The sequence below is a fragment of the Helianthus annuus genome, chromosome 1, assembly GCF_002127325.2.
Source record: "Helianthus annuus cultivar XRQ/B chromosome 1, HanXRQr2.0-SUNRISE, whole genome shotgun sequence".
NCBI lineage: Eukaryota > Viridiplantae > Streptophyta > Magnoliopsida > Asterales > Asteraceae > Helianthus > Helianthus annuus.
Window position 1 is genome coordinate 68923153 of NC_035433.2, and position 72089 is coordinate 68995241.

The window sequence follows — 72089 nt, forward strand, 5'->3', positions numbered from 1 at the left end:
CTCTCTATGTTGGAAGTTGTTTAACTTGCGCAAGAGTTAAGGCTGAACATCAAAGACCTTCCGGCTTACTCGAACAACCGCCGATACCTATATGGAAGTGGGAGAGTATAGCTATGGATTTCATAACGAAACTCCCACCCACGCCATCAGGTTACGACAGTATTTGGGTTATAGTTGATCGTCTGACCAAATCAGCCCACTTTTTGTCAATACGAGAAGACAACAAGGTAGAACGACTAGCCCAAATCTACACTGACGAGATCATTTGTAATCATGGTACGCCTCGCGACATCATCTCAGACCGTGACGCTCGGTTTACCTCGAGATTATGGGAAACATGTCAAGTAGCGCTTGGCACGTCGCTTAATCTGAGTACCGCATTCCATCCTCAGACCGACGGACAGACTGAGAAAATGATCCGTACTCTTGAAGACATGCTCCGTGCGTGTGTTATAGATTTTGGTGGTAGTTGAAACAAATACCTATCATTAGTCGAATTCTCGTACGACAACTGTAACGCCCGGCTCTTTTGTACTTTCCATTTATAGAAGGTTTTGTTCGTATTTCTATTTTTCGAAACTTTGTATTCTTGTAATCGTTCCCTTCTTTGTAATCATTGTCAAACCGAGACTTGGATCATTAATGAAGCTTATATTTTGTTACATCTATGTTAAACGCATTCTATGTATACTCGTATGTTCGATTTGGTGAATCAATCTATGTTTAATCGTGATTCTTGGAAACTATGTGCGAAACTTGTAATTAATCTAAACTTATGCATGGAACGTATTTTGAACGAGAACGATACTTGATTTGATACTTATACGCGTGATTATACTTGGTTTATACTTCTCATACTTAATCATGTCTTAAACTATGCCTTTATGGCAAATATGGCCCTTAAAATACCCTAAATGCATCAAATACACAACTCCAGGGGCCAAATTGTAAAAAAATGAAACATATCCGGAACCACAAAGGGCTCGCGGCCCGCGTGAACTTGCCTGGATATCCCAGGCGGGCCGCGTGGACCTTCATATCTGCAGAAAGATGGATGGTCGCGAACAGCCTACATTTTTGAGCGGGATTTCGAGTTTAAAACGAGTTTTGGCACTTGTAAACACCTCTAATCAACCCTAAACACCTCCCTATAAGTACCCAAGGCCCTCCAAGCACTTGGACACTTTCATCACACTCAAATCTCTCAAAAACACTCTCAAGTTCCAGCAAGAATCTGCATTTTCGGACAGATTCATACCTCTACACTAAACTTGGTATAACTTGCTCATTTCTTGATGAAAACACTTGATTCTTCTTCCTATTTTCTTGGTTAATCATGGAGTTTGATTCCTTGACTTCTCCTTGGAGAAATCAGACCTGGAATTGCTCCGAAATTGACCAAAAACTTTCTGTTTTGTTACATCTTATGCAAACTTCATCCAACTTGTGTTTAACACAACTCAAACCAATGTCCTAATGCTTACAACCCCTCTTATGGTTGGTTAAGCTTAAAAACATGGTTGAGACACTTAAATCAGAGGATTAAACCTCATAAACTTTCTGTTTTGTTAGGGTATTTAACCCACAAGTCATGTCAAGCTTAGACCTTGATGAATGAGTGATTGTAGAACAACTTGGGTTGTTCCAACATAAAATCCTCACATGATTTGATGATTTCCTTTAGTTTAGATTATTTACATACTTGTATTAACCCTAGTTCGTGACCCTCCTTGGTTGTCTTTATATCAAGTGAAATGGTGAACATTCAAGGGGTCCCTAAACGGAAGCATGTTCTTCCTACCCCATACATGACATTCATGAATGACTCGAGGTGCCTAAACGAAGATCTTAATCTTCTACCTCCTACTTGAAATATTGAACTTAATAATATGTAATACTTAAATATATATATACACACATTCGAACCTTTAATATTAAACTCGTGTTTATATGTTAAAGTAGTAGAATGACATCTAAGACTTAACACTCCAAGTATGATTCTAATGGGCTTACTACCCATCAAATACAATATAACCCTAGTGGTTACGTAGTGTCATATAAGAGTATAAGTCAAAGATGATTATTTTGATATCCTACTTTATGCTATGTTAAACTCCAAATTATAATCTTCCGTTATACGCCAAACTCACACACCTACGTTTCCTAGTGTAGAAGGACTAGGTGCTCCGACTTAATCCATCCACCGAACTCGCTCGCGGGATTTCAAGTGGGAAAGCTTGCAACCACCGTGAGTATACTCGAACCCATTTTTACTTTTAAACACTTTGGGTGCAACATGTATTCTATATTAAACGCACGTGACACTTGAAACTTATTTGAAACATGCTCTATCCTTTTAAACATGAAACATGAAACTTGTGATACTTGAGACTATTTTGTGCTATGTGAACGTTTAATCCTTGTGTGTAGTTCTGCCTTAACAATGGTAGCGCTATAGGGGTAATGCACCTCCCCGTTAGTCTTTGGGGTATTGTTAGGAGGAGACATATTAACCTCCCGTGAAACTTTGGGTTAGGTACTTTAACGCATTGGAAACTTGGGCTATCACTTGGGCTGCGTAAACTAGCATGGCTGAAACTATTTTATTATGTTCATGTTGGATATGAGTTTTTATTCTATTATGCTATGTAAACAAACTTGTATACTCGCTCTTTGCTTTGCATTGAAACTCTATTTTAATACATGTTGCAGGTTGATTATTGAAGTATGGATGATTGATGAAACAAGTTTAGGGTGGACTAGATACACACCTAAATTTATCTATCTTTTGTTGTTATGTTATTTGTTGAAACAATGTTGTTATTACCTTTTGAATTTGTATGACATTTAGTTTTGAAATGAAATTTGAATTTAATTAAATATTGTCACATAGTGTTATGACGTCTTTAGCAATCTTTACACACTTCGTCTCATCCCGATGTTTCCGCCATCGGTTGGGGTGTGACAGATTGGTATCAGAGCCATAACTATAGGGAATTAGGAAAAATTGCCATGCTTTTGCCCTAATCTATATTTCTACGAATTTTGCCTCTTATTTGTTGTTTAAAACTTTTGTGCTCTACCATGCATGCTTCCTAGCTATACTTTCTATTAAAATTATGTGCCTTTCCTAAGGCTAACACTAATACACTTATGCTATTTTTATGCTCTTGTAAAACCAACGAGAAGAATTTACCAAAATAGGCGTGAAACCCACAATTTGGTAAACGACTCTCATTCTACCTTTAATCTATTTTGCACGAAATTTCACCATTAAGCTAGGAGTGACATCCACAACTTAATGGTAATTTCCATTTCAACTCTAGTGGACCCTCGTCAAAGTGTCAAAATTTTATTTTGATCGACGAGTACCAACCACATTTAGGGTACGAAATCGTTAAGTTAGGGGTGAAACCCGCATCTCGTCGATTAAGTCCCATTCCTCGATTTTTATTCTCGCCAAAGTCCCGAATGTTTCAATCATTTAGAGATGTGTAGTAACCGGAAGGGTAAGATACCGTTAATCGCTTCTCGACGAGAGTATCTTACTTATAGGCCAAAGCACAATATCTCTAATTCGAAAGAACTTTCGACCCACTTTGGAATAGTCAACGTTTCTCTACCCGAAACAATCCAATGTTTTATTGAGCCTCTCTTTTATGTATCTCAATTCATATGTGATTTTTATACTTGAACGTTCATTCATTTCCAAATGTCGTTTTAATCATTTCGCACGTTATCGCAATCACAAACAATAATAATCCCTCGTGAACAAACTAAATTTACGATGCTTTCGTTTATTCATGTTATGCTATGTGGAATTCATGACTATGCTATATGAAACACTTTTATGCTATGTAAATCAAATTGAACCTTTTATGCTATGTGAATCAAATTGAACCTTTTATGCAATGTGAATCAAATTGAACCTTTTATGCTATGTGAACCTTTATGCTATGTGATCAATTTCGTTTTCTTAAACAAACATTATGACCAAGTCTCACCTATTCGTTCTTTTGAATCTTAGATGTCTTCTCGTCACTCCAACGCGTCTAAGAAGTCAAAGTCTCGCTCCACCAAGAAGATGATGGCTTTCATGGCCGATCAATTTGCTCGCGTCGTTCCAAAGGTCATTTCCGAGATTCGAGCCTCTGAAACTCCTCACTCTTCCGTCGACTTTAAGGTCGAAACACGCAAGCCCGTCTCGTTCAAGTTCAAGCACTTTTCATCGTGCAATCCAAAGCCATTCACTGGAAATGATGGGGTGACCGCCATGCTCGAGTGGTTTGACAGCATAGAGGTCACATTCATCAATAGCGAGTGCCCCGATGAGCTCAAGACGCACAGCGCGACTGGGGTATTCCAAGCCCGAGCTCTCGAGTGGTGGACGAATGAAAGAACATCCGTTCGAACGAGCTGGCATATGCTTTGACATGGGAAGAGACTAAGGCCTTGATGATGGATGAGTTTTGTCCTCCGCATGAGCAACGAAAGTTGGAGGAAGAATTTTGGGTATTAAAGCAGATTGGTGATGACAACCTAGCCTACACCACCCGTTTCAAACAACTCTGTTTCATTGTCCCTCACCTTGTCTCGACCCCTGATCGCAAGAAAAGCAAGTATATCAATGGTTTACCCCTAATATGCGTGACACAATCGAGGCAGCCAAACTCGATAGCATCGAAGACATTTACCGTTTGGCCGCGTCCTTGAACAACAACCGTGTTCGCGATAAGCAAGCCGCAAACCTCGTTCCTTCGAAGCCAGCCAATCAAATCACCCAACAATCGAATAACAACAGGGGAAAGAAGCGAAAGCAATCCAACCCCGTTTGCAACGCGATTGTGCCGCCTGTTAACCCAGACCCTGTTGCTCCTGATAACACCCAAAGGCCGTACACTGGGATTCACCCCAAGTGTGCCACTTGTAATTTCCATCATCCCATCAATGCTAGGTGCTGTCGTTGTGGCAATTGCAACCGTTATGGTCATACTATCAATTTTTGTCGCCAACAACCCCAACAAGCACCACCAGCTCAGCAAGCTCAGCAAGCCCAGCAAGCGCAACAAGCCCTACCTGCTCCTCAAAACGCAAGACCCGCTAGAGCTTATTTCAAATGTGGGGATGTTAATCATCTTCGTCCTCAATGCCCACAATGGAATCAAGAGCAGCAACAACCTCCTCGTGGACGCGCCTTCAACCTAAACGCGAACCAAGCGCGCAACGACAATGATGTCGTTAACGGTACGTTTCTTGTTAACCATCTTTATGCTTCGATACTATTTGATACTGGTGCGGACAAAAGCTTTGTGTCCTTAGAATTCGAATCATTGTTAAATTGCACACGCTCTAAGCTACCTAAGTCGTTTTCCGTTGAAGTCGCCAATGGCAAGTCTATCTTAGTCGATTCCATTCTCCTCGATTGTCGTCTTACTCTTAGCGAGCATGCTTTTTCTATTGATCTTATACCCATGCAATTGGGTAGTTTCGACGTCATCATAGGCATGGATTGGCTTCAAAAGAATCATGCTGAAATCGCTTGTCACGAGAAATTCGTTCGTTTGCCTCTTCCATCCGGTGACGTTTTGCACGTTTATGGAGACCGACCTTCAAGGGGACTAAAGTTGATGTCCTGCACACAAGCGAACAAGTACTTACGCAAACAGTACTTTGCCTTTTTAGCCCACGTTGTGGAAGAAAAGGGCAAGGGAAAAAGTTTAAGTGATGTTCCAGTGGTGCGCGACTTCCCTGATGTCTTTCCTGAAGATCTACCCGGTCCTCCTCCTCCTCGATCTGTTGATTTTCGTATTGACCTCGTACCTGGTGCGACTCCTGTTGCCAAGGCTCCTTATCGTCTTGCACCTTCCGAAATGCAAGAATTGTCTTCTCAGCTTCAAGAACTCCTCGATAAGGGTTTTATCCGTCCAAGTACCTCTCCATGGGGTGCTCCTGTGCTTTTCGTTAAAAAGAAGGATGGTTCTTTCCGCATGTGTATCGACTATCGTGAGCTAAACAAACTCACCGTTAAGAATCGTTATCCTCTTCCGCGTATCGACGACCTCTTTGATCAACTTCAAGGCGCTACCTGTTTCTCCAAAATCGATCTTCGTTCTGGTTATCACCAACTTCGGGTCCTTGAAGAGGACGTTCCCAAAACCGCTTTTCGCACACGCTATGGACATTACGAGTTCGTAGTTATGCCTTTTGGCTTGACTGTAACACCTCGAAATTTTGTGTCCAATAATGTACTGACACGTGTCTTGAGTTTACACGTGGCGTTTAATATTAAATAAAGGACTAATGTTGACAAACCTTGAAAGTATGTAAATTTGAGGGTTATAAATGTCAAACAAGGGTAAGTATACTGTATAGTAACCCTAAACGATGCTCATACCTTCAAACGAATAAATCATGGATCGTACGGAAGCGAAACGCGGAAGAAAGTGAGAGATTACAAGCTGCAGGGGTTAACTGTGTCAACATGTTTAATTTTACCTCTGAGTGACCCTTTGACGTACCCGAGGCTTTGTAACAGTAAAATACGCTCACTAGAATGTACTATATAAATTTCGCGAAGTTCCGTTTTAAAACAAGAAAGTTATGATCAAATTCGTATGAGAGGGGTTAAAGGCGTCAACAATAAAAGTTAAAGCTTTCCGAATAATTAACAAACTAACCGGGGACTTAACAATGCGGGTAAATAACACGAGGCCCTTAGTTGTAAATAATCGAGGGCCAAATCGCAAAGTTACCCCTTCAAACCCGAAAGGTCAGGTTATTAATTACCGAAGATTTCGTTATTAATTACAAAGATTTAGGCAATGATTATAAAAGATTCAAAAATCTTGAAAAATAGACCTAATGCGGGCCGCGTAAACATTTAGAGTTAGTTGATGCGGGCCGCGAGCCACCTGTTAATCCCGTTTATGACTTAGGGATTCAGGCGGCCCGCGTACATGTTGGCCTAAATCTAATGCGGGCCGCGTGGGACACACAGTAACAGAAAACATGGGCAGCTTCAATGATTTGGCTTGTAGACGAACTTGTGAGCAATCAATGAAGCATGGGCGCCCTCTACCTGACCCCTAGCACCTTAGGACACCTGCTGGACATCCATGCTCACTTGTAGGTTGAGTTGTAATGATCTAGAGGCCATTCTTGCACTATAAAAGGCCATACATAGTTCACAATTGAAACACACCTCAAAACACATCTTCTGATCATTCCTGAAGCTCCCAAGTGTTCTTCTATAATCCTAAGTCGTGCACTAAGCCTCTGTAAGTATGCCAAACCTTCTATGGCTTTGTTTTTGCTTAGTTTAGCCTAAAAGTCAATCCGTCGTAACTAGCGATTGACTTTGCGATAAATCACGAATGGTCCAGTGAATTGTCGAATCAAAAGTAGTTATGTGTTGGTATTTATGTGGGTAATAAACCCCTAAAAGGGTTCCCCCTGATCACCACTCTAACTAGTTCAAATATCGAGTCAAAGGTATACTTAAAAAGTCAACAGAAAGCCATTTTTGCGATTCTTGCATAATCTGTAATGTAGGTGATATGTAACCTGTTTGAACACTCATAAAACATGATAATAAGTATACTAACTTGTCTAAGCTCGTTTGATTCGGCCATTTGCTATATTGACCCGGTTCGGAGCCGAATGTCGCAAAAGTTTGACTTTTGCGTTGACTTCAGTTCTGACCCATTTTAATGCAATGTAGATATGCCTTAGGACTCTCTTAGGACCAGGTCACGTGATGGTATCACCCTCTGTGACCGGTTCGTTGTCTGTCCGAGTCTTTTACGCACTTCCGTTAATTGCTTAAAAGTTGACCGTAACGCCCTTATCAAAATAACATGAGTATTTCGGACATGTGAAGGGACCATAACCTTGCTTACTAAATTCTAAGCATGTCCCTAAAGTTTCACGTCAATCCGAGGTCTAGAATAGGAGTTATGCTAAATAGCGCAATTAAAGGAAACTTTTGTAATAAACGGCGCAATTAGCATAACGCCTACCTAAACCAAGATTTCGTCACCAAACCTTTTACTCACTATTGTAAAATAATATTTTGGGAGTTTTAAAGATTTTTAATTAATTTTAACCTGCTCATAACCTGCGGTTATGGCTACGGTTCGGTAAATACCGAATATGCCCTTTTCGGCCAAAACTTGAGTTCTATAAGGTCTTTTAACCCGATTCCAGTTGCTACTGATTTTAAATAATAAATAAAGTATTTTGGACTTTATAAACTGAACGGGAAACTCAGATTTCCTGTAGAACTCAGAAAGCCCTTTAAAAGTCCTTAAAATGACCGGAAAACCCCTACGGGGCGTATAATAAACTAAAACTCGTTACGGGCATTATGGAAGGTATCCTACTGATACCACAACCTCTTTAAAGTATATTGACTTAGGAAAACAGTGTAGGACTCTTACGGTTACCCGTTGCGCCTATTGCGCGCACGGTTCGGCTTATGTAACTAGTTTACATAAATTAGCCGATACGGGTCAAACCATATTATTTTGACTCCTAAATCCAGAGTGTGAATATTAAACCCATATAAAACAAGCCTTCAAACTTGTTGGGTCAGAATCACATTCCATTCCCGGTTTTCGCCTTTCACGCGATTAAACCGTATCTATCCTTTGAAACTGACCGGTCTAGGCTACGGCTAATATAAAGACCCGTTAGGATTCTAATAGGTTATTTTAAAACCTTCGTTCCAGAATAGGAGCCCAGTAAAAGATATCTGTGATTTAATCAATTAAGGACAATACTTTCAAAGGTAAATACTTTTAACTTATTTTCCGTATTACGGGCTTGGGTTACGGTATCTAAAATACTGCTTGGTCGGGCAATTGACCCCAACTCATTTGTAGTTGGGTATTATCAATGTGACCCATTTAAAAATTTGTTTTGTTGGCTTAACGCCTTTGGGGGCTTAATGACCATGTCCCGGATATCCTTGGCATCATTTTACGAAATGGCCACGACCTCGACATCCGGGTGTAGGCGTACACCCGGCATTATGTCTATGATTATAATAGTATAGCCGTTGGTTACCCGCCACGGTGTTATATGCTATGTGGTGTGTCTATTAAACTTTAACCCGGCACGACCCGGGCGACCGAACGCATAGCAAGCATGTAATTCTTTACAAGATTTAATTATAAATTATCCCAAGTTATAAAAGAGTTTGTGCCTTGTGTATTCAAATTAATTTTAATAAACATTTTACAAAAGTGTCGGTTGAATGTATTTACCAGTGTAAACTGACGTATTTTCCCAAAAAGATTAAGTGCAGGTACTAAACGTAATCGGCTGGCTATAGCTCCTTAGCATCCTAAAGAGTCTCGCAAGCTTTTGATGCCTTGTCTGTTGAACAATACTTTTTATTATTTTGATCCTCCTGTGGATACCATTCGACTATTTGTGATACATTCAATATTACAATCAATGGTTGGATTATATTTATCTTTATGCTTCCGCTGTGCATTCATATAATTGTGTGGTTTGACTATATCGTTGCCAACTACGTCACGGTAATCCCCCACCGGGCCCACCGGTGAGACACGTGGAAATCGGGGTGTGACATTGAGCAACGCACCCGCTGTGTTCATGGATCTCATGAATCGTATTTGTAAGCCTTACTTGGATCGCTTTGTGATCGTCTTCATTGATGATATCCTCATTTATTCTAAATCTCGAGCCGATCATGAGCGTCATCTCCGCCTTATACTTGAACTTTTGCGTGTTGAACGTTTATATGCTAAGTTTTCTAAATGCGAGTTTTGGATCAAAGAAGTTCAATTCCTTGGGCACGTTGTTAGTGAAAAAGGAATCCATGTCGACCCTTCAAAAATCGAAGCCGTGAAGAACCGGACCGCGCCTAAATCTCCTTCTGAAATCCGTTCTTTCTTAGGATTGGCGGGTTACTACCGTCGATTCATCTCGAATTTTTCAAAGATCGCCGTTCCTCTCACTTCGTTGACTCAAAAAGAGAAATCTTTTGCTTGGGGTCCTGAGCAAGAGGAATCTTTTCAAACTCTCAAGGACTTGCTTTGAAACGCTCCTATCCTCGCTCTCCCTGATGGGAATGATGTCTTCGTGGTGTATTGTGATGCATCGAATCGTGGTCTTGGTTGTGTGCTCATGCAACGAGACAAAGTCATCGCTTACGCCTCTCGCCAACTCAAAATACATGAGAAAAATTATACTACCCACAACCTCGAGCTTGGCGCAGTTGTTTTTGCGTTAAAGATTTGGCGACATTACCTATATGGTACTAAGTGTGTGGTTTTCACTGACCATAAGAGCCTACAACACATCTTTGACCAAAAAGAACTCAATATACGACAGCGACGTTGGGTGGAATTGCTCAACGACTACGACTGCGAGATTCGCTACCACCCTGGTAAGGCGAATGTCGTGGCCGATGCACTTAGTCGTAAGGCTCATGTAGATGTCATTCGTTGTTTTCATATCTCTAGCGATCTTCACAATCGTATTCGTGAATCGCAGTACTCATCTATCAATGAAGGTTCCATGGCTGTAGAAATACGTGGAGCATCTGAAAGTCAACTCGTTTCGAAGCCTGATGGTCTCCTCTATTGTTGTGATCGCGTCTGGATTCCGGATCGCGACAATCTTCGTGACCTTATCATGAACGAAGCACACAAATCTAAGTACTCAATTCATCCTGGCGCTGACAAGATGTACCATAATCTACGTACATCCTATTGGTGGCCCGGTATGAAGAAAGACATTGCTGTGTACGTTTCCAAGTGTCTTACCTGTTCGAAAGTCAAAGCCGAGCACCAACGACCTTCTGGTCTACTCGAACAACCTGAAATCCCCGTGTGGAAATGGGATAGCATTGCGATGGACTTCATAACTAAACTCCCGCGTACACCTTCTGGTTACGACAGCATTTGGGTAGTCATTGATGAAGCTTATATTTTGTTACATCTATGTTAAACGCATTCTATGTATACTCGTATGTTCGATTTGGTGAATCAATCTATGTTTAATCGTGATTCTTGGAAACTATGTGCGAAACTTGTAATTAATCTAAACTTATGCATGGAACGTATTTTGAACGAGAACGACACTTGATTTGATACTTATACGCGTGATTATACTTGGTTTATACTTCTCATACTTAATCATGTCTTAAACTATGCCTTTATGGCAAATATGGCCCTTAAAATACCCTAAATGCATCAAATACACAACTCCAGGGGCCAAATTGTAAAAAAATGAAACATATCCGGAACCACAAAGGGCTCGCGGCCCGCGTGAACTTGCCTGGATATCCCAGGCTGGCCGCGTGGACCTTCATATCTGCAGAAAGATGGATGGTCGCGACCAGCCTCCATTTTTTAGCGGGATTTCGAGTTTAAACCGAGTTTTGGCACTTGTAAACACCTCTAATCAACCCTAAACACCTCCCTATAAGTACCCAAGGCCCTCCAAGCACTTGGACACTTTCATCACACTCAAATCTCTCAAAAACACTCTCAAGTTCCAGCAAGAATCTGCATTTTCGGACAGATTCATACCTCTACACTAAACTTGGTATAACTTGCTCATTTCTTGATGAAAACACTTGATTCTTCTTCCTATTTGCTTGGTTAATCATGGAGTTTGATTCCTTGACTTCTCCTTGGAGAAATCAGACCTGGAATTGCTCCGAAATTGACCAAAAACTTTCTGTTTTGTTACATCTTATGCAAACTTCATCCAACTTGTGTTTAACACAACTCAAACCAATGTCCTAATGCTTACAACCCCTCTTATGGTTGGTTAAGCTTAAAAACATGGTTGAGACATTTAAATCAGAGGATTAAACCTCATAAACTTTCTGTTTTGTTAGGGTATTTAACCCACAAGTCATGTCAAGCTTAGACCTTGATGAATGAGTGATTGTAGAACAACTTGGGTTGTTCCAACATAAAATCCTCACATGATTTGATGATTTCCTTTAGTTTAGATTATTTACATACTTGTATTAACCCTAGTTCGTGACCCTCCTTGGTTGTCTTTATATCAAGTGAAGTGGTGAACATTCAAGGGGTCCCTAAACGGAAGCATGTTCTTCCTACCCCATACATGACATTCATGAATGACTCGAGGTGCCTAAACGAAGATCTTAATCTTCTACCTCCTACTTGAAATATTGAACTTAATAATATGTAATACTTAAATATATATATACACACATTCGAACCTTTAATATTAAACTCGTGTTTATATGTTAAAGTAGTAGAATGACATCTAAGACTTAACACTCCAAGTATGATTCTAATGGGCTTACTACCCATGAAATACAATATAACCCTAGTGGTTACGTAGTGTCATATAAGAGTATAAGTCAAAGATGATTATTTTGATATCCTACTTTATGCTATGTTAAACTCCAAATTATAATCTTCCGTTATACGCCAAACTCACACACCTACGTTTCCTTGTGTAGAAGGACTAGGTGCTCCGACTTAATCCATCCACCGAACTCGCTCGCGGGATTTCAAGAGGGAAAGCTTGCAACCACCGTGAGTATACTCGAACCCATTTTTACTTTTAAACACTTTGGGTGCAACATGTATTCTATATTAAACGCACGTGACACTTGAAACTTATTTGAAACATGCTCTATCCTTTTAAACATGAAAAATGAAACTTGTGATACTTGAGACTATTTTGTGCTATGTGAACGTTTAATCCTTGTGTGTAGTTCCGCCTTAACAATGGTAGCGCTATAGGGGTAATGCACCTCCCCGTTAGTCTTTGGGGTATTGTTAGGAGGAGACATATTAACCTCCCGTGAAACTTTGGGTTAGGTACTTTAACGCATTGGAAACTTGGGCTATCACTTGGGCTGCTTAAACTAGCATGGCTGAAACTATTTTATTATGTTCATGTTGGATATGAGTTTTTATTCTATTATGCTATGTAAACAAACTTGTATACTCGCTCTTTGCTTTGCATTGAAACTCTATTTTAATACATGTTGCAGGTTGATTATTGAAGTATGGATGATTGATGAAACAAGTTTAGGGTGGACTAGATACACACCTAAATTTATCTATCTTTTGTTGTTATGTTATTTGTTGAAACAATGTTGTTATTACCTTTTGAATTTGTATGACATTTAGTTTTGAAATGAAATTTGAATTTAATTAAATATTGTCACATAGTGTTATGACGTCTCTAGCAATCTTTACACACTTCGTCTCATCCTGATGTTTCCGCCATCGGTTGGGGTGTGACAACAACGGTTATCATGCCAGCATCCAAATGGCACCATTCGAGGCCCTATATGGGAGAAGATGTCATTCGCCTATTGTGTGGCACGAGATCGGTCATTCTCAATTAACCGGTCCCGAGTTATTGCAAGAAACGACCGACAAAATCCTCCAGATTCGAGACAACTTGTTGAAAGCTCGTAGTAGACAGAAAAGTTACGCCGATAGAAGACGCAAGCCCCTTGAATTTGACGTTGGCGACTATGTACTCCTAAAGGTATCACCTTGGAAGGGTGTAGTCCGATTCGGCAAGAAAGGGAAACTCGCGCCTCGATATGTTGGACCTTTTAAGATTCTGGAAAGGATCGAAAAAGTCGCCTACAGACTCGAACTACCGGAGGAACTCAGTAACGTTCACCCGACTTTCCACGTCTCTAACCTCCGAAAGTGCCTAGCTGATCATGATTTAATCGTACCGCTAGACGATCTTCAGGTCAACGAGACGTTACACTTCGTGGAAAAGCCCGTCGAAATCATGGATCGCCAAACCAAGCAACTCAGGCGTTCGCGCATCCCTATCGTGAAGGTCCGATGGGAAGGCAAGCGAGGCGCGTAGTTCACTTGGGAACTCGAAAGCGACATGAAGGCTAAGTACCCGCAGTTGTTTAAATAAAGATCTGAAGCATCAAATTGGTAAATCATGGTGCTGTGTAGCTTTCAGCCTAATTTCGGGACGAAATTCCCTAAACAATGGGAGGCTGTAACACCCCGTGTTTTCGAATGTCAAAGTCAAAGTCAAAGTCAAAGTTTGACTTCTGACTATAATTAGTCTATTTTAATTTTTGTATTATGTGGAGTAAGTGTTGTCTAATCAAAGTGATCGAATGTTTAATTAATGTGAGTCGATAATCGCCCTTGTATAGCAGGAAGTAACGATGCGATAAAGTTAATCAATCAATAATCAATCTAATCAAATCAATCGTCGAACTCGAAACTCGAATGTGTGAACTTTGGTATTGTTAGACGTGTGTGTGCCTTATGTGTTACTTGTGCGTGTTTACTTTATGTTTGTTATGTGTGGTGATCAATCGAATCGAATCGAAACTCGAAAAGCAATCGAACCCAATCGAAACCGACATCGAAACATGAATTGTAGATGTTTATGTTAGATATAGTAGTTGGGACTGAAAGTAATTCGATTAAGAAACTCTATCGTGTTCGTATCATCGTCCATCGAAATCGAAATATCAAAAATCATCGCAAAACACTCAAAAAGGGTTGCTGATCGAACAGGAAACTCCGATCGAACAAGCCAGCCGATCGAACATGCTGTTCGATCGAGCAGGCCACTCGACCAGAAATCCTGGCCGATTGGTTGACACTTTCCTCTTTTGGAGCCTATAAATAGGGCTGTCATTGTCATCTTTACCACTTTTGGAAAGCTCTGACCGACCAGCTCTTGTTCTCCACCTTTTCTCAGATTTCTCGCAGCTCCGGTAAGTTTTCACCCTAAATCTTGTACGTTTTTTATCATTACACGATTCTACACCTTTCTATCTTTCAAATCTTGAATTCTAACCGTGAAATCACCAAGATCTAGGTGTTCTTGGATGATGTCATCATGGTGTTATTCAAGAACATCATGTTTTGGCCTCATTCCACCGTGAATAGCTTAGATCTAACCGATTTCCACATAAACAAACTAAAATCTACTATAGATCTAAACATTTCATGGTGTGAAAGGTTGAAAGACGGATTTTCCAACTTTCTTTCAACTCTTTCACACTCAAAACCTTCAAACCAGTAGAAACGGAGCTTGAACCAACTCACTAATCATCTTAATGATTGGGTGGTTTAAGATTCGGATTCTACATACGAGGTTCACCGATTTCGGGTTAAACGACAAACTACCGTTCCGAACCGTTCACCAGCCGGACTTGGGTGATTCCTGTCTGAACCGGGGAAAAACAGTAGGAACGAGGGGTACATGGTTCAACTCGTTGTCAAAATACTTCGAAATCATGTCAAAATAAAACAGCCAAGTGTTAGGCGAAAGGCCGACCAGGTCAGAGTGCTGACCGAACGGCTAGGATGCTCGAACGAACAGCCCAGCCAATCGGACATACCAGCCAATCGACCGGGCCAGCCGATCGGCTAACACATGGTCCCACACTTTACCAAATTTCATGACGAATAGTATTGACGAGGTGATGTTCGATAGAACTGTGTTTGACAAACATTACTCTTCGGATCATGAGATACTATGCTTCAACACTTGATCGTTTTCAGACCTGTCAAGCCTTAGAATGCTGTCCGATTAAGCGACCATTCATTGAGGTCTTGCAACTGAAGTGACTAACCGATCGGGTGGGCCGACCGATCGAACGACCCGTTTGATCGATCGATCGACTTGAAAGGTAAGAACAATTCAATGTTTTCAAATAATGATGCAAAAACTTCAAAAGTTCAAACCATCATACACAAACACATCCTACTCAAAGGAAGAAACAATCCACTTGAACTGTCCAACCGATCGAGCCATCCGGCCGATCGAGCAGACTACCCGAACGGTTGGACCAACCGAACGGTTAGGCTGTTCGATCGAACATGTTGTTCGATCGACCAGACTGTTCGACCCATTTACACTTGTTTGCATTTCCGCGTCACTCATCGTTATCCTATCGAACTATTCAGGCTAACCCTACTCTCAGCGCTCCCTTCAATCCATAATCAACCACTGTGAGTATACTTGAATCCCTTTTTGCTTTTAGCACTTTTGGGTGTTACATACGTTACTTATCAAACCACAATCGATCACACAATTCAAACTATTTGAACGCTAACCGTTTGCATGTATTACGTGACTAAATGAATGCTTGTTGTTATGTTTACACGTGGAATGCTGTCTACCTGCCTTAGCAACGTAGTACTATAGTTTGCACTCAGCACCCGTTCACACGGGGGTTGTTAAGGACAATTACTTGCATGGATTACGGTGGTAATCATGTATTGCGAACTGTCTCGGACAGTCAACCCGCAGTCGTTGGTATCGATAGATCCATGTCGATAATTAACATGCTTCGTTTTCCTCTGTGTACGTGCTGGTTATGCGTAAACTATTTGAACTCTATATGCTATTATCAAACTTGTATGCTCACCTTTACATTATATGTATTGACTTTATTTTAACGTATGTGACAGGTGTTTAAGGTGTTTGCTTGCTAGGAAAGCGAGGCTAGAATAAGGCTCTAGAGGCCCCCAACAAATAGTTGTCTGTCAAGAACAAGCTTCTAGTGCATAGTTGTCTGTAGATCTTGTCAGGCTGGGTCTTTAGGTGCATTTGAACAATATTTATTTTCTATGTTAAAATCTGAGTTGTCGGAACAGAATTATTTGTTTGGTTGTTATCTGTAATAATTTATTTTAGTATTTGGGATACGGTATGGGACGTATCTTTAACTGAATAGTATAAATAGTTGTTGTGGAAACTACTGAACAATCTGTTTCGCTCAGTGCCATGCCCCGATGATTCCGCCATCGGTTGGGGTGTGACAGATTGGTATCAGAGCCATAACTATAGGGAATTAGGTTAGACACGACCTAGTCCGGGTCGCTGTCTTAGAGACCTAGACTATAGCTAGGAACCATCCGACCAAGTTTATGTGCTTTATTTTGCAATTCTTCGCTATCACTGAACTCGTATTTTCGATTAAAGTCAAGCGGTTTAGTCAGGATCAGGTGTGAAAACCGCAAATTCCTGACCAGACTGCCTGGCTTATGCTGATTTTATCATTTTATTCATGCTCATCCTATTATTTCCACTAACAAACGAGGAAAATTATACCAAATCAGGAGTGAAATCCATATTTTGACGAATAATTTCCTCAATTTTCTTGAAAACAAGGAAGAAATTGCTAAGCCAGGGGTGAAACCCTAACCTTGGTAATTTGTTCCTAGTCTTATATCATCTCACCAAAGCATTCGACAGACTCCAACGACCTGAACCCACCAGTACGACCTAGGGAATGCGTGTGGAATGCCCAAGAATCGAGGCAGAAACACGATCCCGAATGTCGAAAGTGACGACAAGTCCACTGTGAATAGTCGAATTGCTTTGGGTAGTCGATGTCTAGTAGCCGCAGACGATCTATCTCTCGATTTTATGTGTTTCGATTCTGAGAACCGCAACTGTGTACTCCGATAACTCGTTGAATTTATGTGATTTTGTGCGCTTTACCTGTTTTATGTGTTGGTATTTTTGGATATTATTCGATTTGCTATCACATCAATCGACACACACGACTCACATTGCTATTCTATCTCAATTCGATATCAAAAGTTGTTGCAATCTAGACGATATTATATTAAGCTATGCTATGCTATACGACTAAGATAGGCCATATTATACTATGCTACTCGATGTACTATGCGTGATCGCTATACGAACGACACGCGAGCTTGGAAGGATAGGTTTCTGTATTCTGACTGACTCTGTGCTAGAAATGTATGTGTTTATGTGCTTCTGGGAATCTGTGCTTTACTTGCTTATGTGCTTCTATGGTTATGTGAATTTGTGCCTTGATTGTCTATGTGGTTATGTGATTCGTGCCTTACTCGTGTTCCTGAGCTTTAGTAGTCTAGACTTGTGAGGTGAGATTCGATTACGTTGTGTTGAGTCCTGTGACGATGTCTGTTGCAGACCATGTCGTCGTCTGGATCCCGACACCCTCTAACTCGCCAAGAAAAGAGAGACAAGCGTCTCGCCGCTATCATCGCCAAAAGTGTGGCAAAAGCTGTGAGCAACGTTTATGAAAACGTCAGCAAGTCGTCGATTACTTTGCCAGTAAAACTTTACCAAACTCTATGAATCAGATGAGAAGTTTATTATAATCAAACCCTAGTACTCAAATATCATCAAATCAGACATAATGTTAAAAGAAACTGAAACTACAGTTGTCAACTCCATCAACAATAACACTGAATCATACGAAAATTATATAAATCGTATCAGAATTTCTTACAGTCAAACCCTAGGAATGAATCTTGAGTTCTTTACAAATCAAAGTGGTTCACGACGGCTGGTGGTTTCAGGATGACGTTTGGTGGTGGTTGTGTGGTGGCTGGTCGGCGGCCTCGGAGGTAAAGTTGTCGGCAACGATTTCTCAACATTCGCGAGTTGGGGATCTGGATTGTGGCTTAGGTGGCAGAGAAAGAAGATACAAAGATAAATGGTTGTACATGGCACTGGGTTCCCACCCATTCCGATGGTCTAACCACCGTCTCTGCCGCCAGAGACTACTCTCTCTCTGTCGCATCTCTTCTCTGATTTCTCTCTGTTTTATAAGACCTTTGAGTTGCAGAACTTCGAGAATTTGTTTAAATGTGTTCGGATCTTTGGGATGTTCAGTGATGAGTCTAAGTTGCAGGTGGTGGTGGATTTGAGAAAGAGAGAGAGGGAGAGGGAGAAAGGGAAAGAAAGAGAGAGAGAAGGGAAGAAGATGAGGTGGTGGTGGTGGCCGTTGTAGTGAGGAGGTAGTGGTGGCGATGGTGAGAATGGGGAGGAGGTGGCGGTGGTGGAGTTCATGGTGGCGGCGGTGTTAGAGAAAGAGAGATGAGAAAGACAGTGGTTTTTAGAGAGAGAGTGCAAAGTTTGAGGTTTTTTTATTATATATATATATAGAGAGGCCGGTTAACGTACAATACCTCTTATCCTACATTATGTACGCGATGCCCTCAGCCGTACGATCTTCAATCGATCAAACGCGAGCGAAACTAATTTAAATGATTAAATTAATCATTTTAATATATCTAAATCATACCAGGAAGGTTAAACGTCATTAAATCTCTGTAATTGACCGATGATAGTTCAAAATCAAACCCTAAATCAAATTAAAAAACCTGAAAATCTTCTTCCCCAACCTCCCTTCGTTCCTTTTAGTGCGACATCGATAATAAGAACTACTAATTTGGGAGTTGTAAGGGTCAAACGGAAGAAGACTGACAATGATCGACCAACAATCGAAGAAGATGAACAGTAACACACACAGATTTTTCACATGCGATATTCAATTTTCCACATGCGATTCTACACACCCCATGCCATTTTTCACATTACCCCATGCTAGCCATTTTTTCACATGCGATATTCAATTTTTCACATGCGATTCTACACACCCCATGCCATTTTTCACATTACCCCATGCCATTTTTTCACATGCGATATTCAATTTTCCACATGCGATTCTACACACCCCATGCCATTTTTCACATTACCCCATGCCATTTTTCACATGCGATATTTAATTTTCCACATGCGATTCTACACACCCCATGCTATTTTTCACATTACCCCATGCTAGCCATTTTTTCACATGCGATATTCAATCTTCCACATGCGATTCTACACACCCCATGCCATTTTTCACATTACCCCATGCCATTTTTTCACATGCGATATTCAAATCTTCCACATGCGATTTTGTCCATCTACACACCCCATGCCATTTTTCACACTATCTCATGCTAACCATTTTTTCACATGCGATATGTATTGAATTCGCACCAGATCTGCACCTGATCGAACGACTGGGATGATCGCGTACGTATCGTACGATAAGCGCATTTGTATTTTACTCTTTACCTATATATATATATATATATATATATGCTTAAAATGACCATTTTGCCCTTGAGGAAAAGGATAAAATAGCCGGATTTTATAAGACAAATATGATCTGATTTCATTTTTGGACCAAAATGGCAATAAAATTGAAACCACAAGGACCCAGATGCAAAATGTTTGAGTTTTGAACTAAAGTGGCAAAAGTGACTAAACTTCAGGAACCAAAATGGCAGTTTACTCTTTGGCTCTCTTTACAGAGAGAGGGCATAGCCCTGGGAACACTTCAGTGTTAGTTATCGAGTCCTGTATCATCTTCTTCGTATCAATTTCAATTCCAGTTTATAGTACTTCTTTAAATTTCAATTGAATTGTTAGTAATTAGAATCGGATCCTATCAGTTCCACACGGTTTCCCCTCCCTCATGTAAAAAACCGAGCCGGTTTAAAAAAAACGGTTTCAAACCCGTAGAAAAAACGGTCAATTTATATAAACAATTATAATTTTATATAAAAAACATTATATATAAAGAAAATTGTACAAATCGCTTTCTACAGTGATGGCAATGGGCTAGGTATGGGTCGGGTATGGCTAATCTCATACCCATACCCGGTTGTAAAATTTTGTCCCATTACCCGTTGGGTATTTTGCGGGTATTTACCCGTCGAACCAGTTTCAAACCGAAACCGGTTTGAGTTGGAACCGGTCAAAGTCAAAACTGGTTTGGAACCGAGTTCTTTACTTCTTTATATAAAGCCCAACCCAGTGTGAGCAAGTTTTATCTTAGATTTAGACAAAAGCCCAACCCACCCCTATCACATACATATTAGAAGCCCAACCCACCCCTATCACATACATATTACAAGCCCAAACCCTAATTCATATTTCACTCTTTCTGCCATTTTCGCTTCGAGGTAAAGGTTAAACCTTTAATTCATATGAAATAGTTTATATATTTTTTGTTTGATTTTGCACTTTAATGTCTGTATATTTTTGTAAATTAGCTGTTAATCTTTGGACCACATGTTTATTAGCTAGTGTTTCAAATGTTGAACGATCATAAGTGTAGTGGCACCAGGTTCCTTTTGATCGATTTTCACTAATTCTCACTATTTTTTTAAATCACACAAAATTTCCACTATTTTTTTTTTCCAAACTAAAGGGTTCCCGGAACCCCCTGAATCCACCACTGCATAAGTGGTTTTTGGTTTCTTTGTTTCTTGGGGAAGACTCCACCCCTTGTAGAACCAGTAAAGTAAAAAAAAGTCTTTTCTAACAATTCATTTAACATATAATTTGATTTTTCTCTTGTAATATTTAACTATTTTTAATTTACACACTTTTGTTTTTTTTTAAACATGCCGATATAAATTTTATTGAAAACTGGGTCCTTTCAAAACATTGTATTTTTCATCTCATACAAACCCAAAAACCACTTAAAAGTAGTTCATAATCCTAAATTACCTGAACACAAAACAAATTTTAAAAATAAATCAAGATTTAGTTACAAAAGAAGTAATCTGCATATATTTTGCTAATTCAAATTGGTGTTTGAGAACAGTAAAAATGGACAAAAGTATGCTCGGCGATATGGGGACTCTTCCGCCGGAAGATCAAGCTAGAATGTCTACTGTAATCGACCAACTTCAAATTCGTGACAGGTTGTCCTTTTGTAACATCTTTTGTAAATTGATAGTTTCCATTTATGTTATCATGTTATATAATGACTGATATCTTAATTCGCCGATGATCACTATTGCAGTCTAAGGACGTATAACACGCTTGTGGAGAAATGCTTTACAGATTGTGTGGATACATTCTGGCGCAAAACGTTACATAAACATGAAGAAGCATGTGTGAAGCGATGTGCAGAAAAGTTTATGAAGCATTCAATGCGGGCTGGGTTGAGATTTGCTGAACTCAACCAAGGTGCTGCTGCTACTTCGGACAAATAATAAACCATGGTTGAATGAGTATATGCAGTTTAATAGAATTTTGCTTTACTAGATTGATATATAATATAGTTGTCAAATGATGTTTGGGCTTTTGGCTGAAATGTATCCACTAATCAACTTCATTAATAGATCATAATTAAGTAGAGTTGTTGAAAAATTATGTGTTCATCAACATTGGAGACAAATCATTCCACATGCAAACACTTCATATGTGCTTTGGAGATTTTGTTTGGTTAGATTCTATCCTTACTTAGGCTATACGGTGTGGGGTTTGTCCCCCAGCTGTCGAGGGCAGTCTTTGGCCGGCTACACCGCCCCCTTGGGGCCCGTTCCTGTCGTCTTCGTCCTCCCAAAGCCGCTTGCGACGTCCGTCTCTTCCTTATCCAACACATACATATACATACATACATATGTATATATAAAGGGGCTCCTCACCACACTCTTGGCCCATCTCTTGTGACTCATCCCCCACACCCAATGACGTGGTCGCCTACGTTGCAAATAATCCCCAAAGGACTACCCTCCTCGACACCCACCAGCCTTATTCTTTGAGCGATAAAACGATCCCACGTGTTAAAGTTTGGTTAGAGTCTATCGTTACTTATTCTTTGAGCAGTAAAACGATCCCACGTGTTAAATTTAAAAGACAAAATAAAACTTTTGTTGGGGAATTTTGTAAACACGTATGATCTGAGAGGCGTGTAATCACTTTCAGATCAAATTATTTCGGTGGTTCTTCCGAATAATCCAATCAGATACAACTCAGAATTTCGAGAACAAGAACTAGTATGTGTGTATGAGAATTCGTAACGAACTAGAAGAATGACCAAGAAACCTGATTTCGAATTTGGGAAAAAACGTCGGTTAACGACCTTTAGGCAGTTATAATTTTGAAATTAAAAATTGCCCCTAAAATGTCTTATTTTTCCATCTCAAAAATAAGAAAAATGCATTTTTAAGCAATTTTATTAGAATAAAAATTTTCCAAGATGACCTGCCAACTCGACCCCAGCCAGAGGCCCTGCCCCTTGGACCCTGTTTCAGGGGTGTTGCCTCCTTAGAACCCCCTTGCTTACAATTATAACAACTCAAACAAGCGTTCACTCCCGTACCTTCTAACTTGATGTGTATTATAATTCACTTGGCCAACAAGTCAATCCCGAATACACTAAAATATCTAATAACGTTCCGGTTTGGTGATGTCACAGTATTCTACCATGAGTGTGTAACGTTTTAAATATCTAAAAAACTAGTTAAAATAATATTTAAAAGATACTGAGGATAAATAAATAAGATATTAGGTATTGTTGTAAGGTGTGTCTTGATCTTATATTCTTATATTATAGAGGGTGGAGAGGGGAATACTTCATTTTTCAAAACGTTAATGAGATGCGTCCGCACTATAATTCATATTTGGAACAAAAGTATGGTTTAATTCTAAGATGGGATATGTTTTATAATTCGAGAAGGAATATGGTTAATATGTAAACAACTATTTCTATGATGCATATTTGAAAATTCTAATTCACCATATTTGGTTTAGAGCTATTTTGTAAAATTTTAATAAAAAGTCATTTGTAACGTGTTAAACATTGTTTTAACCTTGAAGAGTCTAGCTAAGTTATGTTATTACATAATGGGGTAATTTAGACTCTAAGTTAGTCAAATATTTGAATTGCCAATGAGCTAGTGGTGGAGTGATTGGGGAAAAACTAGGTGTTTCTTGTGACCCAGGTTCGACTCTCATTCTCCCCGTTATTTTCTACGACATCCAGGTGAAGGGTGAATACGGGTGGCGCCGGTCGTCTTGGATGGGAGGCGAGGTTTTACCGATTATTCCACTGTCGTGCCTTTGGATGGGTGGAGGTCGGGTTTCCGTGCATCTGGGAGAGCCAAGGGGCTTGTGGCGGTCGAGTAGTCGACCTTGGCCACAGCGCCCGGTGTCACAGTAGTTGACACGTCGTTTCTTGCCGTTAAAAAAAAGTCAAATATTTGAAATGTAAACAGGCCATGACTTAAAGTGACTAAAGGGACAAAGGTGAAGCAGGAGCATCCATGGGTCAACAATTGAGCAGAAAAGCTAATCTGTAAGCATCAATAATGAATATACCCGTTTATGACCATAGGTAAATGGGATCTCTATCATCACTCCCCGGAAAAATGATTTAACAATACCAAATATTAAGAATTTATATACTCTTAATAATGTAGTATATTGTACAGGTATGATACGAAATAGACATCCGGCTCGCCCTGACGGCTAATTGTCGTGAGGTTACTATAACTTATAATACTTGTAATACTTATTTGTTTTATTATTAATTATCGTGTACTAATCCCATAGCGAGGTCCAACACAATGTTGCTAACGTTACACTTACCGGACTGGGAGACTTGTTGAGATACCCTTAATTGGGCCTGGCTCAATAGGGTTTGGGGTCCTTTATGATGGCCCGTGTGTCTTCTATATAAGGGAGTCTTCACCTCCTTTTTAAGGCATGACATTGGTGCCTCAACCGTACTTTTTGTAACTTAATGGGAGTCGCCTCCTGGCAATACTCAAGGTCCCCCAAATTTCTCTTCTTCTCTTATTTGCGGATCTAGAAGTTAAAGGCGAAAACTAGGAGTGGCTCTTGATCTCTTTATTTTTACTCGTAGAACAACAATCCACAGCCATCCGACTTTTTTTTTAACGGCAAATTTGGATCACTGACGGACCATTAGGGTATTACTGTACCACTAGCGAAATCACCCGATCATATCCGTCTCCACTAGGCATAATGCCTATAAACCAATTCAGGAGGAAACCCAATAAATATTCGAAAAAACCCACTTGTGGAAAACGAACCCAAAACCTTTTGATCACAAAGTCTTATCTCACCCTAAGATGCCACTAGACTATAAAAGTCATGGGCAAAACCCTCCGACTTAGATTTGTTTCTTCATATACTATATTTATTATTATTATGTTTTAATAAATATCAAATGATAATTAGATATATCGTTTTCTACGTGTGTAAACAAGTAATCAGTTTCGGGCAACAAGGATGAAATAACCTTACCAAATATATTGTAAAAGAAATTGCAATAAATCTCATAGTCAAGAAGTACTTTTCGAAGCTATAACTACGTGTCCCGTTTCTTAAATGTGAACTAAATTGGGCCGACCAAATGTTATACACTTGCGGTTAAATATTCCAATGGATTATTCTTACCCGCTACGTTTTATTTTCTTTTGCAATGCAATTAAAAAATTCGTTCATAAATACTAATATTAATGTTCTACCAAACAATTAAATCAACGTTAGAACACATGCTGAATTAACTTATTCTTTAGGTAGATTATTTTGTATTCATACATCTGTACCAAAATTGAGAGCACTGGGACAAATGTATAAATATGATTTTGTAACTAAGAAGTGGTTTCTATCTAATAATGGTTGTAATTAAAAGCATACTTTTTATTACTGTTACGAGGTGATTGATTGTACGAAATTGTTTCTTTCGATTATAGTCAATATATATATATATTCTTTTTAAAGAATATAATAATGACATAGAGTAACGAATTGCAATATAGAGTCTCACTTGTCAACTAATATCATGTCACACTACAAGCACCACTTGTAGTTGCTTGCTTTTCTATAACAAAACATCAATAATTACCTTATACATTAATCTTATACATTAATCCCAACACTTCAACTAACGCCCCTTGGCAAGGGTTCAAGGCAGCGCCCCGGGAGCAGGGTCCAAGGGACGGCAGTCCCTGGTGGGGTCCAGGTGGCAGAGCCCCTGGCTGGTCGCCTTTCATTAAAAGGGAGAAAAAAAACTAGATGTTAACTGAAAAATCTGACCAAATTTTGCTTTTGGATGAAAATGGCAACAAAATTGAAACTACCGGGACCCATATTCAAAAGATTTTAGTTTTGGACTAAAGTGACCAAACCTCAGGGACCATTTTGGCAGTTTACTCTTGTTTTAAACCTTGAAGAGTCTGTTTTATTTATGTTAGAGTTAATAGCCAAAATGGTCCCTGAGATTTGCTCACTTTTGCCACTTTAGTCCAAAATCCAAAATTTTTAAATTTGGGTCCCTGAGGTTTGCATTTTGTTGCCATTTTAGTTCAAATTTCAAAAACCCCTTTTTTTTACTATTGCAACCAGCCTATTTTGTTCTTTTGTGCGGGTGTATTTTGGTCATTTTTATTAGTTATTATAACAACCCCAGATCAAGAACCCAGATCATCTCTCTCAAAGCAAATCATCAAACAACTAAATCGTCATCATCTTCTCAAACAACTGAACATCAACACCTGCAACTATGACGAATCAACAACACTAATTAACCCCAAAAATATCAAGTCAAAACCCTTGATAAAAATAAAAAACGAAAATATGAAAAAGAAGAATTAGAAGAGGCTCATATCTGTTAATAATAATCAAAACAAAGAGGAACCAACTGCCATGGCTGCAAACATCGCGACTGCTTCAACAGCCGGATATTACCCCGCCAAGATACGGTAAGTCTCAAGCTTCACTCGATTCACTCAGACAACAAAAAAATCATCATCGCCTTTGATCGTTGTTGTTGTACCTCATATCAAGTCAAAACCCTCTGATCGTTGCTGTTGTATCATCATCGCCTCCGACGAGGTTTAGAGAGAGAAAGAGAGGGTAAAAGCTATAGAGAGAGAGAGAAGAGAGAGAGAGTCAGGTGTGTTTAGAGAGAGAGAGAGAGAGGAGGTGCAGAAAGTTGTTGTATCATCATCGCCTCCGGCGAGGTTTAGAGAGAGAAAGAGAGGGTAAAAGCTATAGAGAGAGAGAAGAGAGAGAGTCAGGTGTCTTTAGAGAAAGAGAGGAGGTGCTTGTGGGGTGGGTGTTGATGGTGGCGGTGGCGGTGGTGAGAAGGGGGAGGAGGTGGCGGCGGTGGTGGTGCTATAGAGAGAGAGAGAAGAGAGAGAGAGAGAGTTGATCTGGGTTCTTGATCTGCTTTGAGAGAGATGATCTAGGTTCTTGATCTGGATTTGTTATAATAACTCATAAAAATGACCAATATACCCCTGCGTAAAAGGACAAAATAGGCTGGTTGCAACAGTCAAAAAAGGGAGTTTTTGTAATTTGGACTAAAATGGCAACAAAATGCAAACCTCAGGGACCCAGATTTAAAAATTTTGGATTTTGGACTAAAGTGACAAAAGTGAGCAAACCTCAGGGACCATTTTGACTATTAACTCTTTATGTTATTACTTAATGGCGTAATTTAGACTCTAAGTTGGTCAAATATGTGAATTATAAATGGGTCAAAATTCAAAGCTGTCTAAGACCATGTGGTGTGGACTGTGGAGGCGTGGAGAGGGGTGAGGCCCTTCCACGCCCCCAACACCGTCCTGTATGGTGGCGTGGAATCACCGGGGGGGGGGGGGAGGGCTTGGAGGGGGAGACGTGCATGGGGCATATTGAGTGGGGTGAAGGACAGATTGTTGATTGGTGGGTTGTGTTTGTTGATTGGTAGGTTTTATTTAAGTGTTTTTTTTTTCTAAAAACTAACAATAAAAAAGTGGGGGACACTATGATTTTTAGAGTTTGGATGGCAAAACCCCATATACTGAAGTAGCAACATGTGGCACTTCACGCCCTCTTCACCCCTTACCATAGTGTGTAGTCTAAATGTGACAAGAGTGTTGTGTAATGTTGGTTGTACGGGTGTGAGACATGGACACATGGTGACTCGTAAGTAGTGTAACTACTTGTTAGAAGGTCTAAAGTTTGAATTGTAAGGTGCATGTGCGGTGTGACTTTTTGTATGCATTTTAACATATACTAGTGGATACCCCTGCGCTACACTGCGGGAATTAAGCGAGAATTTAGTCGGTATAGTTTGGTTTTTTGTTGGCATCGACACTAGTTATAATTAATAAAAGAGAAAACTCCAAAAATGAAATCTTAATATACCTAAAAGAATATTGACACGTATTTTACATTAGTTGAAAACTATAACAAATATCAATACCAGTTCCAGTAATACCAATACCGGTACTGATGTTGCTCGGTCGGAATCGGTTTCTCATGGTAGCGGCACTTGCATAAATTAAGATACAAAAAGATACTCTATTTTGTATATTAATTTATACCGGAATATCTAGCAAAAAATTACACATAGTCGTGTATTCAGACTTTTTAAAAAAGTTAACAAACACAGACTGTTAGAAATATCAAATTAATAAAATATAAATAGATTAAAAACGTATATTACGAATACCTGTACTGATATAAAAAAACATTAAAAATTTTAAATTATGTAATTTTTAGTTAGTTTAAATTAATATATTAAGCTAATGAGAACTTCAAATATTATAAGGCTATAGGGTGTGGTCATGACCCTCATGATCACCATGATCCTCCACATAGGCACTATGTCATCCATCTTTAATTTACCATTTAAAACCACTACCCTAAGGGTGTGGTCATGACCCAAACCACTATCCCCTTTATTTTTTTAATTTATTTTTGTCTAAAAATTTTCAAATGGGAGGGTCGTGGCAATCGTGGTTTAATCCATGGGAACCACCATCAATCAAGGAGGGGGGGGGGTGGTATACCATTTAATTAATGGTCCTATGTGGAAATAATGTTCCAATCCATGACCCTCACACCCCATAGCCTAAGTTAGGAACTAAATGTGATGCATGATCTCTTTATACATTTGTTGAAATGAAAAGTAGTGGAGGGTTCAAATGAGAAGAAAAATTTTGTAAGAATAAAAAGAATAAGTTTTAAACCAATAGAAATGCTCCATTTTACTTCATTTAATATGTGTATTTAATGTTATTAATAAGGGCATATAGGTAAATTTCTAATTGTAATTAATTAGCTAACTAATTAAATTTGTAACTCACTTTTAAATATACTCTTTCAAGATAAAATAATTTAGGGTGACGGACAATTTCCGACACGTGTAGGATAAATTTTAGTATGTGTAGGATAAATTCTTAAATGTGTATGATAAATACAGATATGCGTAGGGTAAATATATGTAAGATAAATTTTGAAATGTGTAGAATAAAATGTTTTTGGCTTTATTAATGAGAGATAACATAATTAATAGGAGGAGTTATAAACTATTTAATGTTTTACCATTATACCATTTCTTCTTTTTCTTCTCACATTAAATTTATTCTCAAATGAACCTTCACCATGAAAAGTAAGTGAACATTTAGTGTTTATATGCAGGTTTGTTTGAAATCTGGTGTTCAAAATTAAAAAATAAAAATAAAAATTTACGTGTAGTTAATACGATGTATTTTAATATATACTAGGTTGTTCTCACCGGTGCGTTGTGGCGGGGAACCAACTTGTTTTGAAAGCAAAAACAACTAAAATAATTAAGAGCATGGTAGTTAATAACGATTTATGTTTCATTTAGGGATTTTCAGTACAATAATATAAACTATTTATAAAACCCATAACTAAATTCAGTGACGCCTAACCGTCCCCCGGCAACTCGCACTCCCAAAGAAATTATGTTTAAAGACTCTTTAGCATTAGCATCACTTCATTCGAACAAACAATCACCCAAAGGTTGCTTTTTAACATATAGTATAATGTGTTGTAGTGGGTCAGTTTAAGTGTAGTTAAAAAAACACGTAACAATGGTATATTTTTACATGAGTGCCGGATGGTTTAAAAAATCAGAACACTATAAAAATGTCTAAACAACTGGCTGGTTGAAAAATAAGGTTACGTAAATGAATGTCGGAACGTAAATAAAAATAACTCATGTACACCGTTAATATTATTTGAAAGTATATATAAAAAAAATGAAACAAAATATGACATAGTAACGGAAAATTTGTTTAAAATTTAAAGCAATGACTTTATTAAAGTTCCATACAATGTTGTATCTGCATTTTTCCATATAATGTTGTATCTGCATTTTCTTTTACACACATAAAATTTCTTATTGAGTTAGTATTTAATCTTTCATCTACATATTCTTATAAAAAATACAATAACCAGTACCATTTTCTTTCTCCTCTACTTTCAACCACTACGTTTTTCTCACCCTGTTTTTAACAAAAAGTAATAGCAGTTTGATGTCATCCAGGGGCGGACATATAGTGTAACTAGTGGCAACCTTCGCTACGGCTTGGCGCTCCGGCGGTAGTGCAAATTTTGGAAAAATTTGACGTTTTTTCGATTTCGTTACCGCTTATTTATAAAACGTTATGGCTAGGCGGATTTTCTAGATCCGCCACTGATGTCATCCAAGATTTTTCCACCCGTTTCAATTGAAAATTTTGTACAATTCTCTTCTAGTAATAGTTTCGTTTGATTGTGTATAGTCAACATTATAAAAGTCGTTGGGTTGACTACTTTTGACACACCCGTGACATCCTGCTGCATGGTGTCAGCCCAGGCCCACGGGCCTTTATTCAGTGTTTATGCTTTTGATTAAAGTCAAAGCATTCATAAACTAAACGTCGACAAGGCAATGAGGCATATTAACAAAAAAATAATATACAACTTAATTATCATATTAAGTTTATCATTCCTTGTCGTATTTAACTTCAAAATAACAACTAAAAAAGAACATTATGACTCCATTAAAATATGTTAGAAAAATGTAAGGTTTGTTCATATATTATATTAAAATTTTAAATTATAATGAATCAAATAAATTTAGTTACCTGTACCATTTTTCATTGAGCTAGTATTTTGCCCGCCTCAGCGAGACAACACACAATTTGTAATACGTAATGTGTGTAAGTTAATTGCAAAACAGGTGTGAAAACACAATGCGTAAAAGACAATTATAAAAAAAGTGTAAAACACAAAGGTAGACACGAAGTGTAAAACACAATACCTAAGACATTTCGTAAACACGCAATGCATTGGCATTTGCAAAAGTATGAGTATCATTCTAAGGGTAAAAATTGCATTTTTTTAAGTTGAGCGAGTGTAAAAACATAGTAACAATGCAAAGGGTAAAAACACAAAGCCTAAAACTTGAGGGAAAATAATAGTAGGGTAGAAAACGGAAAAGTATAAAAGTAGAGGGTGATGGCGGAATGTGTCAAGGGGAAGGGTAAAAAAGGAAAAGTGTAAAAGTAGAAGAATGGTAACGGAAATGTGTAAAAGAGAGGGGATGGTTGAAATGTAAAGGTAGAGGAGTGGTGGTATACAAATAATAGTATATATAAATAGTACTATTTTTATCATTGTATAACTTTTAAATGTAACGTTTATTTAAAATTATTATTATGTCATAAATTAGATCTATTATATTATTAATAATTGTTATACATTATATTAATAACTAGTTATTATAATATTATGATCTAAGTTAACGGTTTATATATGACCAGTAAAATATTTTTATAATTAATGGTTAACATACTATGTCATAAATGGGTAAAAAAAAGGAAATTAACAATATTAAAATAGAATTAATTACTTTTTCCTACTTTATAAAACATTTTCTTATTTCAACTCATGGCGGATCTGGACTGGAAAAAAAACTGTTGAGGTGAAATATTGTGATGACACATATCCAACATTGTATTTATTAATTAGGTAGTATATAGAATGATTTTTATAAATTAATAAACAAATACTTTATAATTAAAAAACATAAATATAATATTATGAACCTTGTAAGTAGCATAGGAACCAGTGGCAGAGCTAGCCCATTAATTTAGAGGTATCCTGAATTTTTTTTTACCGTGCAATCATACAATAATAAAAAAATGATACTAAAAAGTAAAAACAAATATCTAATAGATTTGTCCTCTTCTTTTTTTCATAGCTTAAAATCGTTTCATCACATTGTCGTATTTTACTTTATTAAAAGTTTCTTTTTCGAACGCAGAAACCATAGCCTTGTTCAAATATTCCTGGCTCATTCAATTGCATAAATCCATCTTGACAAGCTTCAATTTAGAAAAAAAATTTCAACGGTTGCGGTTGCAACCGGTAAAACCAAAACTAGCTTTACTACCCGATAAACCAAAGGACAAGAACTATGTGTTCTGATTTCCACCATAAGAGCAAGATCAATTATTCAATTATTGTTATGAATGTATCATTTATATGGTGACTCTCCACACACATAACTCCTATAACTCCTATCTCTTTGATTTCTTTTGTATTAATGTATGTGCCTATATATAGTGGCATTTGTATATGGTGTAAATAGATCAATCAATAAGATTTACATTCCTTCATTATCTTATTCTTCTCTTTATATTACTAATAGGTTTAGTTGTTTCACAACACGTTATCAGCACGAAGTGCTCTCACCAAAACTATAATCCCCTGCCATGGAATCATAACATTCAAATTCAAAGTTAATACAAAAGATTATCATAGCATGTTCAATTGTTGGTGCATTTATGTCTATCGCCTCCGTTAAGACAGATCGTAGCATAAACAGATTAATTCTAGGCTTTATATTGTAATATGTAGGAAAAGGCAAGGTGGCAATTCTGTAATTAATGAGAACTCTCATTAAAGCCTTGGCCTATAAATAGAAGTGTTAGGGTTAGAGTTTAGAACTTTTGACATTTGCTACTTTGGAGAGCTTTAGAGCTAGAGAGAGAATCTAGAGAGAGAAAGTGCAAAAGGTGATTCACGTGATTGTACGATTTCATATCTTTGAATAGAATCACAGATTTAGTACGTTCTTGTGTTCGGTCCACGCACGTGTACGGATTCCGCACGTCACACGTGTCGATACGCAATCGTTACGAAGTCGAAAACCGATCCTACAAGTGGTATCAGAGCAGGAGCTCGATTGTACGGATCAAACACACAAAATCGCACGAGAAAACATCAGATTCAGAGTCAAAATTGCAACAGATTTGTCAAATTTCTCACTCTACTCATTTTCTTCACGTTCTTGACTGAAAATCGCCAAATTAAACGAGATTTTACAGTTAAAAATCGTTGATTTTTTGATATGTTGTGCGAAATCAGTTGATCTAAAAGCCTATAAAATTTCAGAACTTAATTCTAAGCGGTTTGTGAGATATTGAAGATTTTTGGTTCGAAAAGTTTTAAAAATGTTTACTGTTACTGTTGTTGTTCAAGTAGATGATCACCGATCGGATGGCCATCCGATCGGGTGACCATCCGATCCAAATCAAATAAGGTAAGGCACAATTGTCGGTTGGTGACTCGATCGGATCACCATCCGATACTCCGTTCAGTTCAAAGTTGTTCAATATTTCAAACAAAGTTAATTGATCGGTGAGACATAAATGACATAGGTTCACGTAATTCATAAAAGCCCACGTGAATCAAGTAATTGCACCGGCCCACTAACTTCATCGGTCCAATTGAATTGTGTTAGTATATTTTGTCGGCCAAATTTCAATTTAATCAAATGTGCATGTGATAGTTTTGAGGGATCATTAAAGACCCACTTGATGGCCCATGTGTTGATTTGAGAAACAATTATTTGATACATAACAGGTTATCGGTCCAATAGGAATTTGATTGTAACAAAGATTGCATGTGAAAGAGATTTTGAAGTTCAAAGTATCGAGTGGTTACTCGATCGGATCACCATCCGATCATCTAACATAAAGTGTTTACTTTGAAGTGTCAATTATCGAGTGGTGACTCGATCGGATCACTATCCGATACTTTGCACCATATCACTAGTCGATACTTTGCACCTTCACTCAACATATATTTGTCTTGATCAATTAATAACAAGCACATGTGATTTGATCTATACTTTGAACAGTCCAATCATTTTAAAAGATGCTTTGACTTGATCTATGTTTTAATTTGAGAAATAAGTAGATTGTAAAAGTTGAGTTTGCAAACTATCAAGTGGCTACTCGATCGGATCACGATCCGATCCACGTGTATTGAATTTTTGTTTAGTCCAAGTATTGAGTGGCGACGCGATCGGATCACCATCCGATTCACAGCACATTGTTCATTCAAGATTTAAGGTTCAAGTGTCGAGTGGCAATCCGAACGGATTGCCATCCGATCCTAAACTGTTCATTTGCTTGTGTCACAGGTTCAAGTGTCGGATCATCACTCGATCGGATCATCACCCGATCGGATCACCATCCGATACTTTATTGGTGTCACTCGATCGGATCACCATCCGATCCTCAACACATATTGTCCAAGTGTTGGATCTCCACTCGATCGGATCACCATCCGATCCTCAACACATATTGTCCAAGTGTCGGATCTCCACTCGATCGGATCACCATCCGATCCTCAACACATATTGTCCAAGTATCGGATCTCCACTCGATCGGATCACCATCCGACACCTAGCAGTCAATTGATTAGGGAGTCAATCGTCGGATAGTCACTCGATCAGATCACCATCCGATCCGTTGTCATCCGATCATTGTTATTCTGTTGACCCTCGTTGACCACGTTCGATCGGTTACTCATCCGATTCAAATAACTGTTCGTTTTTTAAACTGATCATTTGTTGTGAATTTGCAGGTGATTCGTGTTGATAAACAAGGTGATAAATTCAAGAAACGTTTCAAAGATGTCGGAAATCGGCGAAGAGTTTTATAACACATTTTATAACGCATTTACATCGGAAGAAACTCCAGTGACACCAAAGAATGCTACAACCGTGATATCTGAGAGTTTGAATCATGGTAACGTGTACGGAAATCATCTGAGACCACCAAAGCTCATGAATATCGAAGATTATCACTGGTGGTATGAAAGATTTGAAACTGGGTGCAAGCCTATGCATATGATAGCTGGATCATGTTAACAATAGGATATGAAAAACCAAGAAATGAGAAATATGAATTAATCACACTTAAACAATTCACAGCTGATGATAAAAAGGAACATTCAAGTGAATTAAGAATGATAACTTTACTTCAACAATCTGTCAGAGAGGATATTTTTTCACTACTTCAGCATGGTGAAACATCTAAGTCAATTTGGGAAGCGTTATAGTTGAAAGCTGAAGGTGGGAAGAATATCAAGAAAAACAAGATATCGCTGTTGAAGAAAGAGTTTGACTTGTTTGGTTGCATGAAGAATGAAACAGTTCGTCAAATGATAGAACGGTTTTGCCATCTTAAGATTGAAATGGAAAGATTTGGAATCCACAAAGACAGAGAAGAGATGGTGGATAAACTCGTCGAGGCATTGCCACATGAGGAAGATTGGAAAACCTATGTGATAGTTTTGAAAAATGATGATAAATTCGATGAGATGACGTTAGAGAGCTTGATTGAGAAAGTTGAGGGACATGATTTGTTATTACAAAAACAAAACAAGATGTCCAGATCTAGTTATCAACAGAACGTTGATCTATACTATCGCAAAGGAATGCTACAAAAGAACGAATCTCCAAAGATAAGAACATGTTATAGTGCAGAAAAGACTGGTGACTCGTCAAACAACAAATCTTCGAGTTGTGATCCAGGATATCATTCTTTATCTGCATCTGCATCGTCAAAATCTAATCCAAACCAGGATTGGAAAAATTCTCCACTTTTGAACAATGAGTTTGCTCAACAGCACATGAGTTTCTTAGATTCTATTCTGGTATCTTACGAAGGTTTAATTGCAGGTAAGATCGGGAATCCAAACATGATGAAGGAGGATTACGATCAAGTCGATCCAGAAGAAATGGAACTTATGGATATTCGTTGGTGCATGGCAAGCGTCATTCGAAGAGCTCAAAGATTCATGGAGATAACTAGCAAAAAGTGCTTGGAAGGCCCAGACATGAAGATAGGTTTCGATAAGAACAAAGTCACTTGCTTCAAGTGTAAACAAAAGGGGCACTTCAAGAGAGAATGCACGAACAACAAAGCTGATGATAGCGTGAATCCTTTTTATGAGGATTACTACAAAAAGGCCATTTATCATCAGAATAACGAGCAACCAACAAGAAAGCAGATTGAAGAAGGATCTTCTAAAGAAAAGAGACAAGCTGTTTTGACACTTCGTGATAGTAGTGAATCCAGTATACAAAATGAAAAATCTGTTTGGGATGATTTTGATTGGGATAAATACTTCGATGAGGAAGAAGGAGTCCGAATTGTAATTCATGATGATGAAGGGTATGATTGGAGTCAACATGAAAAAGAAAATGGAAAAGCCAAGGCAATGGTTGTTGAGATCAAACAAAGTTGAGAAGAAAGGCATGCTCGCATAAGGCTGGATGAAGTGTATGATGCCTACAAGGAAGCAACACAAGCAGGCAGGTGGAGCAAAGAAAAGGAATGCTTTGTCGATCCTCAAGGAAACCCGACGGTTGATCCTGAGAAGGTTGATTTTAAAGCGTTAGTTGCTGCTATACCGACTGTGAGTGTTTGGTGCAAAGGCCTTGAGGAGATTCCAAGGTACAAAGAAAAGGTTGAAGAAGGCATAAAGAAGGTGATATATGCCAGTTTGGAGAAGAAGAAGAAGACGGTTGAGGAGATTGTTGATGAAAGTGAGAAGTTGGTGAATGAGGTGAAGAAAGCTGATGAAAAATCTGAGGAAACTGTTGCAAAGAAACAGCAGATGATTGAAGAAGATCAGATTCAACAAGCAAAAGAAGCCACAGTTCCAATCACTGAGGTAACAACTCAAATAGATTCTTCTGATCAATCAATTGATAATAAAGCTGAACAACAGTGCAAGAAATGCATGGAAACGTGCAGTGCTTGTACTGAAAAGTATGAAAAACTTAAAATCAGATACATTGAATTTACTAAAATAGAAAATATTTTCAAAAATAAAAGTCATGAAATGATTGAAAATGAAAAGCTTTTGAAACAAGCAAATGAAAAGCTAAAACAAAAATGTGATGATCTTGAAAAAGAAAACAAAATTTTGAAAGAAAAGTGTTCAGCTGTTTGCAACGAATGTGTTCCAAAAGATAAAACAATTCAAGAGTTGCAAAAAGAATATGATGGAATGAAATTGTCATATCATACTGTAAAAGAAGCATATGTAACTTTGAAAAGTAAAGTCAAAAGTTTAGATGATAGATTGTCTGCATGTCAGAAAACAACAAAATTTCTTGAAGCTAGATATGAAGGTAAACAAATGGTTTTAAATCAATATATTGATGATGTCGCTAAGCTTAAACAAGAATTGGCGGATAAAGAAAAGATGGTCAATAAACTGCAAAGTTATCATGCGTCTTCCTACATTCTGGAACGTATTTTCAACATCACACCCGATGGGAAAGAGTCAGAATAGAACAAAAAGGGAATTGGGTCTGAATACCATCGGGTTCCACCACCGTTGGAGAATAATTATACATTCTATGATGGCGAGAAGGTGGAAAAAGGAATAAGCATGGTTGACCAGTTACCCGACAACATCAATGTGACTTACACCAAATCTGATGATATTAGTGATTCAGAGGTGGTTGGTAAGGTTGTTGAAAGTGTTCTAGCATAAGAGTCTACCAAAACAGATAAGTTTGAATTACAAGATGAAAATGAGGGAAGTTTTCATGATAGTTATCTTAAACACTCAAAATCTGAAAAGGTTGTGAATGATGATTCAAAAGGATTGGTTTATACCATGATTGGATCGGACAAACTATTTTCGGATAATGAATTCCCAATTCAAAATGTGATTTCAGATAAAATCAACAAAGTTTTCAAACTGGTAGAGATTGAAAAGTCCAAAATTTCAAAGTTTGCTGGAAAAGGCAAGAAAACTTTTTATAACAAACCTAGTTATAAAAAGAAACAGAAATGGAAAAGAAATGAAACGCCAAATTATCAGGAAAAGATGAACTTTGTCCACGGAACAAGTTTTGAAGAAGGGAAAGAACTCCAATTTAGACGACAGTCTAATGAAGAGTTCTATGCTCAAAAGAAAAAGCAACAACAACAGGTTAAAGATGTGTCCAAGAGAACATGCTTTAAGTGTGATCAAATTGGACATCTCAGTCGAAATTGTCCAAATCTTAAACATGTTGGTGTTGAAACGAAAAAGAAGTCTGATGTTGTGAATCAGAAATCAACCAAGTTTGAATCAAAGCAAACTTGGAAGCCGAAAATGTCCAAGGCTGACTCACAACAAACATGGAAATCGGTGACACCCAGATTTAGAACAACACAAAGTTGGAAAACAACTGTTGATGCAACGAAACCAAACCAATTTTGGAAAACAAAAGTTGTTGTTCAAAATCAAAATGTTAAAAACGATTCTCACTTTTACAAGAGAAGTGCTTCAAAAGGACAAAGCTGGGTGGTTAAGACACAACCTGTTTCTGAACAGAAAAAGAATGAAGTAAAAAATGAAAAGTTGTTTGTACCAAATGATGATAATTTTCCAAGATTGAATGAAAATTATTGTGTCGAAATGCCTAAGGTCAAACAGGCCTGGGCAGAATTGTTCAAGTAATTGAATTGTGTAAATGTGCAGGTGCTCAAGAATACTGAAAATTATCAAGATGAAACAAAGAGCAGCCTGGCACGAGAGGAGGAGGCTGCTGAACCCTGCAACTGAATCAGGGAGTTTGTTTTCTATACATAAATAAACCATATTTCAAAACCCTAAAAAATTGAAAATTTAAAAACCAAAAATATGTTTTTAGTTTGTCAAAAATTTGAAAAATCAAAAATATTTTTGTTTTTAAATTTGTCAAAAATTCAAAAATTTCAAAAATATGTTGAGTGAATATGCCGAAACCCCCACGGCTGAACAAACATGATTATTTTCACAAGATTGAAAAACGGTTTTCAAACTGTCAAATATCAATGTGTTGTAAATCATGGGGGTATATTTTCTGCAAAACATAGCATGAGAAGCAGAAAGTTGATGGCGAGACAAAGCTATCAGAATTGGGTTGTCAAATTTTTCTTTAAATGTTTTGAATTTTAGGGGGAGTAAGAAATTTTCAGAAAATCCAAAAATATTTGAAAATTTGAAAAAGCCAAAAACATGATAAAATTCAAAATTGAGTTTTTGTGTAAAAAGAGAAAATAATAGTACATCAGTAGACAATCACAGTACGCTAAAGAAATGGAATGTTAAATGTGATAAACGGTCTCATTGATGATATGCCAGTAGGTTTTTACACGCTTAGTAGATTGTTTTCGAGATATAAACCTAAATATCAAATACTTACTTATCTCGTGGGGAACACCTCTCGGATATATGGGTAACCCTCGAAATCTTGTTTGAGAGATTGCCTGATTTTGAGATACTAGGTCTTTATACTGTTTGATATCTGGGGTATTATACCTGGTCTTCTGATATTGCGGAAGCAATGGCCTAGACCTCGTATAATACTTTACGCGCTTTAATAGCTTACCCTCTGCACAAAAATTGATAAAATATCGAAAGATATGAGTCAATTGCAGTTGAAGAAAAGATTCCCTAAAGGGAACACACCTAAAGTCGAGCCTTCATCTCTTTAACTGAACCAAAGTTCATACCTGAGCTCTCAAGGTTTCGCACTAACCCAAATATAGATATCTGATTGGTATACTCACCTGTAAGACTGAATCTAGGGAATTTTGATACGGGAATATATTCTGAGGTGGGACATGCGAATAAGTTAAGTCCTTAAAACACTAAATACCGTATCTCGAATCAATTGAACTTTGTGTGAAAATTTAAGTGGATCAGTATACTGACAATCTAAATGAATCGTTTAGCACTTAAAGTGTTTTAAAGCTCAACGGTACTAGTGATTTGTCATAAACTGATATGATCCTCTGACGCAAACTCAAACAAAAATATTGTCTGTAAATATGTTTGTAAATATTTCTTTACAGCTTTATGTTTCAGAAAAATACAAAAAGATTTTGATTTCTGCTTTATTTTAGACAATCGATGTTTGAGTGCTTAGTTTCAAAATCTAAGTATGCTGAACGTGTTTCTGAGAATAAAACAAGTTCATTAATTTAAAACTTGAAGTTTTTAAAATCAAAAATCAAAAATCAAAAACAGTTTGTGAAATCTCCAAGGTCATTAAGTTGGACTTGGATGATAAATCGTGAAGGTTTTGGATGTTCAAATTGTTAAAAAAATCTGTTGTAAAGAGATAGATTTCGATCTTGAAAACTTAATACTGCCAAATCTATGAAGATTATTGATAGGGGAAGAAAGTCAAGTATTCTTGGATATATTCATATTATTATATTTTGGAGCCAGGATCTTGATTAAAAGTTTTTAAAAGCCAGGTCACGATTCCTGGACAATCGAAAATGCTTTCATTGTTGAAATATTTTAGCTTTTGCTAAGAGAGCCAGGTTTTCAATCCTGGATGTTTAAAACGTTTTTACTTATAAATGTTTGAGAGTTGCAGATGCTATTCCAGATTACGATCCCGATACCCAAGTCTAAGGGGGAGTCTGAAGACGAGCTCAACGCAAGGAGGAGCTTGTAATCGGAAAGCCAGGTGTCGATCCCAAAGCACGGAAGCTTGACGAAAGGGGGAGCCTGAAGATAGAGTCTAACCGAAAGGGGGAGGGGCTGAAGCTGAAGACAGATCCACAGGGATTTTGTTCAAGAAAGAGGGAGTCTGTGTTTGCTGAAGTCGTCAAACTTTCAAGAAGACTCAGAGAGAGAGAGAGAGAGAGAAACAAGACGCTACGAGATTGACTGCGGCAATATCTAAAGGGGAGTCTGTTGGTGCATTTATGTCTATCGCCTCTGTCAAGACAGATCGTAGCAGAAACAGATTAATTCTAGGCTTTATATTGTAATATGTAGGAAAAGGCAAGGTGGCAATTCTGTAATTAATGAGAACTATCATTAAAGCCTTGGCCTATAAATAGAAGTGTTAGGGTTAGAGTTTAGAACTTTTGACATTTGCTACTTTGGAGAGCTTTGGAGCTAGAGAGAGAAAGTGCAAAACGTGATTCACGTGATTGTACGATTTCATATCTTTGAAGAATCACAAATTTAGTATGTTCTTGTGTTCGATCCACGCACGTGTATGGATTCCGTACGTCACACGTGTCGATACGCATTCGTTACGGAGTCGAAAACCGATCCTACATCAATAAGACTATCCCACACAAAGGCGGCATAATGAAGATTCGGTTGATTGTTATTACATTAGAACGTGCCCGATTTTGTTGGTAAGTTTTCAATTGAGCTTTTACTTTAACCACTAGATTTGGTGTATTAGTTTGGATCCATATAAGCCCGTATGAATTTAATAGTTATGTGTTTTTGATTGTCTTATGGGAGGTTCGGGTTTAATCTGTCACCAAAACTGATATACACATCTTAATTTCCAAACTCTTATTTTAATAATATAGTCACATGACTGTTTTGAATTGAAAATAATAATAACAATAATAATGGTAATTAATTTTGATATACATACATATTCTTTACTGGTTTCTAATACTAGCTTATTAATGTTTTAGTGAAATTATTGTTCCGATGATACTATTTGTAATGAATTAATGGGATTGTAAGAATTTTATATTCGGTTGAGGTCGGACAACATAATTACAAGCCATATCAATCAATGTTTATTACTATACATGTTATTTTATAAAATTTTAATAGTATTTGATTTGATCATTACTATACATGTTATTTTGTTTTAGTAATGCAAATAAGTGTTTAATCATAAAAATATATAAATTGAATTATGTATGCGTGTGTTTTATGGCTAGTGATTTTATTATGCTATTAATCAGTATGGTTAATGTGATTTTTTTAAGATCTTTTATTAAGTTACTGTTTTGGCATACATAAAGTTTATATTCTTTGTTTTATTTTGAAACAAGTATTTGTGGAATATATGGTGAATGTTGATGATAAACTAACCATCTAAATATTTGATATAATTAATTTGTTATGAAGTTATTTACTAAAAATATATGGTTAAGATTTAATTGTTATTTCTATTCATATATATTTTACTTGAATTGAATATATTGAAGGATAAATTACATTTTTCGTCCTTTATGTTTGTATCGGATTGCAACGGATAGTCTTTAACTTCAATAATTACAGTCACAGTCCTTTATTTGCAAAACTCATTACACTCTACGTCCTTTAGCACTAACCAGATTAAAATTTTTAATTAAGTTTACTCACTTAAGGGTATTTTGGTCAATTCATGCTTTTATTTAAAGTTTTAATAAATAAAAAATTAAAAACAGACAACACTACAACAATCTCTCAGGCTTAGTTCTCTCTCACCTCTCTCTTCATTACCAACTCCCGTTCCCACCACCACCACCACCCCATGACACCACCAAATCTGAATCAAACAATCACATCATATCCGAGCACCACCACATCTAAATCAAAAAATCGCACCAAATCCAGCCACCACCATAAACCAAACAAGTTTCAGGAACTAAAGGGTGTTCTTGACTGAAAGTAATGAGCCACTTGCAAAAAAAATTGGTCGTTTTACACCTGCAACAAGATTCTAATATTTTTTAAGCACTCCACTTCCCAAAGCAGAGCATATACATCTTTACAATTTCCATGGCAATTAAAAATTGCAACTTTTCTAAAAGATATCATTGAAATCCAAATCTTGATTTAATTTTACACAGATTACATATAATCATCGAAACAATTAAAAATTGCATTTGACTTTCCAAAACTCAGATCCAAATTAAAAAAAAAAATCCTTTTTGTGGCCCATTGTAACAACTCTCACTAAAATTAATACTTAATAGGTTAATTATCTATTAAGGAAACCCTAATTGAGAAACCTAATTCTGCATAAACCCTAAAATTTTTAGAACAATCGGAATCAGGATCAGGGCCCCTAAAACTCAGGGGGGTTAAACCCTAAATGATAATTATCACTATAATTCGTTGTCTGAATTCAAATTTCACGAAATGTCAATTCAGCAAGCCTACTGGGACACAAGGCTACCCTAGGGTAGATTGGCATCTCTCGCGCCACATGACAGGTGCATGTGTCCCTGTCGCGACACGCGAGGGGGACCATTTTCTGGGGTAGAAATAGTCGGGTCTGGGACTTTACATTCTTCTTTATTTCGATGTTAAATTTCAAATTGTGCACTGAGTTATAGCAGAAATCGTTTACAAACACACACGATTCACGAATCGCTGCCGCAATCAGGGTAATAACTCCATCGCTATTACGATTCAACGTCCGATCGATTGTAACTATCCAACGATTGTTTAAGTGCTGCTCAAATTGAGTTTATACTTTGTTATTCATCGTGATTTCGACTTGAATGTTTGAGTGATGTTCGAACTCGGACTATACTCTGTCATTCGTTGTGAATCCGCTGAATTGTTAAGTATTGCACTTGTAAATCGTTGTGAGGGTTTAATCTCGTGAATTGTCGTAACTGCTGTATTAGTTACTAACCCGTTTGCGTGTGCATTGTTATTTAAATTAGGTTAATCAAGGCTAATCAGTAGGCTTATACTCTGCTCGTTAAATCTGCAATGTGAGTCATTCTCTTTTTATCAACTGTTTTACAATACTCCAAATTCTTTTCCAAAGTTATAATTACAGGGATTAAGTCTTTGTAATCACCAAGTTTACAGCCAGTATGTGGGTTATTGTGCACATTACTACTGTTTGTATCATTTTAGGTGAGCGAGCCTAAATCATGATATACACTATTAGGTAGTCGGACCTAAATAGTGACTAACGTCACTTGTGGGTGAACGGACCCAACAGTGATATGACCACAGTCACAGATCCGGTCGAGTGACAAATACTGTGGGTAGTTGGTTGATATGGAAACATTGTAATCGCTCTTAATACTGTAGATTATAACAACGTGTCATTTTAATTAAAATGAATGATTCACTCAGTATTTCCCTGCTGACAAAACCTTTTTCAAACATGTTTCAGGTGATCTGTTGTGAGCAAAGAAAAAGTGTCGTGAAGCACTACAAGCTTAGAAAAGTGGCTCAATATGAATAAATAAAGAAACATGTTTTGAGAAATAAAGATTTCCCCGTGAAATCACCTTATTGTAAATTACAGGGTTTTATCCCTAAACTTTATGTAATAAACTAAACGGGCATTTGAGTATTAAAAGATCCTGTATTAAAAGACTTCCACTGTCACCTAAATTAAATACCACGGGATTTCCTGCCTCGCGGCTCTGGACCGGGTCAAACCGGGGCCGAGGGCCGTGATAGGAAAAGGTGGTATTAGAGCCACTGATTTAAGCTTACTATTGATTTTAGCCTATTAAAGTAATTGAAAGATACTTAGGAAATCTAATTGCCATTTATGTGAATATATGTTTTATTAACTGATTAATTGTTAAGTTACAGTATGGGTAAACAAAAGCTTTCTGCTATCTACCACAAATTAGATACTGCACCCACAGAAAAAGGAACCTCTTCCTCCAAATACCCAGCAGATCCGAAAGAAGGGATTTTTGTCCGTAAAGCACAATATGAGAATCCTCTCACCCCAGAGAAAAGAAATTCGATCATTAGGAAAAGCCAGAAACCCCAAGTCAAGAAAGTGAGGTTTAATCCAGAAATCCAGGAATTAGGCAATAGTCCACCTTGGGAAGACAAATTAGATGAAAAATGGGCAAATCTTTATATGCTAGCTACCGTAGCAGAGAATGCAAACCTCTAAACCATCAATAAGCCTGGTCTACTAGAAAATTACTACCCAGTAAATAAATAAATCCTAGTGTGTTCTCTTTCCTGTTGTCTTTTGTACAAATCAGTATGCAATAAAACTTTAATGTTTATTTGTAAAACTTTGTTCCAAAGTTTTAACTTAGCATTTTGTGCATTTTGCATATATGCTATACAGCATGAATGAGATATCGGAAGCATTTCAGAATCTCAACCTCTACCCAGTACCAATTGAAGTCTCCCACGACTTTACTGGTTATATTGCTGACAAAGAGGAACCGCTGGAATTCCAAGCTCCACCGCTGGAAAAAGCAAAACCTAAAAAGAGAAGAAGATATGTAGGATGGAGGAAAGTGCGCAGGAGAAAGCCAGCCACTAGGAAACTCCCCAAAGTAGAAAACCCGATAGACAAAGGAAAAGGAATCGAATCCGGAGAGAGTTCTAAGCCAGCAGAGATAGAAATCAGGGAAAATTCTAAACAAAAAGGAATAGAAATTGGAGAGAGCTCTAGACAACCTGAAGAAATCACATTTCAAGACGAAATAGACCGTCTACTGGCAAATTGTGATGTCATTAGCCCTATCCACAATAATCTATATCCTTACCCTGCCGAAAACCAACTTCCCGTAAATCTGGAACCAGCTATTCCAGACCCACTAATCCACACTCGACCTTTAGGCCAAATGGAAGAATGGTGGACGAATGACTGGCAATTCCAAAATATGATCAACAGTCCTTATTCCTTCCTCCCACAGTTTGATCCAGAACCTATCCCCAACCCTCCAATGAGCAACGAAAACTTAGCCGAACTTCGTCAGTTCGGTGAAGAGCTGATAGGTACAAGGAATATGATCCGGGAAATGGGGGAACAAATCTCCTGGAAATACGACGAAAGGGAGCGTCGCTACTAAACTGCCAGTTGACCAAAGAATAGTGGGGTTAGGAAGAATGTCTATATAATAACAGTAGTAGAAAAATATAACTTTGTAAAATGGGAAATAAAACATTGTAAGATAAGCAGTGTGTATAGATGCCTATATAATCTATAAAACAAAATAGAAGTCGAAACATCGACAATTTTGACTCTATACATGTGTGTTGTGAAAAAGATTTACGTGATTACTTGCCATTGTTTTAGTTACAATCATTTGATACTAATAGTTATATCTATAATAATTATCAGATGGAAAACGCTAGTAATGAACCAGTTAATAAAGGGAATCAATCTGAGCAAAATCAGGAAAACCAATACATGACTAGACAAGATATTGAAAATATCATCACTCAAGGTATAGCTAATGCTATTCCTGCAATCATGGCTGCTGCTCAGAAACCTGTTGAACCGCAACAAATCATTCCTAGTAAACTTACTCAGGAAGACAATTTTAGTCATAGTGTAAATGGAGGTGGTAATCATGACGATAATAATCCACGACAGGCTCCACTTCCTAAGAAATTGAAAGCTGCAACGCCTGGTTGCACTTACAAAGAATTTCTTGCTTGCAAACCTGCTGAATTCGCAGGCAACGAAGGAGCAACTGCAGTACTGCGTTGGTTAGAGAAAACCAAAGCAGTAATTGCAATAAGTAAGTGTACCGAAGAAGATCAGGTTATGTATGCATCGAATTTGTTCAAAGAAGGGGCGTTAGAATGGTGGAACACTGTATTACAAGCAAAAGGAAGAAGGATGGCTTATGCTATGAGATGGGAAGAATTTAAGATTCTTGTAGAAAGAAAATATTGTCCTGAATATGAAAAGGAACAAATGACAAACAAGTTCCTAAATCATCGTATGACGGGTGTAGATTGTCGCGGTTATACTTCGACATTCTTTGAATATGCTAGAGTGGTACCAACACTGGCTTCGCCAGAACCGGTACTCATTTCCCGTTACGTTTGGGGATTAATTAGTGAAATCCGTAACATTGTTAAAGCTGCGAGACCTCGCACTATTGATGATGCTGTGGAATTAGCTAATACCCTAACTGATGAGTTGGTACGTGCAAGAGAAGAAGATCGAAAGAAGGAATTGGCCCAAAAGATTACCCAAGGATTTCGTGTGGGCAATAATAGCAATAAATTCAAGAAGAGAGGAACGAGGCAAGCTGCAAATCCGCCTTTTTGCAGAAATTGCAGAAAGAATCACTTTGGAAGATGTAATGTGACCTGCAACTTTTGCAAAGCTATAGGACACCGGGAAGAAGAATGTAGAAGGAAAACAATAATTTGCTACAACTGTGGAGAACCTGGACATTTTCAAACAAAATGCCCTAAGCTAACAAAACCAGCAGATAATAAAACTAAGACGGCCGACGGAGGTACCAAGAAGAATGCACGAGCATTCCAGTTGACTACTCAGGAAGCGGAACTCATTCCAGATGTGATAGCTGGTACATTCTTAGTTCATGACATTTATGCAAAAGTATTATTTGACTCTGGTGCAAACCAAAGTTTTATCAATACTTCATTCTGCCAAGCTCTTAACTTACCCTTAACCACCCTTAGGCAGATTTTTACAGTCGAAACGGCAGATGGGAATTCTATTAAAATAGATAAATGCAACAAGGAAAAATAGAACTTTTAGGCCATAAGTTTTCTGCAAACCTATTACCTATGAAATTAGCCGGATTCGATGTGGTATTAGGGATGGATTGGTTAATAGCCAACCATGCTCGAATCCTTTGTGATAAGAATTCCGTAGAAATTCGTACCCCCACAGGAGAAGTAATTTTAGTTACAGGTGATAGACCTCGAAAGCCACTGAAATTCATTTCAGTATTAAAGTTGGCCAGTTATTCAAGAAAACAAGAAATGGTATATATGATTTCTGTAATCCTTAACACTAAAAGTAAAGAACTCCAGGAGATCCCTATAGTCTCAGAATACCCAGATGTCTTTCTAGAAGAATTACCTGGGTTACCACCCGATAGAGAAGTAGAGTTTAGAATTCATCTAATTCCGGGTACTACACCGATAGCCAAGGCACCTTATCGATTAGCACCCACCGAAATGCTAGAATTGAAGAAACAGTTAGATGAATTACTAAGCAAAGGATTTATACAACCTAGTTCATCCCCTTGGGGAGCACCAGTGTTGTTTGTGAAAAAGAAAGATGGATCGATGAGAATGTGTATCAATTATAGGGAACTAAATAAGGTTACAATTAAGAATCGGTACCCATTACCTAGGATTGACGATCTTTTTTATCAACTCCAAGGCGCTAGGTATTTTTCTAAGATAGACCTCAGATCCGGATATCACCAGCTGAAAGTACAAGAAGAAGACATACCTAAAACTGCTTTCAGAACTAGGTATGGCCATTATGAGTTTACAGTCATGCCCTTTGGACTAACAAATGCCCAGCAGCATTTATGGACATGATGAATCGGATCTGTAAACCATACTTGGATAAATTTGTAATCGTTTTCATCGACGATATAATTATTTATTCCAAAAGTCAGGAAGAACATTGCGAGCACCTACATGCACTCTTAACTTTGTTAAGAAAGGAAAAGCTTTATGCCAAATTCTCGAAGTGTGAATTCTGGTTTCAAGAAGTACAATTTTTAGGTCACATGGTGAATCACAAAGGAAATCACGTAGATCCTTCTAAAATAGAAGCAATCACCAAATGGAAGGTCCCGCAAACAGCTATAGAAATTAGAAGTTTTCTAGGCTTAGCTGGATACTACAGACGATTTATTAAGGATTTCTCTAAGATAGCTGTACCTTTGACTAAGCTGACCTGTAAAGCCGTTAAATTTGAATGGGGACCTAGACAAGAAGAAGCTTTTAAGATTTTAAAGCACCGATTGACGAATGCTCCAATTTTAGCCTTACCCGAAGGAATCGAAGATTTTGAAGTATATTGTGATGCTTCAAAATTAGGATTCGGATGTGTGTTGATGCAACGCAAAAAGGTAATTGCGTATGCTTCCCGGCAGTTGAAAAAGCACGAAGAAAATTATACGACTCATGACTTAGAATTAGGAGCCATAATTTTTGCCCTTAAAATTTGGAGATACTATCTGTACGGAAGTAAGTTTACTGTCTATACAGATCACAAAAGCTTAAGGTACATATTTAGGCAAAAAGAGTTAAATATGAGGCAAAGAAGATGGATGGAAATCCTAAGCGATTACGACTGTGATATTCAATATCACGAAGGAAAGGCAAACGTAGTTGCAGATGCCTTAAGTCGTAAATATCATGAAAAACAAAAGCGAGTCCGTGCTCTTAGGTTAAATATACAATTAGATTTAATGGAACAATTGAAAAACGTACAAGTTACAGCAATCAAGGACGATGCTGAAGGAATGAAAGGTTATGTAAAAGAACTAGAGCAAGGAAATGATGAAATTTGGAGATTCCATAAGGAAAGAATTTGGGTACCTAAGCAAGGAGATTTAAGAAATAAGATTTTAGAAGAAGCTCATAAATCTAAGTATACCGTACATCCAGGAAACAATAAGATGTACCAAGATTTAAGAAATAATTTCTGGTGGATAGGTATGAAAAAGGATATAGCCAGTTATGTATCTAAATGTCTTACCTGTTCACAAGTAAAAGCGGAACATCAGAAACCTTCAGGATTACTAGAACAGCTAGAAATGCCTGTATGGAAATGGGAACTCATAACATTGGACTTTGTTACTAAGTTACCCAAAACCAGAAAAGGTAATGATGCGATTTGGGTAATTGTGGATCGATTAACCAAATCATCTCATTTTCTACCAATAAAGGAAACCTTTAACATGGAAAGATTAGCCAAATTGTACGTAGATGAAGTAGTATCTTTACATGGAGTCCCACTCTCCATTGTATCAGATAGGGATAGTCGTTTCACTTCCCATTTTTGGACTAGTTTCCAGAAAGCAATGGGAACCCGACTAAATTTGAGTACGGCATATCATCCACAAACAGACGGACAAAGTGAAAGGACGATACAAACCCTGGAGGACATGCTTCGAGCATGTGTAATTGATTTTGGTGGTAATTGGGATAGCCACTTACCCTTAATTGAATTCTCCTATAACAGTAATTATCATTCAAGCATCGAAGCTGCTCCATTCGAAGCACTATATGGACGCAAGTGCAGAACCCCAGTTTGTTGGGCAGAAATAGGAGAGAATAAATTATCAGGTCCGGAAATTGTGCAAGAAACAACTGACAAGATAACTCAAATCAAAGAAAGATTGAAGACGGCTAGAGATCGTCAGAACAGCTATGCAGACAATCGCCGCAAGCCACTGGAATTTCAAGTAGGAGACAAGGTACTTTTGAAAATCTCTCCTTGGAAAGGAGTAGTACGATTCGGTAAGAAAGGAAAGCTGAGTCCAAGATACATAGGACCATTTTCAGTAATGCAACGAATAGGACCAGTTGCTTATCGTTTACAACTACCAGAAGAATTAGCTGGAGTACATGATGTGTTTCATGTATCCAATCTCAAGAAATGTTTATCAGACGAATCCCTGGTAGTACCTCTTCGAGACATAGAGGTAAATGAAAAGTTAAAATTCGTAGAAAAACCCCTGCAAATAGAAGACAAGAAAGTCAAATTTCTCAAGCACAAGCGACTAGTGCTAGTCAAAGTCAAATGGGATTCAAAGAAAGGACCAGAATACACTTGGGAGCTGGAATCAGAAATGAAGAGGAAATATCCTCATTTATTCCAGTAAATCTCGAGGACGAGATTTTTCTTAAGGTGGGGAGGATGTAACAACTCTCATTAAAATTAATCCTTAATAGGTTAATTATCTATTAAGGAAACCCTAATTGAGAAACCCAAGTAATTCTGCATAAACCCTAAAATTTTCAGAACAATCGGAATCATGATCTTCTGCATAAACCCTAAAATTTTTAGAACAATCGGAATCATGATCAGGGCCCCTAAAACTCAGGGGGGTTAACCCCTAAATGATAATTATCACTATAATTCGTTGTCTGAATTCAAATTTCACAAAATGTCAACTCAACAAGCCTACTGGGACACAAGGTTACCCTAGGGTAGATTGGCATCTCTCGCGCCACGCGACAGGTGCATGTGTCCCTGTCGCGACACGCGAGGGGGACCATTTTCTGGGTATAAATAGTCGGGTCTGGGACTTGACATTCTGCTTTATTTCGACGTTAAATTTCAAATTGTGCACTGAGTTATAGCAGAAATCGTTTACAAACACACACGATTCACGAATCGCTGCCGCAATCAGGGTAATAACTCGATCACTATTACGATTCAACGTCCGATCGATTGTAACTATCCAACGATTGTTTAAGTGCTGCTCAAATTGAGTTTATACTTTGTTATTCATCGTGATTTTGACTTGAATGTTTGAGTGCTGTTCGAACTCGGACTATACTCTGTCATTCGTTGTGAATCCGCTGAATTGTTAAGTATTGCACTTGTAAATCGTTGTGAGGGTTTAATCTCGTGAATTGTCGTAACTGCTGTATTAGTTACTAACCCGTTTGCGTGTGCATTGTTATTTAAATTAGGTTAATCAAGGCTAATCAGTAGGCTTATACTCTGCTCGTTAAATCTGCAATGTGAGTCATTCTCTTTTTATCAACTGTTTTACAATACTCCAAATTCTTTTCCAAAGTTATAATTACAGGGATTAAGTCTTTGTAATCACCAAGTTTACAGCCAGTATGTGGGGTATTGTGCACATTACTACTGTTTGTATCATTTTAGGTGAGCGAGCCTAAATCATGATATACACTATTAGGTAGTCGGACCTAAATAGTGATTAACGTCACTTGTGGGTGAACGGACCCAACAGTGATATGACCACAGTCACAGGTCCGGTTGAGTGACAAATACAGTGGGTAGTTGGTTGATATGGAAACATTGTAATCGCTCTTAATACTGTAGATTATAACAACGTGTCATTTTAATTAAAATGAATGATTCACTCAGTATTTCCCTGCTGACAAAACCTTTTTCAAACATGTTTCAGGTGATCTGTTGTGAGCAAAGAAAAAGTGTCGTGAAGCACTACAAGCTTAGAAAAGTGGCTCAATATGAATAAATAAAGAAACATGTTTTGAGAAATAAAGATTTCCCCCGTGAAATCACCTTATTGTAAATTACAGGGTTTTATCCCTAAACTTTATGTAATAAACTAAACGGGCATTTGAGTATTAAAAGATCCTGTATTAAAAGACTTCCGCTGTCGCCTAAATTAAATACCACGGGATTTCCTGCCTCGCGGCTCTGGACCGGGTCAAACCGGGGCCGAGGGCCGTGACACCCATGTTAAAATCCAGCAACATGATAAAAGGAAAAAAATAGGGAAATCGAACAAGTTTCACCTTCTCCGATCTGTTCTTGTGATTTCCCTCGGTTCAATTTGATGGTGCCCTTCAGATCTGGGTAAGTATTTCCCAGATCTGTTACAGATCTAGACGATGGTGGTTTTCGTTGGTGGTTATCGAAGGTGGTTTTATGTGATGGTGGTGTTGGTTGTTCCCGGAGATGGTGGTTGTTACCAAGGTTGGGGTGGGGTATACGGAGGTTGAGTTAAGGCGGTGGTTTCGGGAGATGGAGTGACATGACACTGTGGGTTGTGGTTGTGGTGGTGGTGGCATGATGATGGTGATGGTGATGCAGAAAAACTAGACAGAGAAACAGAATCAGGGAATTGAGAGAGAGAAATATGAGATAGTTGTGGGAGAGAGAAGATAGTCAAAGTGGAAGAATCATGGCTTGAAAAGACATAAATGCCCTTATATGGAGTCCATGTTGAATCATTTAATGTTTAAAATTAACTAGGTTAGTGTCAAAGGACCTAGGGTGTAATAGTTTTATCAAATAAAAGATTGTGACTGTAATTATTGAAGTTAAAGGTTATCCGTTGCAATCCGATACAAACATAAAGGACGAAAAGTGTAATTTACCCTATATTGAATAAATTAAGTAGTTGTCGTTAGAAAATTGGTTTTAAGATTACTTTATGGCTTATGTAATTGGCTGGTACATAGAAAATTATTCTTAATCTATTTGTCTTGTTTGTACATCAATAGCATATGCCTTAAATGATAAGAATGATCAAACCACATAAACATATTCTAAGTCGATTTGAGCTTTTATTATACGTAAAGTGCATTATTTAAGTTGTTAATCGATGAACCAACACTATTTTGTAACATGTGTAAACTGAATTGCATAATATTTCAATATCAACTAAATCAACTAAGATGTTGATAATTGTGCATGATATTTTATCACATATTATTTGGTGTAAGGTTTCTTTATTTCGTATTGAATATATTTTATAGATGTTTCTATTTTTTTATATGAGAGCAACAAATATTTTATATAAATATGCATGTGATTGGTTATGCCATGATAAGTTAATGCATAATTTATATATTTTGTTTGAATGTGATGACTTGTTATTATTTCATAAGGTTTTATTATAACCTTATTTTATTTGATAACATGTTATAATGTTATGTATTGCTTGATTTAACTTTGTAGTATATGTCATCTATATGCTATATATTGTTTGTATGTAGATATTATTGGATAAATTAAGCAAATGAAAAACCAAAATTTGTGGTTTATCAACTCTCATAAATTATTATAAATATGTTCAGGTATGACATTCAAAGTGTGTCATACTCTCTGAAAGGTTGTCATATGTTGACCAATAAATCTTATACGAGTCGGTCATGTAAGTTTTTCTCAAATTATATATTAATGAGAAAAAAAGATTGTTTTTAAGGAAAAACAAGATAAAGTTTTCCATTGGTCACACCTGAGATATACTCTTGAAGTAGCAATATCAAATGAAAAGTTTGAAATGATTTCATATAATGAAAAGCTATCAAGCATTTTTTGGCTTTCCTTCATTCTTCAAAGTGAATGTGATTATATATTGATTATTGTGATCATGGACATAACTGAAAAATTGGTATGATGATCAAATTAATAATGAAATCGATTATAAAAAGTGTAATAATGGTCCTGTTAATAACGAGATAAACCACCAAAAGAGGCGAATAAAGAGAGTGATCATATGATAATAAAGTGTTGAAAGTTTGAGTTGCTAATACGATGTTGTCTCGTATTTTATATGTTTAGTATACAAACGATGTGCACATAAAACATAGTGCAAATAATACATATATGATCATATGCTCATAAAGTAGCAATATTATTAAAGAATATTCAAGGTTATTACCAGAATAAAAGTTGTGTGGAGCTATCCATTCCCTAAAGTGAATGTAACGATATAATGATCAGTGAAAGGTCAAAATCATGTAATAACTAAGGAAATTGTAATGACGCCACCATGAAGGTTGTATGATTATTCCTTGAATAAAATGTGATGATATAATAATTAGTGTAAAGATCATGATCATGGTAATTAAGGAATGATGCTCATGTAATGAGATCAACCATGTTTGTATTGCGATGACTATAAAACGATCGTTATAAAGGTCATGATCATGGTAAATGAGGAAACTGTAATGATCCTCAACCATGCTTATATTGAAATCGACCACAAGAAGTGGCAATATAAGGGAATGATTATACGAAAATAAAATATGGAAAACATGTTATAATATGAATGATTGAAATAATAATTATTATTCTCTTGTATTTTCTATTTATGTATTGAACAAACACGAGGGCAACTAAAAGCATATATGATGATCACAAATCCGAAGTGTAACACCTCGAAAATTTATGTCCAATAATGTATCAACACGTGTCATGGACTTTAAACGTGTAAAGAATTAAGTTAGAGGGACTAAAAAGTTGACAAACAAGAAATCTACGCGTGTAAAAGGATTCAAAGTGTCAACAATGGATAAATATAATCTTCAACAACCCTACACGATGTTTATACCCTTAAACGAATGAATCATGGATCATACGAAGCTAATTGTGGAAGAAAGTGAGAGATTACAAACTACAGGGGTTAAATGTGTCAACATGTTTAAAGTATACCTCTGAGTGACCTTTTAGCAAACCCGAAGCTTTGTAACGATTAATTATGCTCACTAGAATAAGTGATAAAAATTTCACAAGGTTTCGGTAAAGTATGAGAAAGTTATGACAATATTCGTATACGAGGGGTTAAAAGCGTCAACGCTGAAATTTAAGGCTTTTCAGGCGGTCAAAAGTTAACCGAGGACTTAACGGTGTTTAGTTATGCCTTGGAGCCCTTAAAAGTCAAGTTAGAGGGTTGAAATTGCAAGAAACAAAGTTAAAACCACGTTTGGAAGGACCAGGGACCTAAAATGCAATACTTGCAAACTTGTTGACCGGAGCCAACCTTGACACTGGCCGCGTAAGACCAGGCCCAAGCCTTACGCGGGCCGCCTGAGTCTACCAACATCAGAAAAACATGCCAGGTGCCTGTTTCAGCAAGTTACACCGACTTTAAAGCATGGTTTTCGATTCTAGGGGCTTGTTTGATGGTTTAGAGGGGCCTAGGGACACTTGGGATGATCAGGAATCATCCCATAGACTTATTTGTCATGATCTTGATGAATCAAAATCCCTATATAAGGAGATCATTGTTGCAACATTTTGACACCCACTTGCAAACTTTCACAACTCATTTTCTGGAGGTTCCTGGAGCTCAAGACCCCTTCCTAGTGATCATTAGTCGTGCATAGGACCTTGGTAAGTATCATTAACCTTCCTTAATTCAGTTTTGCCTAGTTAATTAGCTTAGAGTCAAACCGTCGTAATTAAGGTTTGACTTTGTGATAATTCACAAGTTGTCCAGTCAAATCTCAAATTGAAAGTACCTATGAGTTGGTAATTATGTGGGTAATAAACCCTTAAAAGGGCACCCTCTGATTCCCACTTTAACTAGGTCAAATTGTCGGGTCAAAGCTAATTATAAAAAGTCAACAGAAAGCTTATTTTCGCATAAACACATAATTAACAATGTAGAAGCCATGCAACCTGATTTATCATTAATATAACTTGGTAAATAATGTAAGAACATGTCTAAACATGTTCACCCGACAATTTTCAGTTTAAGCTCGGTTCGGAACCGAAAATCGCAAAAGTAGACTTTTGCTTTAACTTTCAGTTCTGACCCATTAGAGCATAGTTTAGAAATGCCTTAAAGATTTATTAGGACCAGGTTTCATGTTAGTATAACCCTCTGTGATTATACAACTTGGTTCTTTAGTTATCCGATTCATATGCATGTTTCCGTTAAATGCTTAAATGTTGACTATTATGCCCTTTTGACTTTAAAACGTGATTTTTGGAAAAGTAAAAGAATAAGAACCTTAGTTACTGATTTATAAACTTGTCCCTAAAATTTTACATCAGTTTGAGGTCTAGATTAAGAGTTATGCTCAATAGCGTAATTAGAAAGCTTGTTATTAATTAAACGGCGTAATTAGCATATAGCCTATCTAAACCCAATTTTTGATACCAAACTTTTTACCTACTGATATAAAATAATATTTTGGGATTTTTAAAGATTTTTATTTATTTTTAGGCTGAGCATAACTTAGAGTTCTAAGCTTAATTCGGTAGTTGTCGGTTTTGCCCTTTTGGGCCATAAAATGAGTTTTACAAATCCTTTTGATACCAAACCTTTTTCTACTGATCGAATATGATAAATAGAATATTTTAAGCCTTCTGGAATAATAAAATTATCAACTTTTCTTATAAAACCCGGAAATCGTTTAAAACTACCTTTTTACGCGTTTTAAGCGCATACTATGTATTAAAATCGTTTTAAATATATAAGACTTGATACCTACTAATATTTTCAGTAAATTTTTATATTCTAACAGTAAGCAAAAGTTTAAACTCAGATTTCCAGTTTTGACCTTTTAGGCTTAAGTAAAATTACCAAAATACCCCTTCGGTGCATAGTATGGTTATAAATGATAAATTTCACATATATATGATATCCTAATGTTATAACATATAAAAATAAATATTTTTACTGATTATATCAGACCTGTAACTCAGATTAATATTTAAACTCTTTTATAACCTTTAAAATGACCAAAATACCCCTACGAGGCGTAATTTGAGTTTAAATCCGTTTTGGGCATAATAGAAGATATCTTACTGATGTACAACATATTTAAGGCATATTAACTTAGGAAACCTGTATATGACTCATTTGGTTACCCGTTACGCACTTTTCGCATTCGGATCGGCTTATGTAACTAGTTTGCATATAATAGCCGAAACGGGTAAAACCATATCATTTTCATCTCAAAATCTAGAATGTGTTTAGTTTACTCATATTAAACAAGTATCCAGGCTTGTCGGGTCTAAACCACATTCTAATCCGGTCCTCGCTTAATCATGCGTTTCGGACCGTATCCTCTTTTAAAACTAACCGGTCTAAGTTTAGGCTTAATTAAAGACCCGTTAGGATTCTAATAGGTTATTAAAAACCTTCGTTCCAGATTAGGAGCCCGGTAAAAGCTACGCGCACTTGCTGTTTTTGATTTATACATTGCTCAGGTAAATACTCTTAACTTATTTTCCCTATACGGGCTTGGGATACGGTATTATAATAATACCGCTTGGTCGGGTATGTAGTCATTTGAATCGGAATGTGATTAATGCATTTACATATCTCGTTTAATCTGTATTATTTGGTGTATGGCCTTTGGGGGTTAAATGACCATGTCCCGGATATCCTTGGCATCATTCAAAGAAATGGCCACGACCTAAGCACGGGGTGTAGGCGTACACCTGACAGTTGCATTATGTAAAAACTGGTAATCCACTTAAAGGAATCAACCTTGTGGGCATTATACCTGTGGCGTGTCAGTTAATCTTGACCGGCTCTACCAACCGGCCCTGACGGACGACAAATAAGTAAAACTGTATAAAAGATTATTTTTAATAATTGTCCCAAGTTATAAAAGATATTTTTGCCTAAGTGCATTCAAATAAATTTTCAAACTTTTTTCAAAATGAGTCAGTTAAGTTGTATTTACCAGTGCAAACTGACATATTTTCCAAAAAGGCTAAGTGCAGGTACTAGATGAAATAGGCTGGCTACTCCTGGCATCATTAATCAAGTTTCGCAAGCTCTAGATGTTAAAGTCTGTTGAACAATTTCCCTTTTTATTTTGATCCGCCTGTGGATCCTTTACAGTCCGTTGTAATACCTTGATATTACTTTATATTCTGTTTGTAATGTGATTCTCATCTTTTGCTTCCGCTGTCCGAGTCTAGATGATGTGAAAAATACAAAAGAACTAGAAGATTCTTCATGGTACTTACACATGCAATATTTGCTCTCAAGGGAAGTTATTGATACACCAACTAAAGTATGGTTTAGATCCCTAAATATATTGGAAATAATAAGGGAAGATGTGTATCCCGACATGATACCATTTAGTATTCTGAAATCGATGCATCGTCTAAATGGTTATCAAATCCACAACTTGAAGCTTGTGTTATTGTGGCTTAGCTAATGTGATAGCAAACATATTAATCCAGATTACTATTGGTTACAGAGCCAATGATCATGAGAGGAGCAAAAGTTCATTTAGGTACATGTAATTTTATATATAGTACCATCAATTCACATCAAGCCAATAAGTTATAATTCTCCCCATACAGTTGGTTTTTGGTCAGGAACCAAAGATGTCTCATCAAAGATTTTGGTTGTGCGACATATATTGAAACTCATCCACCACACCGCACAAAGATGGGACTTCTAAAAAGTTTGAGAATATGTTGGGTATAAATAATCGTCTATGATTGAATACTTAAAGCCATTAGTGAGAAATTTATTTATGGCTCATTGGTTTTCACTTTAGTGAATGAATGTTCCCAAAATTAGGGGGAGATAACAAGCAGTTGGAAAGTGAAAAGTGAAATGAATTATAATATCATCTTGATCCTCAGACTATAAACTATGAACTAGAAGTTTAAAGTATAATTCATTTACCAATATTAAAGAACAAATTACCAGACAAGTTCACTGACCTAAATAGAGTGACTAAGTAAGTCACATAATCAACTGCTCATGCTCCAGTTATATTTGTGTCCCAAGAGGATAACCACATATTTTGTAATGAGTCTAATGCACACCTGAAGCGTGGTAGACTAGTCGATTCCAATAATACAATTCCTCGAAAATTGGAGCAAGTAATTAAGATGGTTAAGTCGAGGTTATAGTAATAGGATCTCCTGCAGAGACATTAGACATGATGGTTCAAGAAGAACCTCAGGTACCTGAAAATAAAGAGATCTCAATAAGTTGTATCATGTCTAAGATATGTATGGAATCGAATAAAAAATCGACGTCATTATACTTTTGTATATAATGTAACGCTTAAAATGATTAAACGATGAGGCTCAAGATTTAAGATATGCCTATGAAAGAATATTAAGAAATCATTGGCCAAAATAGAAAGACGCAAATAAGGCAGAGTTTAGTTCTCTAATAAAATGGAAAGTTTCTGGACCAACAGTCCATACAACTGAAGTTGTAAAATATGTTGGATACAAATGTGTCTTTTACGCGAATCATGTGAAAATCAAATTAAGTGATATATGTCAAAATTGGTGGCACAAGAATTTTTGCAAAGACTTATGACTAATTATGAGGAGACATATTCTCCCGTGGTGGATGTTTTGACTTTCCAATATCTTATTAGTCTGGTAATCTATAAAAGAGAATTGACATGCGTCTTATGAAAGTTATGTATCATTTGATACTAAGTCATATAAAATAAGTTCTCGAGAATATTATGAATTAAATAAATTCGGATCTGAATATGTATACATGTTGTATATGTTATTGAATTGAATATAACTGGAACTCCCCATGAGTATCCTAAAGCATTTGAGTGCTTAAGAGGTTAACCGAAACACCTTATGGATGTAATTATTGTGAACCAATACTCCAATAAACATACATAGAAAATATGTACCTGGTTATTATGGCAATGTACACAGTGTACAAACATGGTACAATATGGATTTTACTAATGAAGCAAGTGTTTAAGACATCCTTGCATATAATATAAAATCAATGAGGAAGTTTGTGTGTCAACACTCCTAAAGAGTGTATGCACATATATTGTTGGTCAAAGTGGAAAGGAGTACAAGAATGTATATTTATAAAGTTAAAAAAGATAGTATGGACTAAAATGGTCGATTCAAATGTGGTATAATCGACTTACAAATGAGCTCAGTAAAGAGAGAAATACATAAATTGTAGTGAATCCATTTGTTTTCATTAAAAGAACAATATGAGGTTTATGAGTATTCTAATATATGTTGATGATATCATTGAATCTCCTGAAAAGATAAAATTGAGCTCAATTATTAAAGGAACAATTTGCAAATTAAAGATGGTATTGCAAATATGTGGCTTGATATTTAGAACAAGCATTTGTATTATTATTATTATTATTATTATTATTATTATTATTATTATTATTATTATTATTATTATTATTATTATTATTATCCATCAATCATGATACATCTAGAAGATGGTGGACATTTTCATACGCACAAAGCTTATGGTATACGTACATTTTATGATGTCCAAGTAGTTGGTATAGAAAACGACTCTTATCATCTCCTATCAAAGAAGCAAAGATCATTGGTCCAGAAGTACCATAGTTAAATACACATTGTATATTTTGCTAGTATGTATACACGGACACATGTCATGAAATTCGTTGACAAGATGTAACTTGTGTATAGCGAGGAGATAATGTAACGGGTAAAACATATATTTTTATACCCTTAAGGTACAAAAGATATGGATTCATATTTTACTAACCCATTAACAAGTTTGGTTAGTATGTAAGTGCAAGGAATGTAACAAAACATATTTATGGATCTTATGTTATCTACTTACAAGTGAAGGCAATTAAAATTTCACATGAAGATCATACATCAATGCTCATTGAAGGATTTGACATTAATGGATCAAGCAACATACCAAGACATCAATGGATTACGAAGTTTTGAGCAACTTTCAAAGAAGCCGGACGTGAGTCACTTATAGGATACATGTAAAAATGAGGGGGAGCATTATACAAGTTGCACTCTTTTTCCCTTGACTAAGTTTTATCCCAATGGATTCGGAGTGGTGTCGGCAAAAGGCATCGGCACCGATGTCTAACCAATGCCCACATGTTTACCGAATTGGTTTTACCGATCTGGGGAGAAAAATCGGTGAGGGAACACCGATGCGGGGAGAAGGAGGAAAGGGGAGAGAGTGGGGGTGTGTGGTGGGGTCCATGTCATCTCAACCAATCAAACTTTTTTCCTTTTTAAAAAAAAATAGTTTACCACTTCACCAAGTGTCTAACCATTGCCAACACTTTTGAGCATACTTTACCACTTTGACATGACATACTCTCATTAATTAATTTTTTAGTTTGCCACTCTCAAGTATCTAACCACTCCCTACACCCTTAAATTATAGATCAAATGATGTAGATTCTTTCCTACACTTCTTACAAAACACACTCTTTTTATAATAATCATAACCTTATAAAATCAATATTCATAGCAACTATCTAAAAAAATAGAGGGGTTGACGGGTGTGGTTTGTGTTTCACTCAATCAGTGGTCACCATACCGACAAATAGTGTTTCACTCATCCTTATCTACTCTTATTGGTCAATCAATGGTCACCATACCGACAAATAGACTCGTGATACCTAGGTTGCACCACTTGCCAAATTTGAGAATTTAATTCATGTTACATTGTTGATGAATAAAGTTTTTGAAGTTTTTTTTGAAAGGTAAATTTTATAAAAGAATAGTCGGCCTGGCCAAAAAACACAGGACTGAACCCAACAACCATGGGCGGACCTAGCCTTTGGCCAGGGTGGGCGGCTGCAACCCTTGAAAAAAAAAATTTAGTGTATATTTTAGGCAAAAACCCGACCGCACCCCTTGAAAATATGATTGAACACCTCATCCGCACCCCCAACAAAAAATTTCTGGGTCCGCCACTGCCAACAACTACAACATATACAATGGATACTTACACCATTCACTCCAAACTAAATTAGTTCTATACCCATCTAGTAGACGGGCATAATAATGGTATAATAATATAAGTATTTTATAGTTTGTATTCTAAACAAAAGTGTTAGAAATTGCCGCCCCATGACTAAGGATTTGATAATAACGGGAAAGCTTGTAAACTATTACATTACACCTCTAAAGATGGATGGGTTCAGGCAAAGTCAGTGAAATTGACAAACAAAGCCATTTTAACTCCAACCTTTCTCATATCATCAACCCATGTTTCCCAAACCAAACTCTCAGGGCATACTAAAAAGCATAGAAAACACCTTCAATTTGTTTCAACCTTTATATAACATTCATAATGTTTAAGCATTTTATACAACAATATACACAATTAATTCATTACAAAATACTATTATTTGGCGTATATATGCATATAGGTATACAAAAAACTATACGTGTATACATGGAGAGACTTGGAGAGATAGAGAGAGACCCGCCTTCTTGAGTTTCAAGTATAGACATATCTTGCACAAAGTCTTGAAGTAGGAGAGATCAACCGCTCGGTGCCCAGCTTGCAATCTCTTTTTTCTCCATCCTGTCTTTTAAATCAATTTCCTTCTTCTGCATGTATCAATACAAAATTGGATAGATTAAAGAAACCAGGTTTTCCTTTTCCATTAGCACTATTTATTTATTAAAAAACGAAACTTTTAGACAAAGTGTTCCCGCGAAACCGGAACCGACCCATCAACAGATTACAAATCTTGAGTTTCTTGTATAGTAGGTCACAGTTTTTACCGTTGTAAAGATTCTTCAATTGTAATTGCAATTAATGCTTCTTCATATTGATGTATTTCTTTGTCAATGTTAGACAAGACCTCTTTTATCGCCATCCGTAGTTCATCTGCAAAATAAGTTCATACAAAACATTTTAGGGAAAATTGTAAGATCTAAACAGAATACAAATTATAAGAAAACCTCAAAGTAATATTTAACAATCAGTTGTAACATCTAATATGATTTTTTATAAGTATATAAGGATGTGAGAAGAGCCTGTGTTTTATCGGTGCTAAATGGAGTAGTGAGATGTTCAAAGTTTTTATCACGATGCTTAACATAAAGATAGATAATGTATTATTCACGAGTTGACCAAAATGATTGAAGATCTGTTCGTGCAATGATGTATTATCGAAGTTGTAGAAGACACACGTAATGGGATCGGTGTATACATGGAAAAAAGGGTGGGTCGGGTCGGGTTGAATAACGGGTTAATACGGGTCCGGGTCAATACGGTTGTTTTAAAAAGGGTCATTTTGGTCCAAGTTAGAAGAGGTTCGGGTCAGGATATGGGTTTAGGTCAAAACGGGTCGTGTCAGAACGGGTTCGGGTCAAAATGGGTCGCTTTAAATCATCATGATTAAATTATTGTTTGAGATCGCTTATTTATAATCGTTTGATTAATTATTGTGTAAATTAATTAATAATTGTTTGAGATAGCTTATCTTCCTAATACTATGTCAAGGTGTTGTACCACATTATTTATAGAAGTTAATTAGCCTGGATCAAATGTGATATGTGAAGTTATAAAAAGTGTATTGGATGGAACATTGTCATGACTATATTGTTGTTCGATGGAGGCTCTCAAAAACGACTCCACATTATCTTAACGGGGTTAAGTTATTCTATAAAGGCTTGTAAAAATAAGAAGTGCACAAAAACATAATGGATCACATAAGCTTACACAATATCGAGCAAAACATAAAACAATGCCAAAAATATAACACAATGTCGAGGAAAAAAAGACACAATGAGTCGCAAAAAAAAACACATTGACGCGATCCATTTGATACCTTTTGTACGACTTCTTATTTTTAGAAGCCTTTGTATTTGATTCTAAACCTATCTCTACCTAGGCTTTGCCCGTCTCCAGCAAAAAAACAAAGACAAACATGCATTGGGGACTCTTATAATTGTGATCTATTCTTGTTATAGTAATAGTAATGGTGATTTTCTATATATTATGATATTGTAAATGTAATCCACACTTGTCAAACGATTTGTATCTTATCGATTAGAAAGACAAACAAATTTGGGTCCATTAATATTCGGTTTTAAATATGCACTTCTCTTTTGAAAACAATCTTTGTATAAGGACGGTTTTTTCTAGAGACTACCTTTTGGTGAAATACAATGTGGAAAATATGAGAATATTATTATGGTTTATAACAGCCAAAAAAGCCAGCTAAATTAACCATGACAACACTTGGCATGTTGATTGGATTTGTTTAATTGCTAAATTCCAATATGTTTTAGCCTATAAAAAGAATTTTATTACACGAAAATCAATCTGAGTTATGTAAATACAAAAGCTACAATAATTGTTATAGATAATTTAAAATACTAAATGTTAAAATATGGGGTTAATTAATTATTCCATGCCATGATAATTCTAACTTTTGTAAACTAAATACTACAAAAACCAATATACAAATGGTAGGGACAAATAGTACAAGTTTTATGTTAAAAAAATGGGAAATTGGCCTGTAATAATTCCACATAGATCTTATTGGCTATTAATAATCCCATCTTAGAATATTCCCCCACCAGTCCCATCTTTCACCTCTTTTTCCTACAATGGTCCCCCGTTAAAAAAACTTAACGGAGTTAAGCTTTTTTCCAAATTACAAACAGATTTTTTAGGACTTTTGATTAGAACGGCGATACAAGTCCATTGATGTAAAACTTGCCTCGAAACGGTGCTCCAAACGATGACACGGAGCTTCAATTCAGGTGTTTAAATTTCCAATTAACCAAAATCAAGTCACTTGGAGCATCATTTCAAAGTAAGTTTTACATCAATGGACTCGTATCATCGTTCTGATAAAAAACCCTTAAAAATCTGTTTGTAATTTGGAAAAAAGCTTAACTCCGTTAATTTTTTTTAACGGGGGACCATTGTAGGAAAAATAGGTGAAAGGTGGGGCTGGTGAGGGAATATTCTGAGGTGGGATTATTAATGGCCAATAAGGTCTAAGTGAGATTATTACAGGCTAATTCCCCTAAAAAAATAGAAACAATGTATATTGGTATCAAGATGTTTTAATGATACCCGTCTCAGATGGTAGGGACAAATAGTACAAAGGCTATTTGTTTACCTTTTAATAGGATTATTAATGGTTTAGGCCTCTTACTGGTTCAGTACTTAATGATTCAGGGGCTGTTTGGTAGCCTCTGAATGGTCATTAAGAGACTACCTCTTAATGGAACCATTAAGAATTTTACCAATGAGAAGGTAGAAGAATGTGACATGTGATGATTTACCATTCAGAGGTTACCTCTTAACCATTCAGACTTGAGGTTACCTCTTATTCATTCAGAGGTTTTAAACCATTAAGAGGTAGCATCTGAATGGTCATTAAGAGGCTACCAAACAGCCCCTCAGACTGTTTGTTTCATGAGCAGATGTCTGAATGGTTCAGACATTTGCCTCTAAATGGTTAAGCATTATACAGAGTCTGAATGGTTAAGAACTCTAATCTGCATTAGTCAGACATTTGCCTCTAAATGGTTAAGCATTATACAGGCTCTTAATGGTTCAGACCTCCTCTTACTGGTTCAGCACTTAATGATTCAGATCTCTTACTGGTTCAGCACTTAACCATTCAGATGTTGTCAAACAGCCCCTAAATTTAGGTTGCCACTAAATAAAATACTAAAACACTTAATCTAATTTTGTTCCCTACATCAAATTATCTAACCTTGTGAAAAAATATGAAAAAAAAAATCACTCAATTTAGGTTTGAGATAAAGGATCATGTACATTAATCCAGAAGTGTGAGAAGTGTGATAAGTGTATGATAACACTATATAACACCATATAAACACTATGTAACACTATATAACATTATGTAATACTATATAACAAATATAACACTATATTTTGTCTGATAGCATGTCTATGATAGATGTATAGTGTTATATAGTGTTATATGGTGTTATATGATGTTACATAGTGTTATACGGTGTTTATGTGGTGTTATATAGTATTATATATATTGTTATAATACACTTCTCACACTTTTGGATTAATGTATAGGATCCCTACCTTAGGTTTGATACATTAAAGTCCTTACAAGTGTTTACAATATTTGATAAAGTGACATTCAGTTTTTATACAAAACTTTTTTCTATCGTATTAATTTAACAAATTAAAAAAGTAACAAATTATTATTCTAAACTTGTTTACTTGTGTATTTATTTCAAATAAGTTTCTAAACTTTAATATAAAAAAAATTAGACCGGGAAAGTTTTCTTGTACTATAACAAGTTTAAAAACTTGATTATACTAAAGCTACCTTACCTTTTATGTATTAATCTCTAAATCTAAGTGTAAAATTTTCATTTTTTGTTAAATATAAAAATAAAAATTCAATATTTAACAAGTTAAGGGCTCAAATAGACTTTGATTCTATTATATTTTCTCGAATTAATTATTCTACACAATGTCCTTTTAATTTCTTTGAGAGGAATGATAAAAAAACAAATATATTTTTTATTAATAAATTTATAATTTAAAATATACAATTTGACTAGCAATCACTTTCAACATTGAATCATCATCCCTGAATTGCTGATTTTGCATGGACCCAAAACTTGCCCATTTGATTTACTTTGTTATTAATAATTAATAATTAATATACAAGAAACCATCTGCATCAATGTAAAGGGCTTTCCCCCATTAATGACATCTCCCCCCCAACCTTCATCCACCACCACTTTTATCAACCACCCTCTCTCTGCTCACAGACTTCAAGGTTTTCAACCAAATCGTGACAAATCCCTTCTGGGTATATTTCATTTCAACATTTTCATTACTAAATTTGCTTAATCATGAAGATCCTGTGAGTCCTCTGTTTCTTTGAACCATCAAATTCAACAACTTTGGGACAGTGAAGTTATCAAGAATCAAGAATCTCAATGGGTGTTTGTTTTAGTGCTGGAATCAAAGATAAGAGCCCATTTCATAGAGGTAAATTTATAGCAATTTGTTATTTTTTAGACCCTGAAATTTGTGAAGAAGTCTTGTATTCCTCTTTGATCAGTTTTGCTATCAAAAGAGAGTTGCTATGCAGCTTGTTGCTTGCTAACCTGACACTTGTTGCAATCGGTTGTTTTGGTGCATTAATTTGATCGGAGCCGTCTTTTCAAGAACTCTTAAAATAATTTAGGCATCGGGCTAAATAAAAAATTGGGCCCAAAATTATAGTAAGAGGAAATGAATTAAAAAAATAAGACCTTGTGGTAGAGCCAAGACTTTGAGACCTCAACATTATGTTGAGATGATTTTTTTCCACTCCACCACCAAGACTTTTATGTATAATAAATGAATACATATATTAAATATACCATTTACTGTATATATAAAAGCTTATAAAAACCTTTGGGGCCCTTTGAAACGGTACAGATTGGCCGGCCCAAGAGCCGGCCCTGAATTTTATAAAAGGTTTGATTAAAAAAAAATATATTGAATCTTTAAACAAATTATATGAATGATTTTGGATGGAATTTGTATGGTTAAAATAACTTGTAGCGCGATAGTGTTTCAATGGTAAGGAGGTGGGAATATGTTGTGAATGTCTAGGATCAAATCGTGGTACCATCAGATTTACTCTGGGATACGTGATTTACCTCCTTCATATTAACCGTGGGTAAATGAGGGACGCGTAGTGATGACATACACTATTTTTAAAATAACTTTGTGAATAAATTTGAATTGAATAGTTTTTGTGTATGATTTCAGGGTCAAATTCAGATGTTGAAGATCTTAGCCCTTCAAATAGTAGCAAGGTTTCATGTGTGACACCAACTCCTCGGAGTGAAGGCGAGATTTTGCAGTCATCGAATTTGAAAAGTTTTAGCTTTTCGGATTTGAAAATGGCCACAAGAAATTTTCGACCCGATAGCGTGTTGGGTGAAGGCGGGTTCGGGTCGGTTTTCAAAGGTTGGATTGATGAGCATTCTTTTGCTGCTGCTAAGCCCGGAACAGGTGTTGTTATTGCCGTTAAAAAGCTTAATCAAGAAAGTTTTCAAGGTCACAGGGAGTGGCTGGTGAGACTCTTTTTATCCTACTTTTATAAAGTAGTCATCGGTTCACTTTTGTTTTAGAGTAAACTTCCGTTTTGCTCCCTGTGGTTTGGTCACTTTAACGGTTTTACCCCAAACCTTTAAAAATAGCCATTTTACTCCCTGATGTTTTAGTTTTGTTGCCAGTTTGCTCCCTGCGGGGAGCAAAATGGAAAAACAAACAATTTGGATTGAGGTAGAGGCGGGGAGCAAACTGGCAAAAAAACCGAAACATCAGGGAGTAAAATGGCTATTTTTAAAGGTTTGGAGCAAAACCGTTAAAGTGACCAAACCACAGGGAGCAAAACGAAAGTTTACTCTTTGTTTTATCTCTGATTTATCTATTTATATCTACCTAATAAATAACTAAATGGTTGTCACATGGGTCACAATTATGTGAACCCAAAATTTATATATGTACTTATCTTATTTCACATGTTCGTTTTCTATCTTGTATTTTTGTAAATATATCTATCATACATCAAAATATTGCTTTATAATTCCTAATTTTGTTTTTGCTAACTATTTAATATTTTCTATATTTAACCCATATACACGAGTTTATAACCTAGTTATCTAACATAAAAGAAACGGGTGATAGATAAAAACAAATTTGTAACATATAAACCTTCTAAATCATATTAGGGTGTTTAGAAACCATTAAAACCGTCTAAACCAAAGGAAGTAGACCGGTTTGAGGTTCAGGGGGGTTGGTTTACAGTTAACAGTTTAAGGGTTCAGTTCACAGTTTAAGAGTTTAGTTTATGATTTAACGGTTTAGCAGTTAAGTCGAGTTTAAAACTTGGAACAGGTCATTCAACCTTTTACTATTTTGTATGTTTTTATTTATTTTTTTGAACATGTAACTATGTATATGTTTAATAATCATGAATCATTTTCGTCATTTTAATAACGGTTTGGTTTGTTGTTTATAGGCAGAAGTGAATTATCTTGGGCAATTTTCACACCCAAATCTTGTCCAATTGATTGGGTATTGTTTAGAGGACGAACAAAGGCTTTTGGTCTATGAATTCATGCCTCGTGGAAGCTTGGAAAATCATTTATTCAGGAGTAAGTTCGTTTTATAGTATAGATTTCTGAATTTATATAAACAAAACAAAAAAAAATCATTTTTTTTTTGTATGATTGATCAATAGGAGGATCTTACTTTCAAGCTCTATCATGGAGTCTTCGTCTGAAGGCCGCTCTCGGGGCCGCTAAAGGGCTTGCATTTCTTCACAATGCGAAAACAAAAGTCATTTATCGTGATTTCAAGACTTCTAATGTGTTGCTTGATTCGGTACGTTTTGTTGTTGAAAAATAAATAATGAATGTATTTATTATAAGAGAGTTTGGATTTGTGTTTTGAAAGTGTGATTATTTGAATAAAAAAATGATGTATCGTTCCTTACGTATGAACATGTAGAACTACAACGCAAAGCTATCAGATTTTGGGCTAGCCAAGGATGGACCCACCGGTGATAAGAGCCATGTCTCGACTAGGGTCATGGGGACCTACGGATACGCAGCTCCTGAGTATCTAGCCACCGGTACGTAAATTGTGCAAATGGGTTCGTGTTAAAACTCACATTTTTTTGTTCTAATGATTTTTTTTTTCTTTTTTGTGTTTCGGACATTTGTCTCATTTTAGGTCATTTGACATCTAAGAGTGACGTCTATAGTTTTGGGGTAGTTCTTCTTGAAATGTTATCGGGCCAAAGAGTAGTAGACAAAACCAGACCACCAGGCAAATACAGTTTAGTCGAGTGGGCCAAACCTTACCTGGCCCACAAACGTAAAATCTTTCGGGTTTTAGATAACCGTCTTGAAGGTCAGTACACACCGGAAGCAGCCCACGGTGTTGCAAGTTTATCACTACGATGTTTATCAGTCGACCCCAGGTTCAGGCCCACTATGACGGAAGTGGTCAAAGAACTCGAACGACTTCAGGATCCAAAAGCAGCCCGGCCCAGAAGACACTCGAGTCATGGAACCCGGCCCGGGAAACACAGCACCGGCAACCTTGCTGCCTCCACCGGTAGTGGGCCCGCTGCATATCCCAGACCTCAAGCTTCTCTATGTAGCAAGTGACCTCAAGATAAGAAGACTAATCAGGCCATTTTGTTGATGGTCCATAATTGTATAGTTATCTGGGCTAAAATCTAAATAGGTTGATGAAGAGACCATCAAACTACTTGACCCGATTTGTATTTGAACTTATTTCTAAATTCAAGTAACTTATAAAGTCATCCCTGTAAGGTAGCCATAAAACTAGGGGTGTATAAAAGCCGAAGAAACTGATTAACCGGTTTGAGATCCAAACGGTTCGGTTCACAGTTTGACACTTCAACAATTCAGTATGGTTTGAAACTTGGTACAAGCCGTGAAAAACTAAGACGTCGTTCAACCTTAATTATTTACATTTTTTTTTAACTTTTTAGTGCATAATTATGTATATGTATTATAATAGTAATGAACTATCTTTTACCATTTGACTATGAAAAAAAAATCGGCACAACAAACCGTTATAACTTATTGTAAGAACAGGCCCAGAAATCGGTTTGGTTTGTTATTTTTGTCAAAACCGAACCATGAACACCCCAGCTACCAGGCATAAAGCATGTGTATCAGAAAGATATAAACAAAATGAGACATTTGAACCATTCACATGACAATCTTTCTTATGGTTGATAAATCTTTTAAAATTATATCTACAAATCTTTAAAAGATCTTCAACTTCATGAACCGTGTTTAATCATTCCCGGTCGCCAATGTCTCCAATCAAATCTCCCAATCGATCGGTTCCTCAGTTCCTTAAAATCGAAAATTTTCTTCAAGTTATTCCCATTTCCTTCTTGTTTTCTTAACACGATATTCTCTGCGTTTTCTTCCGTAACAAATTCGGGCTCGGGCTCGGGCTCGGGCTCGAGTTCGGGCTCTGGCTCGGGTACAAGTTCGGGCTCATTTTTAGCTTGTGACGGTGACAGATCATCGATGATTTTCCCAAGCGTTTCAACCACTTCACTCATTTTGGGCCGGGCTTTTGGGTTCTTTGTAAGACATTTATTGGCTAAAGAGGAAAGTTTTCGGGCTGATTTTAGCGAGTACTCTCCTTCGAGACGTGGGTCCATTAACAGATGGAACTTTTTCGAATCTGAAACGTATGGTTTCACCCATTCTATTAGTTTTTGTTCGTTTCTTGGTAAGTTTCGCTCAACTGCTCGCCTGCCTGTGATAAGTTCATATAGTACCACCCCGAAGCTCCAAACGTCGCTTTTTGACGTTAATCTACCCGTGTGGATATACTCGGGTGCTGCGTAACCTATCGTTCCAACAACCTTAAAAGATCATATAACAGAAAATGGTGGTGTTAGTTATTAGTACTACAAAACATCTTAACAATAGATAAATGATTACGGTACAATACTGAGGTGACAAAATGAGTAACGGGTCAAAACAAGTTTCTTGTGTATAAATGTATTTAAGGGTGAAAAGAGCCGAGCTACTTGAGCTCAGCTCGATATAATCGAGCCCGAGTGTAAAAACAAGCGCGTTAAGTAAACAAGCTCGAGCTCGAGCTTCGCTTATCGAGCTCGAGTCAGCTCGCGAGCCTAATCGAGCCCACTGTTTATATAATTTTTAATTAAGATATTTAAATAACAATTACTATAAAATTATAAAAAAATTACTAAACTATGTATAAAATTATAATTATAATTGATATAAATTTAATTGATAAATAATAAACGAACTGAGCTCGAGCTTCCATAATTTAAACGAGCGTGAGCTCGAGCCTAGTCAAGCTCAGTCTCGGCTCGCCTCGACTCGTTTGCACCCGTAGATGTATTCAGCCAACTTTGTAGAAAAAAAAAACTTTAAAAAACCCAAAACTGACAATAAAAAATGTGTTAAAATTGTCACCTTTAATTGGGTTCTAATTTTATGTTCACATTGAAATTCTTAATATATTTATTCTAAAAGAAAAAAATCAAAACTAGTGTGTTGACTTTTGTAATAAAAATATTGGAAAGAGAAAAGCTTACAACTGTTGAAACATGACCCAGTCCAGCAGTTGGACCCTGTCTGGCGAGCCCAAAGTCAGAGAGTTTTGGATTAAACTCTTCATCCAAAAGAATATTCGAAGTTTTAAAGTCACGAAATATTAACTGCAATAAATAAATAAAAATATATATATTAAATCTTCTAATTTCTCAAGTAACCATCCAACAAGAAGTAATTAATAAATATCCACTTAACAAAAGTGTACCTGAAAATCCATCTCTTCATGTAAATAAGCCAGCCCGCGGGCTGCACCTTGAGCGATATGTAAACGGGTCATCCACGAAAGAGTAGAACCGACCCGACCCAATAAATGGTCTTCTAAGCTTTTGTTTCGCATAAGCTCATACACTAATAGCCGTTGGATCCCTCTTTCATCATCTTCTGCACAATATCCTACTAACTTTACAAGATTTGGATGGTTGACTACCCCCAAGATGTTGACTTCATTAATCCACTCTTTATGCCCCTGAATACTAGAAAATGTAATTTCAAGCAACATCCATAAGATAACAAAAAAGTGGCCCAATGTATTCACTGAAAAGTCTTAAGGTATCATCCCCACATG

The 72089-nt window shown here is 36.7% G+C and overlaps 3 protein-coding genes across 3 annotated transcripts in view; 2 read left to right on the plus strand and 1 right to left on the minus strand.

Moving 5' to 3' along the window:
- The first annotated feature begins 20717 nt into the window (after positions 1-20717).
- Positions 20718-21978, plus strand: LOC110936523 (mitochondrial import inner membrane translocase subunit Tim9). The gene is made up of 3 exons (XM_022178935.1): positions 20718-20780; positions 21428-21527; positions 21629-21978. The coding sequence occupies exons 2-3, from the start codon at positions 21433-21435 to the stop codon at positions 21819-21821; spliced, it is 288 nt and encodes a 95-aa protein (XP_022034627.1). The 5' UTR covers positions 20718-20780; positions 21428-21432; the 3' UTR covers positions 21822-21978.
- A 44062-nt stretch (positions 21979-66040) lies between these two features.
- LOC110867548 (probable serine/threonine-protein kinase PBL10) lies at positions 66041-69711 on the plus strand. The gene is made up of 6 exons (XM_022116524.2): positions 66041-66368; positions 67140-67447; positions 68398-68533; positions 68620-68762; positions 68889-69012; positions 69114-69711. Exons 1-6 carry the CDS (start codon positions 66317-66319, stop codon positions 69551-69553), a joined length of 1203 nt encoding a protein of 400 aa, XP_021972216.1. The 5' UTR covers positions 66041-66316; the 3' UTR covers positions 69554-69711.
- A 297-nt stretch (positions 69712-70008) lies between these two features.
- LOC110867542 (serine/threonine-protein kinase PCRK1) overlaps positions 70009-72089 on the minus strand; it is a 4348-nt gene continuing 2267 nt past the window's right edge. Inside the window, exons 2-4 of the mRNA XM_022116513.2 lie at positions 71730-71990; positions 71506-71628; positions 70009-70800 (exon numbers count right to left, since the gene is read on the minus strand). Coding sequence (XP_021972205.1) covers positions 70201-70800; positions 71506-71628; positions 71730-71990 — 984 coding nt within the window. The 3' untranslated portion in view covers positions 70009-70200. The remainder of the gene's footprint in view (positions 70801-71505; positions 71629-71729; positions 71991-72089) is intronic.

What these genes read in the sequence shown, in the direction of transcription:
- LOC110936523 (XM_022178935.1), top strand. Translation starts at nt 21,433, where the DNA reads ATGGACAAAAGTATGCTCGGCGATATGGGGACTCTTCCGCCGGAAGAT. An exon ending in CAACTTCAAATTCGTGACAG is followed by an intron (nt 21,528 to 21,628) that starts GTTGTCCTTTTG and finishes TCACTATTGCAG; the next exon opens with TCTAAGGACGTATAACACGC.
- LOC110867548 (XM_022116524.2), top strand. Translation starts at nt 66,317, where the DNA reads ATGGGTGTTTGTTTTAGTGCTGGAATCAAAGATAAGAGCCCATTTCAT. An exon ending in AAGGTCACAGGGAGTGGCTG is followed by an intron (nt 67,448 to 68,397) that starts GTGAGACTCTTT and finishes TGTTGTTTATAG; the next exon opens with GCAGAAGTGAATTATCTTGG. An exon ending in TCCTGAGTATCTAGCCACCG is followed by an intron (nt 69,013 to 69,113) that starts GTACGTAAATTG and finishes GTCTCATTTTAG; the next exon opens with GTCATTTGACATCTAAGAGT.